The sequence below is a fragment of the Polyodon spathula genome, chromosome 19 (assembly GCF_017654505.1).
Source record: "Polyodon spathula isolate WHYD16114869_AA chromosome 19, ASM1765450v1, whole genome shotgun sequence".
NCBI lineage: Eukaryota > Metazoa > Chordata > Actinopteri > Acipenseriformes > Polyodontidae > Polyodon > Polyodon spathula.
The window spans coordinates 31146862-31218421 of record NC_054552.1 but is presented as its reverse complement, the minus strand read 5'-3'; the positions used below and the strand labels follow the sequence as shown (position 1 = coordinate 31218421).

At 43.6% G+C, this 71560-nt stretch overlaps 3 protein-coding genes across 6 annotated transcripts in view; 2 read left to right on the top strand and 1 right to left on the bottom strand.

The window, feature by feature from the left end:
- Positions 1-11982, top strand: part of LOC121294589 (lactadherin-like) — a 19576-nt gene extending 7594 nt beyond the window's left edge. Inside the window, exons 1-8 of one of the 3 annotated variants that reach the window (XM_041218436.1) lie at positions 807-895; positions 6545-6658; positions 6994-7175; positions 7474-7629; positions 7784-7928; positions 8917-9119; positions 9508-9660; positions 9871-11982. In XM_041218436.1, coding sequence (XP_041074370.1) covers positions 868-895; positions 6545-6658; positions 6994-7175; positions 7474-7629; positions 7784-7928; positions 8917-9119; positions 9508-9660; positions 9871-10014 — 1125 coding nt within the window. In that variant the 5' untranslated portion in view covers positions 807-867 and the 3' untranslated portion in view covers positions 10015-11982. Of the gene's footprint in view, positions 1-806; positions 896-6544; positions 6659-6993; positions 7176-7473; positions 7630-7783; positions 7929-8916; positions 9120-9507; positions 9661-9870 lie in introns of those variants that run through there. The other 2 variants (XM_041218434.1, XM_041218435.1) reach the window with 2 other exon arrangements.
- A 6156-nt stretch (positions 11983-18138) lies between these two features.
- Positions 18139-25586, top strand: LOC121294357 (hyaluronan and proteoglycan link protein 3-like). Its single transcript, XM_041217984.1, has 5 exons — positions 18139-18354; positions 21258-21383; positions 21787-22155; positions 22298-22600; positions 23858-25586. The coding sequence occupies exons 2-5, from the start codon at positions 21266-21268 to the stop codon at positions 24139-24141; spliced, it is 1074 nt and encodes a 357-aa protein (XP_041073918.1). The 5' UTR covers positions 18139-18354; positions 21258-21265; the 3' UTR covers positions 24142-25586.
- Positions 25587-29087: 3501 nt separating this feature from the next.
- Positions 29088-56180, bottom strand: LOC121294356 (aggrecan core protein-like). Of its 2 annotated transcripts, XM_041217982.1 has the most exons (19): positions 55883-56180; positions 44474-44550; positions 43631-44005; positions 43118-43292; positions 42518-42645; positions 41888-42181; positions 41238-41771; positions 40923-41097; positions 40566-40693; positions 39506-39799; positions 39049-39219; positions 36650-38836; positions 36054-36167; positions 33769-33882; positions 32150-32308; positions 31492-31574; positions 30912-31056; positions 29630-29812; positions 29088-29354 (listed from the first exon to the last, which is right to left on the bottom strand). In XM_041217982.1, exons 2-19 carry the CDS (start codon positions 44541-44543, stop codon positions 29269-29271), a joined length of 5415 nt encoding a protein of 1804 aa, XP_041073916.1. In that variant the 5' UTR covers positions 44544-44550; positions 55883-56180; the 3' UTR covers positions 29088-29268. The 2 variants fall into 2 exon arrangements, with proteins under 2 accessions (XP_041073916.1, XP_041073917.1); XM_041217983.1 differs by lacking the exon at positions 33769-33882 and having other exon boundaries at positions 55883-56179.
- Positions 56181-71560: the final 15380 nt, after the last annotated feature.

Here is a 71560-nt window from a genome sequence, read left to right as displayed (position 1 = left end):
TGTTATATAGAACACAATACAATTGACAGCCATGTGTGCTGTTTCATCAGATTTTGATACGATGTGTTGAAACCACAAACCTCCTGTCCGAGAGCACTGGCCTCTGCAGTGGACTGACCTGGCTTGAATAATGCCAGGGAACTATCCCATTCCAAATGGTCCTGAAATAAAACCAGAAATGTTCCAGTCCGAGCTGTAGTGCCTTCACTCCAGTAGCTTAATTTAACACATCCCACGAAACAGTGGGCAAGTGTAGCAACTTCTTTATCAGAATAATAGACAGAAGATTTGGTTTTTTTCATGTTGCATATTTGAGATGTTGCCTCCTGGTGGATTATCCTGTAGTGCAGGGCAATCCTTGAATACAGATCATTCTGGCTCAAGAGGGGCCAAATTTTGGGGAGGAGGTTTTCACCATTTCTGCGGTTGATGACTCAGAGTGGAGAGAGAGGTTCTGGGGTAGGTGACGCGCGAAGATCGGTAAAACTCGACCAGACAGCGTAATTTTCAAGAAAACTGATTGAGCTATTGAATCAAGTTGAGCTACTCGCTTGGTTCACTTGAGCTGGCAAACAGGCTTTATAGTCCGAACTAAATTAGACAACTGAACCCTTGCATTTATCCAGTGTACTAGACGAAAGCATTGAAGAAAAAAATACAACATGACCGTGAGAGGGCGAGCGAGCCGAGCACGCTGTGAGAGGGCGAGCGAGCCGAGCACGCTGTGAGAGGGCGAGCGAGCCGAGCACGCTGTTGGAGGGCGAGCGAGCCGAGCACGCTGTTGGAGGGCGAGCGAGCCGAGCACGCTGTGAGAGGGCGAGCGAGCCGAGCACGCTGTGAGAGGGCGAGCGAGCCGAGCATGCACAGATGAGCCTAAATGTTCAAACCGCAGCAGGTATTTCATATGGAAAGTATTCTGAATTTGATCAGATTTTCTGTTTTTGTTGTGGTAGTAGTATATTCTTTTTTTTCATAATTATTTTTATGAATTGGAGTTGGGGTTTAGTAGAGTTTAGGTCATGAAACCTCTTTGGAAAAGATTAGGACGCCAAGTTAAACTCTGTTTTGGAACTGGAGGTTTAGAGTGTGGGCTGTGCAGTAATAACAGAATGTCACGCACACATCCCAGGGAGTGCGGTGCAGGAGGCCCCTTCAGGGGTGCAGTACTCCTGACGCCCCCTCTCTCTCTAATGAGGACCAGGACAGCCTTGTTCTGATTCTCCCTCCGGCTGACTCCTCCCTGTGGAGCACGGCTGACTCACCACTGAGATTACCATATGCAGCGTGTCATTTTAAACAAAAGCAAAAAAAAATGGATCTATTTCAAGACAATGCTGTCCATTCAAAGACCATGTATAGACCTGGAGTGTTCATGCAGGTTGGAGATCTATTCATTTCATGTCTCTACCTCCTTTTGGAGTTCCTGTCTATGTGCTTTTACTTAACGGTTGGCGTTTCCAACAGGACTCGGGTTACCGATCGGAAAGCTGTTCTTTAGCCAAGATTATAGTAAGAATATAGCTAGAAGAGATGAACGTCATCGAGCAGGAACAATGCAGAATAGAAAGCATGTGTCTGTCGAATCGTCTCTCTTCTCCACCACCACAAAGGCTCTTGTTTGTCTGGTGGGGTGAAAGAGCTCCTTGCAGAAAGTGGTTTCTTTTTTGAACCCCCAGGCCAGGCTTGTCTCAGCAGTCAGGAGCAACTGAACTGGGTCAACAAGGCTGTATATATGCTGTAGCTCCCCCACCCCCCCCCCCCCACCCCTGCGATTACTGTAGATATGTCATAGGGTTCCCTTTATTAGTACCCCACTGAGGTATTTTACAAGGTGACATTACATTTTATTGGCAGATGACTGCTGCTGCTATTGTGAAGGCAAAACTTCACACAGAGCAGTCAAGAGACAATGGTGGGCAACACAATTCTGTGATGGAGGGGCCTGCCACTGCTTGTCACGGGCACCATTTGTCTAAAGAATGATGTTTATAGCACAGACAAACCACTCGCATGGCTAGGTGGAAAAGCTTTGATTAATTAGGAAGATTCACAAGAGCATTTCAAAAGAGCACCTCCCCCCAATACTGTACTGGGATGCTTCTCCTATATAGTAGATAAAGGGGCACCCGCTTTTTAGAGGTTTCCATGTACCCCATGATTGTTAGCCCATGCGTATCACAGTGGATTTCACTAGGAAATATGTTCTCTAGAAAAGGTTTTATGTAGTAATAAAATTAGCATCGATTGTGCACTTTCTTCAGATGTTGAAACCGCAAACTAATAAAGGAAGCTGGCAGTGTGCCTGGTAGACTTCCCTCAGACTGTACCTGTGGAGAGGCCCTGAAACAATTCCGCTGTCCTTGTTTTATTCCTAAGCCTTTTAAAGCTGATTAGGCTCTGTGCTGCTACCCTGGCCCTGACTGTGCCCCAGTATTGCTTCTGGGCTTCTGCCTCTTCCTGGACAACAGAAAATCATTTTGCAATTTTTAATTAACTTCATGCATGTTTTTATTGATTTGCCCAGCTCAATCAGTAATGACCCACTTATGTTTAAATGCTGCTGTTACCCTACCTCCCAGTTCCTCAGCTCTAACCACTAGGTCACGCTGCCTCCCAGTCCCTCAGCTCTAACCACTAAGCACACTGCCTCCCAGTCCCTCAGCTCTAACCACTAGGTAACGCTGCCTCCCAGTCCCCAGCCACCACTGGTTGTGATTCTAATACACTATTGTGTACAGCATTCATTTTAAATAGGAAAACCCGAATGTCAGTGTCTTCTTGTTTTCAAGACTCTTCAGTATCTGAGCACTATGTTACATCTCTGCAGCTTTGAGCCCAACCTCATTACCTGGGGGGCGTTGTTTGGTAGGAGTTTATTGTCCGATCCTCTGAATCGTGTCGCAGGTTAGTAAAAAAACAGCAGCAGCACCAAGTGTGGTCATGTCACTCGCTAGTTTGCACTGCATAAGGGTATAGCAATGGTTTATATTGTATTACTGTCCTGTGTGCTTTACATTGAAATACAGTTAAACTGGCACAGTCCAACAGTGATAATCATCTAGATTAATCTTCAAAATAGAGCCTGTGACCCTTGTATAATGTAATTGACATGCACATGACTAGTAAAGGCAGGGTAGGCTATTGCACACACTGTCTTGTGCATGAGTTTCTGTATTGTGTGGGTGTATGTAGCACAGGGAGTGTTTGATGGATAATAAGTCTCCTTTAAGGGCTTGTTTGAACTAGGTGCACTGACAGGCTTGTGCCAAGAAGAGGCAGCACAGTACTGCTTTATTTCCTGTTCTTGGTGAGCCAGAGGAACAGCCAGTCTCTCAGCGCTGCAGTCCTGCATTCAGTGAGGCCCAAGTTTGGGCAAAAATGAGTATCTAAATACAAACCTTTTATATAGGTTTTTGAAGTAAAAAAATATTCAAAACCGTGAAATTGCGTTTACCTAAGCATGCAGCAGAAATCGATCAATAAAACTCCAATTCTCAAGGGTTAAATGACGATCATAATAAAGTTGAAATGTACAATCTTAACGAATCCTTTCAACTAATAATCCCTATTTAAATAAGTGTAGCAGCCACATGATTCACATTTACTGCTTGTCCAGGGATGGGATCAGTTTAAGATCAAGAGGTCCATCCTTGGAAAGTAGCCCCTGCAGTGGCAGCCAGCGTCCCTCGTGTGTTTTACTGAGCAGTGCATCTTGAATGTTATCTGCTTCTCTCTGATGTCCCTGACTGAGCATTCACAGACACCTCACCCATCTCAGCCTGACTCCTGATTGCACCCACTGTCTCCCCTCGGGGCGTCCTGTCTGTACGTGCTGGCCAGCCTGTCCACCGCCAGCTAGTGCGAGAGTCGCTCAGATACAAACTTCAGACTTTATAATGAAAGATAAACAGACTGGGGGGAGATCCGAGACACTGGAATGTTGTGAGGAAGTGACAGAAGTACAAAAGACAAGGAGAAGAAACCTTTTATACAATGAAAAAGGGCAAATATATGAGGAACGATGATCGAAAACATTTTAAAAGTCAGATACAGGGGGGGCGCTTTTTCAAGAAATTCTAGTTTTAGGTACCTTTGATACCCTATGTTGACACATATTAAACGCCATGGAATGTGCAAGCATTCTTTTTTTTTTTTTTTTTTAACTTTGCTGGGATATTTACTTTGTTAGGAGCCACCTGGTGGCCAAAAATGGCAATTATGCTGTTGTTTTTAGCTCTTTCAACACAGCAGTTCCGTATGGTGGTCTGGGAAAAATGACCTAACACAACACTACCCCCTCTCACACACACACGCACGTAAACAAACACCACGCGCACCCAGGCTCGGATTCTAAGGGAAGGACGTTGCCTCTTGTTTTCCCAATCTTGCTCATCCTCTTAAGAGGATTACTTCCCGCCTTCCAGTTTTATCTGAGCTTTGAAATGAGGGTTGCGCTTGCCACCTGGACAGCATCCTGCTCTCGCAAGATTAGCATCTTAACAAGGGACCTCGTCAGAGAGTCAGATGTCGGTGGGGAGTCTGGCAACGTGTGGCTGAGGAGCCTTGTCACAGTTATCACTATCCCTGTCAAACCTGCTGCAGCTGTACAGGTACAGTGAGCACCTGAAGCTTACGTTAGTGCTTCAATAACTTCACTGAAGAAGACCAAGATCATGTGCAATTCCAAATGCAACAGTCTGAAAAACAGCTCTCAATGACCATTCTCAATGAATGTGTGTGAATTTGGAACTCTATGTTGCTGAGACAGGGCTCCCTGTTTATTATATACCAGTGCTGTATCACTTCAGATAAGATTCCAAACTTGGTATTAAAAGCAAAACCTAATTGAAGCAACTCAGTTATGTGAGATTAAGCAGTGGTGTTAGGGAATGTGCCCAGACTCGCCACTGTAACTCTTTTCACTAGTTGCCCTGTAGCTGGGCTGGAATCGCAAGCTTTGCCAATAAACCTCTCTTACTCAGAGCCACATGCCCACCCCCTCCCGAGACACAGGCTCCCCTCTGTGCCTCTGTGTTTTCTCAGCAGGCCCCTGTCAGCACCTGTGACACTCTGGAGTGCACCTGCCGGAGCTGGGGGAGGGTGCAGGGAGAGCCAGTACAGTTCAGCTATTGTGAATTGCTAGACTTCAATCCTTAGACTAATTGGCAATAGTGATTTGCCCAATTTGGTTTTGCCCGTAAGCGAATAAGAAATAAGTAAGAAGGTTTTGGTTTCACCCGTTAAAGAAAGTGCATTGAAGACATACTGCTCTGGCACATGAACAACCCCAAGCTGTATTTATGTCGTTTGATACTTTCTAAATCAATTTCTTCACAGAAAACAAAAAAATGTAAATCCTTGGTTTTGGTTACACACTGCTGCATCCTATTTTGAGGACGGTCAAGTTAGACGTGCCCATAATCGGAGCAGTGAAATTTCACACCAGCCGTGAAGCTCAACACATAGAAAATGGAGCTTTATCATCACTGTGGGGAGGAAAACACCAAGAAATAGATCATTTTTAGTCTTCAGTTTCTTATTTTCTTTTGAGGCATCCTAATGCTGCAGATATAGCCTTTACGGTGCTTTTAACTGTTCATTTAGACACAGGTTTCGTGGATTAACAACATGAGAGTGAGTTATCCTAGCAATATAGTTAAAGAGAATTCAAATAACAGGTAGATGCCAGTTCAAAATGCTCCATAAAGGGCAATGGCACTTAATGGGTTGTAGAGCAGGGTTAGTACGAGCACCGCTTGCTCTCATAATGGAGAGGTAAATGCTCTCCCTGAACAGTGTGTGCATCAGCCCTGTAGAAACTCAGGACAGTTATTGCAGCTTGGTGCCATACTGCTCTTTTTCCACTAGTTACATTGCTGACCCTAGACCACCCAACAGCACGGATTACCACAGCTATATTCTTTACTGGCTTATAAATCGTGCATAAACGACAGACCAGATTGTGCACCACAAGAGAGCAAGATAACATTTGCCATTGCGTGTTCTGCTAGTCGCACATCACTGTCGATGCAGCCACAGCGTGTCTGTGGTGTCTGCAGTAATCAGATTAGTTGCTGCAGTAATTAAACTATAGTGATCCACAATATTGGTGCTGTATTGGGTTTGTTTCTGTCAGAGGAGCTGGAGAGACAGCAATTTAGTAAAATACCCAGTCGCTCTGTTTTAATTGGGTCCCTCAGCTTTCAGAAATCTCCAGACTGTCTAAAGACATTTTTGTGACCTTGGAATCCAGTATCGTTGTGAGATAAATCAACCATTCTAAGAAACGTTAGCATTCTGTGCAGCTTTCTACAGCAAAACCCCTTCGCTTTTTCATTGGCACTGTCGGTGTTTAGTATTTAAAGGTGAGAGCCTGGTACCAGCTAATTTGATTAGCTTTACAAGCAAGCCAAATGTAGGTATCATTGTCCGGGAAAATAACCTACAGTCTATGGGAATGTACAGCTGCTAAACTCAATACGTCTGCTAAACACCATACCTTATGCATTAGAAACCTAATGTTTGTGTTATTGTTCTTTCCCAGATGTGAATGAGTGTGCCACACAGCCCTGTAAGAATGGGGGCACATGCCAGGACATGGACGGGGACTATACTTACAAGTGCCCCTCCCCCTTCTTGGGGGTGCACTGCCAAATGCGTGAGTGTTCACAGTGCTCCGTTTAAAACATGCTAGTCTAACATCTGGCTCGGCGCGATCCGGCAATGGTAACCGTAAGCAAAGCAAACTAACTGAATCTGAACGGGGTCTCAAATGGCAATGGCAGTTTATTTGAAATACTAATTCCACTGTCTATAGCCACATCAGATAAACAGTGGATATGTGAATTGGGAATATGGGTTAAAGAATCAGTGGCACAGATCTCCATTGCCCCAGTCAAATTTCAGCACAGTATTTTTAGCTGGATAATTTACTTGTGAGCCCTGGTCTGGATTCTCTGTGTTGGTTTTGCTCATGCACTCTCGCCTCTGCAGGCTGTATTTCCATGCTGGGCATGGAGGGTGGCGGGATAGCAGAGTCCCAGATCAAGGCCTCCTCTGTGCACTATGGCTTCCTGGGGTTACAGCGCTGGGGTCCCGAGCTGGCCCGGCTCAACAACAAAGGCATCGTCAACGCCTGGACCTCCGCCAGCCACGACAAGAGCCCCTGGATAGAGGTGAGGGCTGCAGATAGCCAATCTTAACCAGCTTCCCCAGCTGGAACATTTATACCAAGCTGTGCCACTCTGTGAAAGCACTGTAAAGGACAGAGAGGTATGGTAAAGCATATTAAACATGTCAAACCAGGGTAAACAATGGTACATGCACAGTATAGACATTGGGGGGGGGAGCTTTATTAAAACTGCAAAAATATTGTTGTAAAAAAGGGATGTCTTGAGAAAGACTTGTTCAAGACACACACACACACTGATGGCTCGCCCCTGTGTCCTGTTCTCCTGTAATCTCTTGTCCCAGGTGAACTTGAAGGAGAAGATGCGTGTCTCTGGGATCATCACGCAGGGCGCCAGCCGCATGGGCACTGCCGAGTTCGTCAAGTCCTTCAAGGTGGCATCGAGCTTCGACGGGAAGACTTTCACCATCTACCGGGCCGCGGGCCAGCGGAGAGACATGGTGAGGTCGTCTGCTTTCCATGCACTCGCGTCTGGGGAATGTGATGTTTGCCCCAGACGAGAGTAGCATGGCTTGGTTAGTGACAGTGGAAATGTTCTTTTCGTGCAGTGAGGCGGTCCCTGGAGACTAACCCCGGATCTTTTCCCTTTCCCAGGTGTTCATGGGGAACGTGGATAATGACGGCACGAAGACCAACCTGTTTGAGCCCCCCATCGTGGCTCAGTACATCCGCGTCATCCCAGTGGTGTGCCGCCAGGCCTGCACCCTCCGTTTCGAGCTCGTGGGCTGCGAGGTCAACGGTAAAAATACAAGCTCAAAGGACAGCGCAGGGCGGCTGCAGGGAGCCTGATGCAAAACAACCAGAGTTCAGGTCCTAGTGAATTCAGTCTTGTCACCTCTTGGAGAACCTGGGTTTAAATTCTGAACAGAGTTGTTAGTGTTCAGAAAGGGAACGGTGGGTTTCTGTAAGCCTGGATTTAGAGTTTGGGTTAGTTACATTATAACTTCAGTTTGAGAGAACTGTAATAATGTTCTAGCGCGCTACAGTTTGACTGCAGATGGAAACCCCAGAAACTGTATCTTGCCCCTAATTCATCACTAACCAATGATCCAATATCCATGTGTCTAACTCTTTGCTCTGTATAATCCACTCGTTCACTGTTGACTAATCGCACAACAAATCAAAATGATGGGGGGTTATGTTTAGTAATGGGCAGGTCCATATGTGCCCAGTCCACAAATATTACAATGGACAGGTCCAGACAATTCCATAATGAAAAAGCAGTATATATTTAACCACAGTAATGTGCTTCATTTGGAGGGCTGGCCCACATTTGATAATGGTCAGGACCATATTGGTCTAAATTTAATTAGTCTGTATTAATGGGCAAGCCCATATTAGCATATACAGTATTTCATAATTAGCAGTCTAATTTACAAGACTAAAATATAGGACCAGCCTGTGTTTAACCATACCAATGTGCCAGTCCATATATGTGGGCTTGCCCATATTGTATTATGTATTGGAGTACATGAGTTAGCCAGTCTACAGTATATGTAATAATATTTATTGTCAGGTCCATACTAGTTTATATAGTTAGTCCTTCTTGATTTCTCCACAGAGCACTGCAGCATGCTTCCCTGTACACGCTGCCTTGTTGCACGTTGCTCCACTCGCTGCTTCGGTCACCAAACTGCATGTGCACAGTGCTTGGCTAGTTGTTTTTTGCTTATCTGCTTCCGGTGCCCATGTGTGTCTGTCACTCTGTCTTCCTGTCTTGTTCACAGTGTATTTCAACACGGCAGGTTGCTCTGAGCCCTTGGGAATGAAATCCCGCATGATCGCCGACAGCCAGGTTTCCGCTTCCAGCGTCTTCCGCACCTGGAACATGGACGCCTTCACCTGGCACCCGCACTTCGCTCGGCTCGACAAGCAGGGCAAGACCAACGCCTGGACCGCGCTGCACAGCGACCGCTCCCAGTGGCTGCAGGTAGCACAGTATAGGCTTCCCACCACCAGGGGGGGCAACGCTACTTATTGAATATTCATACAGACTTGATATTCATACAGATGGGACTCTTCGGTGAGTTACAGGAAAACGCGTCCATCTCGGGTTTCTATGACAGTTTATAAATTACTCGACCTTCGGGTCTCGTTATTTATGACGTTGCAGAAACCCTGGGCTGTCGCTGCAGAGGATACCAATCCACAGCTGGAGCGCAGATGTAACTGCCCTGACCAGTGGTAGAAGTTAACAGTTATTACAACAGCTTGCTGGCTGCCAGAGTTCTATTATTATGTTCTATGTTATTATTGTTCTATTAGGGTAATGGGACAGCCAAGTCTCTGAGTGCTGTATTTCTTTCTCTCCCTCTCAGGTTGACCTTGAGACCCCTACACAAGTGACGGGTGTCCTCACTCAGGGAGCGAAGGACTTTGGGAATGTCCAGTACGTGTCGGAATTCAAAGTGGCCTACAGTGATGACGGGAAGTCCTGGACGGTGCTCAAGGACAAGAGCAAATCTGACAAGGTGAGTAAACCCAAAAGGGCTTGTGGGATACGCTTACTTTTTCTAATGGTCTTTTGTACCTTCAGTTTCTTCCGTAACTAGTAAATGGTAAGATACACGTATAAATAGTAAAACGTGTTCCTTTTTGCTGATGTTGAAAACCTGCTCAGGATCCATGGCTCCTCTGGTTGGCTTTTATCTCCTGACCTCTGTTTCCCTTTTTGATCCCAGGTGTTCCAAGGCAACGTCGACAACAACTCCCACAAGAAGAACATCTTCGAGCCGCCCTTCTTTGCCCGCTTTGTACGGATCATCCCCTGGACCTGGCATGAGCGTATCACCCTGCGGATGGAGCTCCTGGGCTGTGACGAGTAGAGCCCGTTCTCCTGCCCCGCCCAGCGCAAAGCTCCGCCCTGCCAGACCTGCCTGCTAGACTCTAATTCCACCCACAACCTACCTAACCTTTCCCTCGCTTAGTACCCACCATGTTAGGTTGGGTCTGAAAACCTAAATGCATGACCTTTTAACCCGTATCCTCTGTAGAAACTGCTGTAGCAAAAAGGGTTCCACCCCAGAGAGATGCTGTAAACCAATGCAACTCGTGTCCGGTTGTGTTTGTAAAAACAGATTGGATCTCTATTGTGAAGGGTGAGATTCCAAAAGGCAACTGTTCATATTGGAGCCAGATTTGTTTGCATTGTGTTGTGCATGAGCGCTACTCAGCAGGATCAGAGGGGGATAAGGGATAAAGGGTTAAAATGCACTGACGTGTTTATATATTAAAGAAAAAGACGAAAAAAACCCAGCGGTGCTTCACTGCAAACAGAATCTATGCAGGGAGAGCCCTGACTGAAATCAACAACAAAGCTTTTCCAATCCCAGGAGAAAAGCAAGCAAAACTTTGAATTTTATTGTAATATCTTGGTTAGTAATTCTCTGATAGCGGGAGAAGGTGAGGGCCAAATTGAGAGAAACCTGCAGATTACCTGCGTACCTATATTTTATATAAAAAAAGGATATATATATAGATTTTATGTGCTTTTGCAAATACTAAAATTGATGACAGAGAATGGTACTGTAGTGATTCTGTGATTTATTAATTTTTTAAAATATATATATTTTACACACAAGGAAAAAAAACAATTCCCCTGGGATTGGTTGTTGATTTGACAATGAAGTTTTGTTCTTGTGAAGCTGCATCGTGTATTTTAGTGTCTGAATGGAGGTCAGTCATGTAGAGATGCTGACGACGTGTGTTAGTAATTCTGGTCTAATTTAATTTTAACATTTACTGGGTTCATTAGAAATAATAGCTGACCCGCCTCCCTCTGCCCGCAGTCACTTGTGCCTCACTCGGTCCCACCCCAACTCCAGAATCAACATGAGACGCAAAGCCCCCTCTCCACTCGTTCAGAACAGGAGAGAAACTCCTCCCTAAATCCTGAGAGAGCCAGCATACCGAAGAGACCACTCGGTGGGGTGGTGTAGCTGTCCCTCCACCCTCGGGTATAGAGAGGTTGCAGTTTTATGTTGAACAATTGAATTGATGTGAATTAAAGAATTAAAAATCCTCAATCTGAACTCCTCAGATGATCTCTGCCGCTGTGCTGTGTCTATTTTAGAACGAGTAAATCAATGAAATCAACAGGTTTCTAAATCCGCAGAAATGTGCGAGGGAGCATGGTACATGGAGGTGTAGAAGTGTGCTTTAGGAAGGATGGCAGACTCTTTTAATGAGAAACAGGGGGGTACAGATTGGGGAAGGACCTGGGAGTCTCTTGCTGAATTATAACCAGATAATTGCTGAATTATACTGTAGAGGCATACAAATAGTGTTAGGTACAGTAGAGAGAGAGAGAGTTGGGGCTCTTAGTGAGGTATAGATAGGTAGAGAGAGTTGGGGGCTGTGTTACAGTATAGATAGTTGGGGTTTCTGTTACAGTGAGGTACAGTAGAGAGTTGGGCTCTGTTACAGTGAGGTACAGAATAGATAGGTAGAGAAAGTTGGGGCTCTGTTAGTGAGGTATACATTGGTAGAGAGTTGGGGTTTTTGTTACAGTGAGGTAGAGAGAGTTGGGGGCTCAATTTATAACCAGGTATAGAAGGAAATTGAAAGTACAACGTTTCTCAAGAACGGGGTTATAGTGGGATTGTAAAATGGCAGTATGTTGTACTTTAGAGATCTGAGAAGCGGTCTCAAGCTTTATATTAAACAACGATTTTAATATCCTAGTGTTCTGCGTTTAGTAAAAACTTGCTTCTGTTCCTCTGAGCATAGCCATTTCACAGCCAGTGTTCCCGCTTTGTTTCTATGTCAAATAAACACAGTTGTTGTTTTTTTTATTTCACTGAATTCCAAGAATATTAATTATCAGGTGCGTCTAGTTCATTTTGAATGTGTGTGTTTTTAATTAGTCATACATAATAGATTTTAATTATTGTCATTAAACTCCATTGAATTGTTGGCTAATTAATTATTTAGTTAACAGATGAGCTACCAAAACACTGGATCTGTTTTAGCACAAATGCTGTGAAATGTGTATCTCTATATAGTTCATGGAGCTGTGAGGCATTTGTATCAGTCTACAGGCTAGTGTTGCAATACCTCATGTCTAGAAGGTATCCATCAGGTGGTGTCTGTTCTGGTACAGAACTGCAGAACACAAGTGTATTCCTGTCCACTGCATCCTGGTGGTAATACTGTGCCCTAACTCTGCCTGTGATGAAGGGATGCTATCCATGCCTCTGATCTCAGGCTCCAACATGTCTAAATTATATAATAGGCTGTTGTCCACTCTGTCATTATGACTCTTGTGATGCTGTCCACTCTGATTTATATAACCTCTCTACCTTTAGAGCTTTCTGTTTTATGCATGCTACCCACCCCTCGATTCTCATTATAATGCATTGATCAGCCACAATCCACTCCTATTCTCTGACTTTCTGCACCATGCCCCTCTTATTTTTTTTTTTTACCGTTGACTGTCGCTTCAAAGCTCCACCGCTGTCACTGATGTAAGTCTGCTGTCCACTCCACCCTCCCTCGGTCTGCTCTCCCTAACCCTCTCCCTGTCTCTGACTGCACTTCCTGGACTCCCAGCTTCATGCAATCCTTTTCTAGTTTGTAAAACAAGATCCTGTGGTGAAATGGAAAAGAGGCTGATGTAACAGTGAGAAGGTTGCGGGGATTCTGTTTAACCCTGATACCTTGTTCCAGTGGTGATGCCGTGAGTCTGCATCATTTAAAGCAGCCTTATTTAAACAGCTGATCTTGATGGTGTGGGTGAGAACTCCAGGGGTGCAGCTGCGCCGAGCCTCTTCAAAGGCTGTTAAAGACAGGAATGCTGGGTTTACGGCTGCATCCCGCAGCGCACAGGAGATGCAGTTTCTTGTCTAAACTAGTGTCTCTGGGTTCGGACAGGGCTTTGTTCCACACCCTCGTCCTTCATCAAGTGCTGCAGGATTTCAGAGTGATGAAAATTTAGACTCTCAAATCTATTTATTACTTCTGATTCAAAGAATTTTGTTCTTTGTTTTTGCTTTTTATTTTCCAGGAGTTGTTGATCTTTCAGATGCGGCCCTGTAATTGCTTCCTGTGTCGTGGTCTGATTCACTGCAGTCAGATACTTGGACAATCTATGACTTTTATTAAAGGAAGTGATTAAGTACCAGGAAGCTACAGCAGCTTGTTTCTGATGTGCTATATACCTTCATTTAGTAAAAAAAAAACAAAAAAACATGCACAGTACAAATAGGGAAGAACACCGATAGAAAGCTTTTGATAGCAATGTTATAAAGGTAGACTGCTAGGTACTGTTAAGAAAAAAGTCTTCTAGCAGGACTGTACATAAAGGCTGGTTTATTCCACTTTCAGTAGACTTGAAAACCTATAGTTGAGTCTTTGAGTCTAGAAGCAGAAGCTGCTAAGAGTGGCCATCTAGGAAATGTCATCCTGGTTGATGAATGCCTAAAATGTAAATTACAGTGACTGTAAATGTCTTATTCTTCTATTAATTAGACAGCAAGGATCCAGTAAACTTGTGGTTCAGTTTTCAACTATATTACTGTCATCTGTTCTGGTCATTTATTTTCTTCATCTGTTTGTTCAGTCAGACTAGATTTACGATAGCACCATGTGCAATAAAAGTCAAGCATTAATCAATATTTAAAAAAAAAAAAAAACAACAACAAAAAAAACCTGAATATTTTTAAATGTAAAAGGCAAAATACAGACTGGGTCTAATTCCAGAATGTGTGATTTATAGCATGCCTTATTATTATAACTTAGTGGGAAAATGTGACTCTCATGATAACCGTATCAATCCATCTGTACTATAAAATGAAACAGTAACATTTTACGGTCATGGGAATATGCTAACTGTCTATGAGATGCTATGCTATCTGAAGAAACTTGAGTTGTGCAAGATCACCTGACCCTTCAGATCAAAGTTCCCTCCACACCTTGCTGGGGTTCCAGGAGATGAAACAGGTCCAGGTTACTCACGCACCTAAGTAAAGTCATTCAGGATGATAGCTCTATGAAGAGGCCAGCTTCAGTCTCGGGTCAGTGAACACCAGGCTTTCAGTCTGCACAGCGCAGTTCATCAAAGGACTGTCTGTCAGCAGGGCTCTGTGTAGGGGGAACTCAGCAGGAAAAACATCCTTTCCTGAAGAATAGCAAGATTCACAGTTTCCTTTTCATAATTGGCAAACTTTAACACCAACCCCCCCCAAATAAAACTAAAACTGCTGCATTCTACAGCTAGACTGGAATTAAACTATATGAAGATATAAGTAGCTGCAGTTGGCTAGCCCCCTCGCTGCACTGTAGCTGCAGTTGGCTGGTCCCCTCGCTGCACTGTAGCTGCAGTTGGTTGGCCCCCTCGCTGCACTGTTGCTACAGTTGGCTGGTTCCCTCGCTGCACTGTAGCTGCAGTTGGCTGGTTCCCTCGCTGCACTGTAGCTGCAGTTGGCTGGTTCCCTCGCTGCACTGTAGCTGCAGTTGGCTGGCCCCCTCGCTGCACTGTAGCTGCAGTTGGCTGGCCCCCTCGCTGCACTGTAGCTGCAGTTGGCTGGCCCCCTCGCTGCACTGTAGCTGCAGTTGGCTGGTTCCCTCGCTGTACTGTAGCTGCAGTTGGCTGGTTCCCCCGCTGCACTGTAGCTGCAGTTGGCTGGTTCCCCCGCTGCACTGTAGCTGCAGTTGGCTGGTTCCCTCGCTGCACTATAGCTGCAGTTGTTTTTCTCTCTGAGGCAGAGGATGCTTTGTTCTACTTGCTTTATATAAGACGTCAACAGCAATGAATATTTCGACAAATTTGACTTATAGTATGTATTTATTAAGCAGCAAGACAGTGTGCCCTTAAACATGTGCCCCTGAAACAGGTCAATCTAAAACTATAAACTTGTATAAAAGTAGAATGTTCTTTGAGACAACGAGAGACACAGAGGACTCAAACTAGTCTTCTGGGACAGCATTTCTCATGTCAGAAAGAACTGGAGTTCACAGAAACTTGGAGAGAATCAAAGGACATCCTGCTGCCAATGGCTCTCATTCTGGGCTGGTGTTTTCCTCGAATGGATTGTTGGTTCTCTTTCTTTGAAGTTGCAATGGCTATCTGAAAGTAGCCAGCAGCAAAGTGAGTGTGAGAGTGGATTGTGTGGGTAACTAGGAACAGCAACTTCAAATCTGCTGTTAACTCAATTCTATTATACTGTAAGGTTATTTATTAGTTATTCTGTTAATGATTGAACTAAATGTATGTAAAAGCCACCAGATAGTGTAGAAGGTGAGTGCACTGCATAACTTAATGGGTTAGGACATGTGTGCTCCCCAGTGAGTCCAGTACTCTGTGATGACATCAAAGGTATTCATCCACTAGCAGTCCAGTATTCTGTGATGATGTCAGAGGCATTCATCCACCAGCAGTCCAGTATTCTGTGATGATGTCAGAGGCATTCATCCACCAGCAGTCCAGTATTCTGTGATGATGTCAGAGGCATTGCTCCACCAGCAGTCCAGTATTCTGTGATGATGTCAGAGGCATTGCTCCACCAGCAGTCCAGTATTCTGTGATGATGTCAGAGGCATTCATCCACCAGCAGTCCAGTATTCTGTGATGATGTCAGAGGCATTGCTCCACCAGCAGTCCAGTATTCTGTGATGATGTCAGAGGCATTCATCCACCAGCAGTCCAGTATTCTGTAATGATGTCAGAGGCATTGCTCCACCAGCAGTCCAGTTGTCTCTGGATCTCTGTGGATTCTGATTTACTGTGAACTTTATGCTAATGTCTTGAGTGAAGGAAGAAAAATGTGCTAAAAAAAAGCATTCAGCCACTGTGTCTTAATGACCCACATAATAACTACCCTGTGCTGACACCCACCTATCTTTATTCAAATTCAGTAGGACCTCTTTGGGGTTTAGCACAGATTCCAGACAGCTTGTCATGTTCTGCACGTGCATTTTGCACTGGGGGCTCTCTTCTGTCACCCTTCTCAATAGATCAGTTTCAACCACTCAATACCGGCAGACCAGTCTCTAACCAACCAGTAAGGCTTGAGTGGATCCAGGACTGGAGACAGACTGGACCCCAGTGTCAATGTATTAGTTTGTTCATTTGATGTTCCAGGGTATTACCGTGCCTGATAGATGCCAAATAATTCTGCAGTTCATTGCTGCACTAGCCTATAGTCCTATAGTACATCTCCAGGTGACGTGAGCCGCAGATTATTTGTCCCACAACTCCAGCATCTGTAAATGGAGACAGGGTCTGATAAAGCCAGTGGATTATCTTCAATGGGATATCCACAGTCCTAATCTCTTAACAGGGTGCATGCAGCCCCATCCACATCTGTTGTTGTTAGAATAGGTCCAAGATGAGGTTTAGGAAAGTTTAGGATGAGGTCTCACTAACTAATGATGGAAGGCTAGTTCTGACAAGGTTAAACGCATTAGAACCGGCTCCTTTGTACAGCATTCTCACCCTAAACTTTCCAATGAGTGCTAATCCATTCTCAGCGCTGAAGCTTAAGCACTATCCTCAGTTTGCTCTCTGAATGTGTTCAGTATTAGACACTGGGATGTCTTAGTTTATTTTAAAAATGACACTCTTCTCCAGTCTCCTGCTATTCACACTGTTGTGGTATGTATAGCCCCAGGCAACTGCTTTCATCTTCGCTATCTGAATATACTGACAGCGAACTTCAAAAACATCTGTAATAGCTGTGTGCCCGTGTGTGCGTGTCTCTATGTGAGGCGCGGGAACAGCAGAGTGGTTATTATCAACCAGAAATAACATCAACAGCTGAGGATGTCCAAAGAACCCCCCCTCCCACTCTCTCCCACACACAAACAGACCCTGCCCTGAACCAGCAGCACCTCTCAGAGAGGTACAGATCACAGGAAATGTCCTGCTCCTCAAAAAGGCCACCCTTCAGCTTTTTCCTCAATCTTCAGTTGACAATGAACTCTTTTATCTTCTTTTTTTTTTTTTTTTTAGAAATGCAATTTAAAAAAAACATTCCTAGTGCAAAAATAATGCTTATATGGAGGATGTGTATCCTGTGCTCTGCAGTTCCTTTAATCCTGTTCGGTGTGTGCTGTGTGACCTGTATGAGATTGGGCTATAGGCTGTTGTCGCAGGATAATCTTGCAGGGCTCTGTGACTAATCCCTACTGGGATTCTGTTATTTGTTTTATTATTAATTGGAGAAAACGAAGTGCTTTGGGAACAATGGAATGTGCTATTTATGCATTATTGCTGATTACCAGGAAAACCCTTTGAGGTGTTTCCAAAGAGGCCACTGACAGGCAGACACAGCTGTACTGAATTCCCAGTGAAACTCAATGCAAGAGATGAAATGTTGCACAATGAAACACAGCAACATGCTGGTGCTCCCAATACAAGGACAAGATGTGCAAACAACAGAGGGGTGTATAGCTGACAGTGGATCATAATCAGAAATGAACTGGAATGTTGGCAGGATGCTAATGCTTTATGAATATAAGCTGTTTTTTGGTCTGTGTTAATCATAGTGCTCATTGATTTGAAAAGAGAAGACTGCTTATTACATGAACTGTCATATACAGCTGCTTCTTTGAAAGTCCACTTACATATGAACAAGAGACTTGTCTAATAAACAGAGGCAACTCTTTGAATGTAAGGGCGCTCCAGGTACCATTTCAGACTGAAGCATATCGATATATGATTTGACAATGGTTCATCAACATATTCATCACATGCCTATTTCATATATTCACGCAGATTCTCTTTCTCACTATAACTTGCAACATTTTAAACGCAAGTTTGTTATTATTATCATTATTATTGTTGTTGTTGTGGCGAAGCTTGATGGGAATTGGGGCAGGTTACACGATAGCATACACACATGTTAGTCTTATAAACAGTTATGAGGTTGCATCCTGTAGGGCGTGGTTTGCAAACCACTGTTGTTGCAGCTAAATATTCCAGCAGCGCGCAAGACCCAGTCCTGTCTCTTTAAACAGCGGGTGGGGACAGCCACTTTGTCTTGGGCGGTGACGTCACGGAGTTCCTTTTTTTTTTCTCCAGAAGATCAATTTAAACAAGGAGGAACATTTTCAGATTTACTACAAAACGACTTGCACGCTGACAGAGAAGGAGGGAGGGAAAGAGAACGGAATTGCCTGGAAGTTAAAATTAGACTAGAGCCGGGATAACATTTTTCCAGCTTGCTGTGAGTATTCGTAAAGGATTCAAGCTTATTTTTTTTTATCGTAACAAGATTTTTTTTTTTTTTTTTTTTTTGTTTTTTTTTAAAGCACGAAATGATATGAGCGTCTTTGTATTTGAGATGTTTACTTTTAATCTAAGAAAGACAGAAAAACGTTTGTAAAAAGAGAATATAGATGTGTTAAAGGTTATAGTTCTTATAAATGTCACTATATGATGCCCGCAGTATCCAATCCCACAGGGTTTTATCGATTTTAAGTGGAATTCTAAAAGTTTGATGTTATTGAAAGAACAGCACCTATATAACCATGTCTTGGTCCGTGTGCAAGGAGTCTGTGTTACCTGAAGCTGGCTACTTCAGACATAATGATCCGGTCGGGTGAGCAAAGAATGCCAGTTATTTATCACGTTTATTTTAGTCTGAGCCTGGCTAAGTGTGTCAAACTACAGTCCTGTGCTTTGTAGAGACCTGGGCCTCGAGAAACGTCAAAATGTCTCAGTCGCCTCAGTCTAGGGGTTGATGAATGCAGTCTGCTGGATATTGCATCTCAATACGGTGCGATAACTGTTATTAGAGATTAAGACAATCACAGAAGTGTCCTGTTACATAAGGAACATCGCAATCAGTTGTACCACAATACAGCTGAGCAGTGGTGTTTATTGCATTGGTTATTTTGACCAATGCACTGTTATTTAATTTTGTTACATACTGCAAAAACGTGGTGTGTGAAAATCGAGGTATTGTCACCTGAAAAGTAACCTTTCACAAAACAAAGAGAGCGCGTTATATTCCCTTAGTCCCGATTCACACGGCTGGTCTGTGTTGAGAGATGGACTAAACGTCGAAATGAAATCCAGCAATACTTTGCATTTTGCCAAGTTTTTCACGTGGAAGCAGAGCTTTGTTAAATTATTAATCCACATGATAAATCTGGAATGCGATATACTTTACTTGAAAGGAAATGTATTTTTGCTTGTAAGAGTCGTCTTATTACAATTAACTCCGTTTTATAGATACTTATCTATCTATACTTGTACATATATAAATGTATAGATATTTTACAGAAATCTACACGGAATTGTGTGTCACCGTTTTGCAGATCTGATGTAAGAATAATATATTCAATATATATTTGAAATATGATATCCAGTCACAGACATCTCCCGTTTACAATAGCGTTTAGTCACGTGTTTGCAAAAATTGAAGAAATTCTGCAGCAATCAAAGTAAAGCCAGAAGGTGGGGTGCCGGTTAAATTTGTGATGCATCGCAAAGAGCAGAGGAATATCAAAAACGGAGACACTTCCACAACAATGAATGAGACAAGATGTATTCATTGATTTGCGGAGGTATAACGCATTCAAATGAAATCAACGATCAATCTGTCGCCAGTTACCGTCACTGTTCAAACTTTATGAATTTACAATGCGAATTCAATCTACCGGGCCCGTTCCAAAGGTGATGTTGAGGCCGTCAATGTACCTGCTAATCGACCTTAGTGAACTTGAGTGGGTAGTCTGTGCTGTCAAGCAGCGCCACCTGCTGAAGAAGAAACCAAAGCACAGCCAATGCATGTTTGGAATTGCTCGGGGGTTTGAAATTGAGTGCTGTACAGTATCTCTTTCTTGGTAATTTTCATGTATTACCACAGCCCTATTGGCTCTGTCTCATCTTGCCTGTAGTCAGAGCTCTGTTCACAAGAGCATCATCTCTTATCATCCGAGGTCTGACCTATCAGTCACCCCAACTCAAAACCAGCACCAAACTGCTAGTGCTAACAGAAAATCATTAGCGCTAGAGTAGTGTTTACCTGAACACCACTTAACCATATTGACTGATTAACCAAACAGTCAAGTGTCTGTGACTACAGTAAATAAATAGCACAGTTTTAGCTCTATGTCATAATTTTATAATTTTAAAATAATTTTACCAGGATGTTTAGCTGCAAGGAATAAAGCCTCCTCACTGTGCCGAGGAGACTGCATGTTTTTATGCATCAGATACTTAATAGAAAGTCTCATAGGGGCGCTGAGCAAGGTCAGGGTCATGCATGGTATGCCGTTTGTCACGAGAGTGATGCCGAAGGTACACTTTTGTCACTGTCTTATGCACTCTGTGTGTATTTGTAATATTGTTAGAATATGCAATCAGTTTTCTGCTCTGCGGGTCTAGCTGAAGTGAAAAAAAAAACAAAAACGTTCCACTTCTTACATTTCTTGTGATTGTCTGCCACCTTGTGGATAAATACCTGTATTACAGCAAAGAGGCATTTGCTAATACGATGTTCAAACTTAAATGTTTTTAAAAAGATGAAAAATAAATTTGTGTAACAGTCGAGGAGGCAGTGCAAGGGAACTGGTAGCAGCCTTGCAGAGAATGAGAGGGCTGTCGAGGAGGCAGTGCAGGGGGACTGGTAGCAGCCTTGCAGAGAATGAGAGGGCTGTCGAGGAGGCAGTGCAGGGGGACTGGTAGCAGCCTTGCAGAGAATGAGAGGGCTGTCGAGGAGGCAGTGCAGGGGGACTGGTAGCAGCCTTGCAGAGAATGAGAGGGCTGTCGAGGAGGCAGTGCAGGGGGACTGGGGAGGAGGCAGGGAGTGTGGCAGCAGTCTGCTTGAGACTAGACCCTTTCCTGTTCCTAACATTGCTAATGTTCGCAGAGTAAGAAAGGGCTGGAATACATGGTTTGAGCTGATGTGTACAGCCATTATTCCATCTCAACTTAAATATTATTATTATTATTATTATTATTATTATTATTATTATTATTATTATTATTATTATTATACAGTACTATAAATACTTTGCAAACAGAAACTCATAAACTCTTACTGTGTATTAATCATTTGTTCGTGAAACAGTAGGTGCACAGGAGAATATTCTTCATACTGACTCATACTGTACACAACAGGTGGCAGAATGACGTGGCTCCCCCTGCTGGTTGTGCTCCTGCAGCTGCTCCGAGCGTGCCAGACTGCCCCCTACTCTAACGGCTTCTTCTACCATGACATGATGAACGGGAACGGCAACGGGGAGAGTAAGTACCTGTGGAACACCAGGATCAAACCATTCAGCCATTTAAACATTCATTTAAAGTCCTGCCTTGTCTTAGTGTTGTATGTTAACACGTGCTGTCAAAAGCCACGCTGGAACCTCACAGGAACAAAAATGTTCTCCTGTGTACTCAATAAAGGAGTTCCTTCTTCAGCTCGACAAAAATAATTCAGCACTGAAAGGCTTAAAAAGATGTATAATAGTATAAAAAAAAAACCACCCAAAAAGCACAGGAAATTGTGATACAAGAAAAGCACTGGATGGATTTAGCACAGCTTTATAAAAGTAGTTTACAATTAAAATGCATCTGATTAGCGTATTCTGCACCTAGTTGCACAGGGGCAGAGATGGTCCGTGATTTGCTTGACATACCCTCTCTTTCCCAGTTTACTTTAATGGAGTGCGACTGCACGTGAAGGCTCTGGAAGCGCCCATCTTTGCTGCGCGGGGCACCAACGTGACGCTGCCCTGCCACTATTACTACGAGCCGCGGCTGAGCGCTCCACGCCGCACCCGGGTCAAGTGGTCCCGTCTACCTGTGAACGGGGGAGAGGAGATGGATGTGCTGGTAGCTATCGGCCTGCGCCACCGCAGCTTCGGGGAGTACAAGGGACGAGTGCACCTGCAGCAGGACTCGGAGGGGGAGGTGTCTCTTGTCATCACGCAGCTGCGCCTCGCCGACACGGGCCGGTACCGCTGTGAGGTCATCGACGGGCTGGAAGACGAGAGCAGCACAGTGGAGCTGGAGCTGCGCGGTAACCACGCCTTCACCTTATCACGCCTATTCTTATTCTTATTGCTATCTTATTCCGTTTCCCAGTCTTACTTCCATCAAACTTACTTCCAACTTCCATCAAACGTCTGAACACTCCCTCTCTCCCTCTCTCTCTGTCCCAGGCGTGGTGTTCCCCTACCAGCCCAAAGGGAGGCGCTACCAGCTGAACTTCGAGGCGGCACAGCGGGTGTGCGAGGAGCAGGATGCCACCCTGGCCACCTTCGAGCAGCTGTACTCGGCCTGGGAGGAGGGGCTGGACTGGTGCAACGCGGGCTGGCTGGCCGACGGGACGGTGCAGTACCCCATCACCCAGACACGGGAGCCCTGCGGGGGGCTAGGCCTGGCCCCGGGGCTCCGCAGCTATGGCCCCCGGCACAGGCAGCTGCACCTCTACGATGCCTTCTGCTTCTCCTCCTCTCTGCGGGGTGAGTGTCTGACTGTACAACCTCCCTCCTCTCTCCCTCCCAGTCCTCCCTCCCTTGCTCTTCTGTCTACCCACCTCTCTTCTTCAAATCAACCCTTTACAGTAATTCATGTATACCCCACCCTTTATTATTAGAGTGAATATTCCTTATTCTAGCCCTCCTCTCCTAAAAGTGTACACTCCATTCTTTCCTGTCATAGTGCACTCCATTGCTTTAGTGTTGTAGAAGTCTGTATTTTCTGTTCACCCGCTCTCTGTCTCCCCCTAGGGAAGGTGTGTTTCCTGTATTCACCCGCTCTCTGTCTCCCCCTAGGGAAGGTGTGTTTCCTGTATTCACCCGCTCTCTGTCTCCCCCTAGGGAAGGTGTGTTTCCTGTATTCACCCGCTCTCTGTCTCCCCCTAGGGAAGGTGTGTTTCCTGTATTCACCCGCTCTCTGTCTCCCCCTAGGGAAGGTGTGTTTCCTGTATTCACCCGCTCTCTGTCTCCCCCTAGGGAAGGTGTGTTTCCTGTATTCACCCGCTCTCTGTCTCCCCCTAGGGAAGGTGTGTTTCCTGTATTCACCCGCTCTCTGTCTCCCCCTAGGGAAGGTGTGTTTCCTGTATTCACCCGCTCTCTGTCTCCCCCTAGGGAAGGTGTGTTTCCTGTATTCACCCGCTCTCTGTCTCCCCCTAGGGAAGGTGTGTTTCCTGTATTCACCCGCTCTCTGTCTCCCCCTAGGGAAGGTGTGTTTCCTGTATTCACCCGTTCTCTGTCTCCCCCTAGGGATGGTGTGTTTCCTGTATTCACCTGCTCTCTGTCTCCCCCTAGGGAAGGTGTATTTCCTGTATTCACCTGCTCTCTGTCTCCCCCTAGGGAAGGTGTATTTCCTGTATTCACCTGCTCTCTGTCTCCCCCTAGGGAAGGTGTATTTCCTGTATTCACCTGCTCTCTGTCTCCCCCTAGGGAAGGTGTATTTCCTGTATTCACCTACTCTCTGTCTCCCCCTAGGGAAGGTGTGTTTCCTGTATTCACTCGCTCTCTGTCTCCCCCTAGGGAAGGTGTATTTCCTGTATTCACCTGCTCTCTGTCTCCCCCTAAGGAAGGTGTGTTTCCTGTATTCACCTGCTCTCTGTCTCCCCCTAGGGAAGGTGTGTTTCCTGTATTCACCTGCTCTCTGTCTCCCCCTAAGGAAGGTGTGGTTCCTGTATTCACCTGCTCTCTGTCTCCCCCTAGGGAAGGTGTGTTTCCTGTATTCACCTGCTCTCTGTCTCCCCCTAGGGAAGGTGTATTTCCTGCAGCACCCTCACAAGCTGAACTTCACAGAGGCGGGGGCGGCTTGTGAGCAAGATGGAGCGAGCATCGCCCGGGTGGGTCAGCTGTACGCTGCCTGGAGATTCCTGGACCTGGACCGATGTGACGCGGGCTGGCTGGCTGACGGGAGCCTGCGCTACCCCATTGCCTTCCCCCGGGCCAACTGCGGCCCCCCGGAGCCCGGCGTCAGGACCTTCGGCTTCCCCAGCAGGCACCAGAAACACGGCGTCTACTGCTATGGGATGAGATAGAGCCGAACCGAGCAGAGCTCACCTCCCAGACTCACCCTGCTCACTTCACTGCTCCCTCTTCCAACTCTTCTCTTCTGCCTCCCTCTCTGTACTAGTAAAAGCATAGTGAAATGTAATAAAGCATAGAAAAAGTATGATAAGCTATGGGATAGCATGGTACATGTGTTGTATAAGCATGGGAGAATGATGGGAAATGGCTCAGTTATTGTACAGAATCCCCATGATAATCTGGTACATGGGTTTCCCCCCTTACTCCCTCTCTCTCGCTCTTCTTATGTTCTTCTCATCTTCATTTCTCTCCTACGTCTTCAGCTCCCTCCATCTCCATCACTGTCGTTTCTTCCCATCCCACTGCTTTTCAAGCTCTCCCTTCTTCCACACTCCTTCCATCCTGTCCCGGAGGCTTTCCCCCCTTTACCTCTTCCTCTGTATTCCTTCAGCTCTTTAGGAGGCCTGGGAGTTTAGATTTCATAAAGACGATGATGGTTAAGAGCTGCTGTAGCCTTAGCTGTGCTGAAAGGTAAAGCAGATTAATGACCATTGACTTTAGTGTATGTTTGTGTATTAGCCAATGAAGCATAAGGCAGAAGTAATACCTCCTGTCCAGGGCATTATCTGTTCTTGGTGTGGGGGGAAAACATGAGTATTATCATAAATAATATCATTAATAAGACTAGATTTTGTAATGTTTTACTTGTACCAAATTCCTTGCTGGACCTCTTACATCACATAGTGTCTCCTGAATAGGATTATGGGACACCATACCTTCAAACAGTCTTATTAAGTAGATGTGCTCTAAAAACACGCTTCAGTCAGTAAAATGAAGCAAAGTGTCTCCTGGACTAGCTTTGGAGATACACCCCCCACTTTCCCAATCTGAGCTGTGTTACAAAGCCAAGCACGTAGAATTGCATAATGTGGCTCATCAAGACCTTGATCATACTGTAGCATAAGATATGATATGAACCTTTTCAAACTTTCTCAAAATTCTTTGATTTTTACACACCATGGAGTTAAGGGATCCTATATTTAATGTGAGATATATTTTTTATATGTGTGTTTTTTTTATTATAAATTGTACTGTATAAAATGCATATTTAATGCCAAAGTCCCATGTGTGCCTTCAGACCAAAACTCATTCATGTTGCATTCGCAGTGTCTAACAGTCTGCTCAATGTGTTCTTTGGTATTTACTGTGTCTCTCCCAATAGTCTTGTGATGTACAGAGCTGGGCTTCAGTCCTGGGAACGTCTTCTCTGCTTGTGTAAATATGTACAAAATAAAGTGTGAGATACTGTACTTGTGAGGTATATGCACTCAGCACAGCTGTGATATTATTTCATTGGTCTCTGTATCTTTGCATTTTAATCTTAACAGAGTCTAACCTCTTTGACAATTTAACAGCCCAGGTCCTTACTTACAGTGAAATAAAAGTTTCAATTCTGTATGTGTGTGCATGTATAAAATCCATGTAGATGTGTATGTACATGGATACATTATTATGTTTTAATATGTATGTATGTGTGTATGTGTGTATGTATGTATGTGTGTGTGTATGTATGTATGTATGTATGTATGTATGTATGTATGTATGTATGTATGTATGTATGTATGTATGTATGTGTGTATGTATGTATTTATGTATGTATGTATTTATGTAAATGTAGCAACTCACAGGGCAGTTTAGGCAACATCTTCAGTTTAATGAAAATAGTTTTATAAAAGCAAAAGAGCATCATTCCTTTACAGAATAGAAACATTACCTTCTACAGTGCAAAACTACTGTAACTGTGCTACAAGAAAGCTACCAAATGCTGTCATCAAAACGAAAAATATAAATTAAAACCTATAAATACAGTGTATACAGTTACATATGTATATGTTCAAGTAATATAGCAATGGTGTTCTATAGTACAAGCAGAATCAATCAAAATTTCAGGTGGAATCCAAGTGTGTGTGTGTGTGTGTGTGTGTGTGTATATATATATATATATATATATATATATATATATATATATATATATATATATATATAATAACAAAATGCATCAATAACAATGTAAAAGATAATATACATTTTAACAGACAATAATATCCGTCTTCATGTAATATTACATCTACCCATAAACTCAAACTAGTAAAATATTGGATTTGTTTTAATGACAGGCGAGACAGGACAGAGAAACAAGATCAAAATAACCCAACACAGATTTCTAACCCCAAAATGCAAATAATTATTATTATTAATTTTACATACACATGTTGAAACGGTAAAACAAAGCAGCAAGTAAAATGTAATATTCTTTTTTTTTTTTTGTTAAAGCTAGATTATGCTGATAATTATTTTTTTTAATATTGCAAAAGAATAAAGCACATACAGTACTGCATTCAGTGCAAGCCATGTCCTTCCTGCGCTGATCAGTCCTGACCACAGTGGGGCGCTGTTTTAAAAAACTGATTTGATTGGTTCAAACACCTACTGGGTCTCTTGTTAAAAATGATGCCATCCTGCTATTTGCAATTATCCCTTTAAGTACTAGAGCTCGCCAGATTAATAAGTAAGACTTCCATGTAATGACCTCTGAATCCACTAGGGGACCCCTGTGTAAATGATACAGTATGAAGAGTGGGTGTGTGTTTGGTGTGAGGAGGATCTCTGGGTTAGAAAGGTGAATGGCAGAAAAATAAGGCAGGTTGTGTTTGAGAACAGCAACCCCTCTCATAAACACTCCATTGAGTCCAGGGATGGAGGCTGCTTCTCCCCAGTGCAGAACAAAGAAACGCCTGTCCTTTTACGATGATTATGCAAAACTCATCCTTATATTTACTCAAAACTACCTCACACCATTAAACCTCCACCCCCCTCCAAAAAATAAATAAAAAACCTGCTTGTTCTGACTGGTTTAAGCTGATTAGGTGCCAATAATTACTTTATGAACTGAAATGACAGCAAATAATACTGTTTGCTTGAAATATACGAAGGTAGCGAATGTTAAAATATGTTCCAATCCTGATTTATTTGAACACCTGTCTCTTTTACATGACACTACGCTGCTATCCACTCCACTCCCTTTAGATTCTGCTCCTGATAAAGATGGTTGGGCTAGCCATCTCCCTGGTTACATGTTCAAAGTTTAATTGTGTTTTAATTCTAACACATGAAACTGGAAGTCTTTGTGGTCTGTGAGTCCTAAAATAAAGCCATGTGCGTCTCTTTCGCACTTGCATGCAGACCCTTAAAGTGCATGTGTGCAAACGCATGCAGGCACACAACAGCTTGACACGAGCAGGGAGTTACACAAAGACACAGGCGCATGCACCACACACGCAGCCTGCATTGCAAACCCACGCGCACACACACAAACACACACACACACGCACAGAGCCCCAATCCCACTAATAATACAATATAGATTTTTATTTTGCATTCTCCATGATGTCTGAGCAAATACAAAGAATTCATAAATAAACATTTCTTGTTCTTTTTAAGTCTGGGATACATTTGCATGCTGCAGAGTGCTGTTGGATCTCATTGGCATTTAAAAAAAAACAACAACTACACAACTTTGTTCTTTAAAAGTAACCATGCCCAGTTTTTCTTTTTTCTCTTTGAATATAGAAAATTACACAAGGCTGACTGTCTAGTTTTAGCATTCTTGTTTATAGTTAATTCAGTTGAATAAAATACTGCATCTACCTACAGCACTGTAGACTTGTGAGGGCTGTGGAATTTCAGGCAGGGATGCTTTATGCGGTAGCAACCCCTTGTCAGGAATGTTAATACATGTAAATTGAAGCTGCTGTAGTCCGGACCATCTCTGGCTTGGTTTCCTTCTCGCGCTGCGCAATGCATGTTAAAAATGAGAAAAATGAGTTTTGAGCTCATTTATTGTATTTGTGCATTGTGTTCACTTGGGAGTGTTTTTAAAGTGATGAGGAGAGGTTTTTCTTTTTGTGCAAACCACAAAAGAAAAAAAAACAAACTTGGACAACAGTTGCTTAGGGCAGATTTTCACTACAGAAACTCCTCGGAGAGACGCCATGCACTGCACGGCCTCTGGGGAAGAACACACTAGAACTGGCAGGAGAAGAAGAGAGCAAAACATCTGATGTGTGGAGCTTGCCCCTGCCAGCCCCTCATCCATAGTGGAGTTTGCCAGGCTGACCAAACTGCAGGATGCTGCGCCAGTTTAGGACTGCAGCTACCGCATCAAGGATCAATAAATAAGTCTAGATTCACATTTGATAGACCTACCTGTCTAGAAATACCAAGAATAGTCAGTGGAATGTAAACCCATGTGTGCTCTATATTGAATGTACTGCTCTCTGATCCACAGTACTGAGTTCTCTCTTCTGTATTGAAGGTGCTGGCTCTCAGATCCCTACAGTACAGTGAGTTTGGTGTGCTGCATATGCTGGCTCTAAGATGCTCTTGTACTACAATTATTAGCAAGTTGCTGACTATGCTTACACTGTTCTGTCAGAGTTGAAAACTGAGAGTCTTGGGCTTTTGTGGGAGCTTTGGGATTTGTAAATCATACTAACCACTCTGGGTAAAATATTTCTTATCGTTCTTGAGTAAACTTGCTATAATTGCTTTGAAGCCTCTGGAAAGCAGAACTATTCTAACTACAGGTACTGATGTTTTCACCTGCACTGTCAAGGGCACATTCCAATATGGCTAAGGAGGGGGCCTCTGGGTTGCCCTTGCAGACTGCCTGAAAATACAGTCCATATCCCAGCTCACTGATTGGTTAAAGTCCTTACAAATACAAATGGTTGGTCTGATGTCTTTAAAATAATAAGAAATAATAATACAAATAATAATACAAATATTACAGTGTGTTTGGCACAACATAGAAAAAAAGAAACTAAAATCTTGTTATCTTACATCACCTAGCCCCCCCCCCCCCCCCCCCCCCCCCCCCTTCCTCTTATTGTAACCAGGGACTCTACAGATTCAAGGCTAGCTCGCTTTGGTGTTTGTATATACAAGATGGGTGGTTCTTATTTTATAATCTCTCTTTTTTTTCAGACAGAAAAATGACTCTTTTTTTATATAAATGTTCTTTAAAATAATTATCTTTTTAAAAATCTTTCTTCTTTAGCAATCTCCCCTTTCCCTTTTTATCTGAGTTTTCCCCAAGATCTGCTGGCTTGTCTCGTTTGACTCCTAGTTGATCTCTTGTGTAGTCTGCGGCTGTAGGCAGTGGCTGGAGAAAGAGGAAGACATGTTTATGAATATGATTATGCTGATGATTATGAGTATTCTACATTTGTTTTAAAGGACAGTTTTAGTATCATGTCCTTGTTTTTTTTTTTTTTTTTTTTTTTTGCACAGTTTATATTACAGTGACTTCCTACTAAAATGTTGTTGTAAACCAATCTTCTACAAAAAATAGGTCTGCAACAAATTCCTTGTGTAGAAAAATGCAGCCATGCCTCTGTCTGATTTGTGCTGTGCTGCTGTGTATTGTAAAACACTTACAATCTATACACTCCACTCGAGGCTGCTCCCACTGTCCATCTGCCTTGCAGCGGATCACAGGCAGGTGGCGCTGTGTAAACCCGTGGTTGCATTGGTACCGGATTATTGAGTTCACTTCGTAACGGTCTCTCCTCTTTCCAAACATTCTGGCATTTTCTACCAATGGAGGGGATCCACAAGACACTGGGGGAGGGAAAGACACACCCAGGATTTGTTAGTTTCTATGGGAAGTTTGTAGGCAGCCTTTCTCTGTACAGTAAGAGTAAGCCTAAATGAACAGGATCAATCAGCTTCCACAGCTTGCGTTAGGGCGAATGACCTATCAAGATAATAAAATGCATAGCAGATAGTGAAGATGACAGCATACAGTAATGATGACAGCATACAGTGAAGATGACAGCATACAGTAATGATGACAGCATACAGTGAAGATGACGGCATACAGTAATGATAACAGCACACAGTGAAGATGACGGCATACAGTAATGATAACAGCACACACTGAAGATGACGGCATACAGTAATGATAACAGCACACACTGAAGATGACGGCATACAGTAATGATAACAGCACACAGTGAAGATGACGGCATACAGTAATGATAACAGCACACAGTGAAGATGACGGCATACAGTAATGATAACAGCACACAGTGAAGATGACGGCATACAGTAATGATGACAGCATACAGTGAAGATGACAGCATACAGTAATGATAACAGCATACAGTGAAGATGACAGCATACAGTAATGATAACAGCATACAGTGAAGATGACGGCATAGAGTAATGATGACAGCATACAGTGAAGATGACAGCATACAGTAATGATAACAGCATACAGTGAAGATGACAGCACAGTGAAGTGGACAGCATACAGTAATCATGACAGCATACAGTAATGATGTCAGTATACAGTGAAGATGACAGCATACAGTGAAGATGACAGCACTACAATGGCAGCGTGATGACAGCACACATTGGAGTGTCATGTCAAAAATTGGAGGGTCGTGTGAACAAGTTGATTAGTGAAGATCCTCTATAGAAAATGACAATTGCCAACACTGCTTCACCATGCATAAATAGGATTCTGGGCAAATACAAATGCTTTAATCATGAAACATGTGTGCCTTTAGTGCAATTTAACCCAAGCCCTGTGCACAACATTGTAATACCCTACATTTAGTTGTATCTTAGTGGGCAGGAGGGGTGGGCTGATAGCATTGGGGTTACGTGATGGTTGTGCGCTAGGCGTTCTGCTGTACTTTGGTCTGGCACTTACTGGTGCCCTTCTTGCACGTGAAGGGAAGGTGGTAGTTGCAGGGCACATCATTCCACTGCCCGTTCTCATGCCAGATCATCACCACACAATCCTCTCCAGCACTGAAGTAGTTATCCGGTTGGTTAGGCCTCCAGTTCTCAAATTGCTGTTTTTATTAAAACAAAATCAGACAAAAAAGTGTTATATTTAAAAAAAATAAACTTCCTCTCTCTCTCTTTCAACTGCTTGCAGTCCTGGTCACTGCCTGAAGGTGGCAGTAGCGACGACAGTGGACATTTGTAGTGTGATTTAAGGAAGTTATCAAAGATTCTGAATAGCCCATCACACAAAAACCTTTAATTTAAAAAAGGCAAATGCATAACATCTCTGTGTCTCTGTCTTTTCTCTGTGGAAAGAAAGGCTGTGTGATTAAACTGTCTGGCTCATTACCTCACTCGCGGAGGCCTTGCCAGCACACCGAGCTCTCACACGGCTGGGAAAGGCGCTGTACTGTGTGAACTACCACCTGAGAAGTTCATTAATCATCTATTAATCACACAGCAGGGCTGGACGCAGCATTTACCGGCCAGCCAGAACTCACCAGGGGGTGTCCGTCGGACCAGCGAAAGTCGCGTTCCAGCGTCCTGTCATTCAGTCCGATCCACTGGTAGTCCTGCGCGTTGTCTGGAGGCGAGACAGTGATCGATATCAAACAGTCTGACTCTATAGAACAGCACTGCAGTCAACAGAAGCTCTCTGTGCCATTTCACATTGAGATTGCAGAGCCTGTGGTGTCCTCCAGTCAAAAATGCACAGCTTAGCAACTGGGTTTGCAATGCAGGCGAATATGAAGCACCGCTGGGGTTCTTTAGACACACAGCAAACACTGCATGTTAAGTGTTATCCATGGAATTATTGTGTAATATTTCATCTCTATGCTGAATTCATCGTTTTTAACATTACACTGTTCAGTAGCTAGTTTTGCATGCTATTTTGGATTCCTGAAGCCCTGTTTTCAAGGGGAATAAAACTACTGAAACAACTTCTTGTTAGTTTTATAACATTATACCCTTGCTTCAGAATTGGGCCAGTAGACTGCTTACCTAATAGAAATAGTATACATTTGCATTCACTTGATATACAAACAAGTCCATCTCCATTGACATTTGTATGCATAATTCAGCCTATTTCTGAAGAATATTTCTACAGTCTGCAATATATTTCTATAGTGCGTCCGCCTGGTAGAACTCGATACTCACTGTTCACATACTCCTGCTCCTCAGGGGTCATGATGCTCACTAGATGGGAGCTGATCTCTCTGCACCGGCGTTCTGCATCCACCCAGGTCTCCCGCTCAGAGAAGTGGCGGTAGCAGTTTCCCTGGAACTTCATCCAGCCTTCCTCACAGATCTCCAAGTCTGCAGGAACAGCAGGTGTGGGCAAAATCATACCACTGGAGTATTACACTACAGATACATAGAGAATCTGTACGGGGGCGGGCCAGGGGAGTGAGAAAAGGTGAGGAACCCGACTTTCCAGTGTGAAAAGATTTGGGAAAAAAAAATTTACACCACCTCCCATTGTGCATTCGAAAATGATTAAGAAGAATCTTACGGAGGACTCGCTTTGTAGATACAAGTGTATGAGTACAGTGATTGGTTGGATGGTTGACATTGACATTGCTTTGCAAGCATCCAATCGTAATGCTTTTGCAATGAAAACCATATCCTTATCTGTGTGTCTTAAGGAAATCTTGAGGCAAAGCGTCTCTTTCTAGCTGCACAAAACTAACCTTTACCATTTAGTATCCCACACTATTTGTGACTGTAGTCTGAGCTGACATGCTCTGACAACAGCACCCAGTGGCTTGGCAGTAAGAAGGGTTTTTATGAAGGAAACATACAGGTACAAAACCAGACCTGCGCTGTGAGGGCTATTCAAGAGGTTTCCAATACAGAGACAGGGTAATCCGATTCGGAGACTCACCTGAGGTGCCTGAAGGAACCAAACGCTTTCATTCAAAGCACCACTAACATGAAACGGTCACTACCAATGACGCATGCTAACAAAGTTACATTAGAAACTGGTTTATTATTTTGGCTCAGGACCATGGTTTGTTGTGACAGAACCCACTACGCCCATGTCGAACAACTACCTTGGATCATGTAAAGGCGTGCACAGGGCAGCGCTCTTTTTTTGTAAATTGAGAAAATAACAAAATCTGCAACGAAAAACACAGATCAAAGAAGAGAATACAATGAACTCACCAATGAGCAAATCACAATCAAAAGCATACAGTAAAATAAAACAAGAAGAAGTTACTCTAACTAAACCTGCCGTCAGAGAGCAGTTGAAATACACAGCACAGCTCCCTGTCTGCTAATGCAGCGGTGAGATAGGGTGCGATTCTGCAGTAGATAAGAGCACTTTATCTACACGCTGGTTAATAGCGGTTTGATCGTGTTATGCAGCAGTTCACGTTAGGTGCGTGATCTGAACGGTGTATAGCAGTTACTGAGAAATCAGTTTTCTCTAGAGAGAGCACTTAATCTACACAACACCAGAATCAACACAGAAACCTTCCATGTGCATGACAGACTCTGTAACGGCAGTGCATCACACAACACTGCCCGTTACATCAGGGATGGAGCAGGTTTGTGGGGAAGGGGGGTCATTTTGAACAGGAAAACCACGATAGCTCTTTGTTCAATACGAGTATCCACAAACATCAACAAAAACACAACTTGATGAATCACCACCACATGAGCTCACCAACCACCAATCACCACCACCGAACGAGCATTTGTAAGCACTGTTTTTTTTTTGTTTCCTGTTTTTGAGCGGCTGTTAGTAAAATTAGCTGAAGCCTTCATCGTACCCTTCTCACAGCGGTCCCCTCCGTAGCTGGGAAGGCATAAGCATTTGTAAGAGTCGATGCCATCAATGCAGGAAGCTCCATTCACGCAGGGGCCCGAGTGGCACTCATCAATGTCTGCAAGAAACGAAGGGTCTGCCGTTAGGATTCCTGGCTAGGAATGCGACCCAGAGGAGCAGAGCGAGATGGGGGGGTGCTTGTTCTGCAGGGGAGGAAGGGTGCAGATGAAGGGGGGGGGTCTATTTGAATCGTGTCGCTAGCGTTGCTGCTTCAGTTGTTATCCGTGTTTCAGAAGTTTCATGTTATACTCACAATGCTGAGTTAAGAATGAGGCATTGACAACTTCAGTCCATTTTCATCCAACTGTGTCTGTTTCTTTTATTTCATTTTTACAGTTTGGAAGATATAGTGTGGACAGATGGACTCACATGTTGGCTAAAAATAGTATTCCGCTTCTCTGCAATTGTCCAGGACGATGGACAGGCAGCTCAATAGTTTAGTCTGATTAATTTTCACAGTAGTGAAGTTGGTATAATCCTGTGTGCTGGGCTGAAAATGAACTAGGTACTGTAGATGCATCTTGGCATGCTATCACGTGGTTCATCAATCACTGAATTATTGTAATAATACTCAGAAATTACTTGAAATAGGCAGTATGTATTTGCTCTGAGTTTGGCACAGTAAATCTTCAATGGTGTTTAATATATAGCATTCAGCTGTTTTTTTTTTTTTCTCCCAGTTTTTCAAGCAGTAAATCACTTGCCTCTTGGATTGTGTTCCTTTGCAGAATTTGGTTCCTTTTACAATCCTAATTAAATGCCACATCAGAGCATAATCATGTTAAATGCAGTGTATACAGTACAGTTCAACATTCATTCTTTTTGTGTAATGGTTGGCCTCTTGAGAGCTACTCCTATTTAAAATAAATTAGATTTTATGAGTAAAAAAAGTGTTATAGTATCTTGCTAGGTTCTCAGAGTTCTTAATGATATTCTTAGAGTTTAGTGTTATTAAGGTATTTAATAATGTCTTGATCAACAACTTATAAGCAGCGACTTAGTGAACCGATTCAAAACAGAAGCAAAAAGAACAAGTTGGGGCTCAGCTTTTATTAACTGTAAAGGGCGCTGGAGAAATGAAAATGAGGCATGGAGTTAGGATGAAACAGGAAAGGAGTGCGGGCTTTCCCAGAGACAGGCAGACACAACTACAAAAACAACACAAACAACCAAGTCTCCTCTCACAAAGCACATTAGCTCTGTAGACAGACCACACAACACACCAACATTGAAGAACAAGGGCTGGTGAAATGCTGAACACCACAGCAGACAACACAAAACAAACAAGTAAACAAACAAACAAAGACAAGAGTAAACTACGAAGACACAAGTAGACCAAACACAAGGATAGAAAACAAAAGCTCTAACGCGGACTTTCCCAGTAACCTGAACAGGAGTATATTGTACACCAGGCTTTACAATTTGACACCCACCTGTGCCAAACAACCTTTCTGGAGATTTCCAGATATAGGATGAAGTGCAGAGTATTCAACTGCAAGCAAAAACAATTGGTTGCTCGTCATGGAGCCAAGTCAGATGCTGTTTTATTCACTATGACATGAACCATAATTGCAGTTTAGCATACTTTACAGAACACAAGATTTGCCACCCAAAAGTTATCTAAAATTGTTTTGTAAATTGTTCACACGCAGCTGCAAAGCCACAGCAAGAGATTCAGACAAACACATTGAGGGAACATCTAACCATCCCAAGAGAAAGCACAAAAAACAACAGTGTCACAATGTTTAATGGGTTCATGTTTACATGCTTTGTTGTCATCAACCTGTAATGAAATTTGAAAAGACAAAGATCCTTCTGGGCGAGATGGGAACAGAACCCAAACCTTTACTTCCTTTCCAAGCATGCAAAAGACCATGCAAAAAGAGCGAGTCAGGCTCATACATTGGACCATCACACCCATACTGTACACATATATGTTTTTAATAGTCAGAGATGATCCCAGTACCAATGAGTGATTTGACAATTGTTTGTGAAACCTGCTTCTGTGAAATAAAAGCACAGTGTCAGTCAAGCGGTTTTCTAAACATTTCAAATGTTTAAGAATAACACTATTTCTCTTCTTTACAACAATGGTCCACAGAATACAGTGTATCCTGCTTTTTATGTTGTAAGGAGTGTGCTTTTTGTCGGGTCTTGATTTGCGATGATGATAATCTATTTAAAATTAAATTTAAAATACAGAATAAACAGCCCAAAGCTCGAACTTACCCATCTGGCAGTCGTCTCCGGTCAGTCCTGGCGGGCATCGGCAGAATGCGATCCCATCTCGGGTCGCACATGTTCCTGTGCCACATGGATTTGGAACACAGGGGTCGGGAATATCTGAGAATCAAATACCAGGTTAGCCAGAACCCTTATCCATACGAACTGCCATTTATAGCCTTATGGAAGTTCCTGAAAAGCAATGCAACCTAGCACTCGGTACCAAGGTAATCCACTGCTCCCTGCTCTTTAGCCAAGTACTCTAACCACTGACCTGCTCAAGCCTGCTTCCTCCCACACTTTAGCCCAACTATAACCTCAGCCTAGCACTAAGCTACTCAAACTACAGCCCTCACTGCAGCCATATATTCTGCACAAGCTTCTCCAGCCACTCCCATTACTGAAATGAAGAACATTTCCGGGCGGTGACCTCTTAACTGATTGCAATCCATTATCACTGCCATCTTCTCACTATTTGTTGTTTGCAAAAAATCATCAGCCCTGTCTTGCTAATCTTTTGACCCCAAGCCAACATTTTTGAATGACACTCATTTTTCAATAACGTATGTAAATTGGGGCTAATGTGTAACGTGTTACAATACCTTCCAAGACTGTCTCCTCTAGAACTGACGGTGTCTCTATGGCAATCACTGCCGGGGCAGTGGTCAGTGCAATGGGCACAGGTGGAGTGATGAGTACTTCAGGAACGACCTGTCCTATTTCTGAGAGTGTCTCCTCTGGACCACCAGTACTGCTTGTAAGTTCCTGGTCTGGAGAGCGGGAGCTCAGAATTACTGCAGGTAAATCTCCGGAAGGTATTCCAGAAACTTCTCCACTAATGTCTGGGACTCCTGAGGGCTCCCCACTTGCTAGAGGTATTCCAGATGATTCTCCACTTGCTTCCAGGGGCCCCTGGCCCAGCTCCTGGGACACCGTTGGTTTGGTGGCCACTTCTATCACTTCCTCTGAGATAAGGAAGGTGATGTCTGTGAACCCTGATACATCTCCACTAGCAGAGATTCCTGAAACCTCCCCGGAAGGAAGGCCACTGATATCTGGGATTCCCGATGCTCCACTGATATCTGGGATTCCTGATGCTCCACTGATATCTGGGATTCCCGATGCTCCACTGATATCTGGGATTCCCGATGCTTCACTGATATCTGGGATTCCCGATGCTCCACTGATATCTGGGATTCCCGATGCTCCACTGATATCTGGGATTCCCGATGCTTCACTGATATCTGGGATTCCCGATGCTCCACTGATATCTGGGATTCCCGATGCTCCACTGATATCTGGGATTCCCGATGCTTCACTGATATCTGGGATTCCTGATGCTTCACTGATATCTGGAAGTCCAGAGGATCCGCTTGGCTCTCCGGATCCGAAATCCAGAAATCCAGAAGGACCCTCTCCCAGTTCTTGCTCAACGTCTGTTTTTTCTGTCACTTTGACAAGGCTGGAGTCTACAAGGGTCACATCTGGGAATCCAGATTCAAATCCGCTGATGTCTGGTATTCCGGAGGGGAATCCACTGGGTAAGCCGCTGAAGTCCAGATCCCCTGAATAAAGTCCACTCACCTTTCCAGATACATCCCCGCTTACACCAGAGGGTAATCCGGAAAAGTCTCCTGAAACATCCCCGGATGACAGACCACTGAATTCCAGAAGCACAGATGGCCCACCACCCAGCTCCTGCTCCAAGCTGGTAGTTGTGGGAACTAATTCCACCAATCCGGGATCTACCATAGTAATTTCAGGGAATCCAGAAGAAAGTCCACTAATATCTGTAATTGCGGAAGTGAAACCACTAAAATCCAGGATTCCAGATGAAAGTCCACTCATTTCTGGTATTCCTGAACCCTCACCACTTAAATCCAGGAAACCTGACATGTCTCCACTTGTGTCCAAGGGAAGTCCACTTATTCCAGAAATTCCACAAAAGTCTCCAGAAGGCAAACCGCTGGCCTCCACCTCTTGTCCTGCTTCAGCCTCGGTCTTTGGAATCTTGGTCTCCATCTCAATCCAATCTCCATCCAAAATGATGATCCCTGATGAATAACCACTGGTACCTGAAAAGCCAGAAGGAAGTCCACTGGTTCCAGAAATGTCCCCACTCATGTCTGGAAACCCAGAAGGGAACCCAGAATAGTCCGCACTGGCATCATGAATTCCAGAGGGCAGACCACTGTATTCTGCACTTGCATCACCGGATGAAATGCCCCTTTCTTCCAGGCTTCCCGCTCCTGCTTCTTCCTCGACCTGTGGCGTGGGTATCACCTGAATAAAGCCTCCTTCAATGAATGTCACTCCGGATCCAGAGCCGCTGATGTCTGGAATCCCTGATGAGAGTCCGCTGATGCCAGAAAAGTCTCCACTAGGGAACCCCGAAGTGAACCCGGAAGAGAACCCACTTAAGTCTCCTGATTCCTGCCCGCTGATATCTGGGAATCCAGACGTTTCTCCTGAAATCTCCCCTCCAGCTTCCTGGAAGACACCAGATCCCTGGCCAGATTGAAATTGTTCAGAGTAAATCAAGGTCACATCTATAGCTGACCCCTCGCTGCTGGTCCCAGAGGTCAATCCACTGGTGACTGCAAATCCAGAGGCCTCCCCACTCACATCTGGAATTCCACTGCTGCTGGCGTCTCCTGAGATGTCCCCAGACATGACTCCTGATTCATCTCCTGAAGAAATGTCGCTTTCTCCGGATGGCAGCCCACTGTACGCAGAGCCGCTGATGTCCTCGGGTGGGACAGTGATCAAGGGAACGGCCGTAACGTTCACTGTGGAGAGAGAGAGAGCGAGGGAGAAAAGAGAGGGGTTGAGACCAAGAGTGAAGTAACACTAGGTTATCCACTTTTTAGTTTATCCACTTTTATTATCTTAATTCGTGGTTGCTCAGCGGTAAGAGAGAGAGGACTCACTCTATGAGGTGAGAGATACAACATAACAAATATTGTGGAACTGTAAGAGGAAGACTGAACTGAACTGTTACCTGTCTGCAACATGTCCTCTGTGCCTGTGAATAGCTCGTCTTCGTAAGGGGGCGTGCCAGTGACAGGGTACTCCCAGAGCCCTGTGGGGGTGACTGGTGGCTCCACCTCAAGGATCAGTCTGGTCACCTTCTCCAACTCTGGCAATGCAGTTACAGCTTCCTCCTCAGCAGCTTGGTGAAAAAAAAAACAGGAATCATGATTTTTATTCTTTAATAGTTGTAATTTTACTCCAACAATACAATGATGATGGAAAATAATATGCTCTGTGAAGCAATGAAATGTGATAGGAAGTAACGGCAGAGCTTGGGGTTTAGGATGGTATTGCTGTAACCTTATATGGCATACTTTTGTAGTCTAAAGGAGCTCAATGTGACATCAAAAGCTTATCCAATAATGGCGCAACTGTACAGATTATTTTGTATGTAATACAGGAAACAAAGTCGAAAGGCTACTCACCTCGGAAGCAGTAGGCGTCATATTTGGAGTGTGACTCAGGGTGGCCTGTTTGGTTGGGGAACCGGTAGACGGTGATAACGCCGGTTTTCCCCCCACCACAGAAGGGCCTAGGGGTGGTGATGGGATACCGCACGCTGCCGTCAAGCAGCCAACCTGCGCGACACTTGTCTAGACCCTGCTTCCATGCGGCGTGCAACTCTCCACTGGTGGCGAGGGTCGCGTTCCGGTCAAGGCAATATGACAAGGCTTCTTCAAGCGTGAAGCGCTCGACTGAGCTTGCGTGGAAAACCTCACCTGGGGATGAGACAGAAAGAGAGTAAGTAGGTTGCAGCATCACTGTTCCATGGGCTGCACAAATGCACTGCAGGTCCTGGTACTTGCTTGAGATCCAGGCAAAAACATGAAAGCAAAACAGTCTATGTTAACCATCTGAGATTCAGTTTGTACCTTATTGTACAGGATTTGATGCAGTCGTTTCGTCTAGGCTTTCAAATGCATCACTGCTATAAATGATCAGAATGGTTATTGAGGTGTTTCTCAGCCCCTAACTGATTTTATTTTAATCTGGGTTTGTGATTTTATTTTAGTCTGGGTTTGTCAACAGGAGTGCACCCTCTTTATTGTAGTTGTTTAACAAAAGAAAAGTAGACATTTATTTTAGTATCCCCTAGTGGTAGCTTCCAGTATTGTACTATGATACATAATAATAATATAATATCTTTATATAGTGCCTATCATAGTGGATGACCATCATGAAGCACTTTACAGAGGTAGGCTGTGAACTGTGCATTACATGCAGAGTCACTTCCAATAGGACATTGATTTAACATCTCATCTGCCGGATGGAGCACAAGGAGGTTAAGTGACTTGCTCAGGGTCACACAGTGAGTCAGTCAGTGGCAGCAGTGGGATTTGAACAAGAGATCTTCTGGTTACAAGCCCTGGACTTTAACCACTGGACCACGCTGCCTCAGTTATCAATGATATCCTTAAACTGACAATACGTGACACATGCTACACATGATAGTCGCTTGCTCATTCTCATGTAACTGCCACCTACCCCTGAGCTTGTCGATGTAACAGTACACGTCGTATTGCTCGCTGGCCGGACGCACACCATAGTTCCTCACACCAGGGAACCCATCCATATTACCGTAGCAGTTGTCTCGTGGAGTGACGATTGGATACCTGGTAATACATAAAAAAAGTTCAAACACTTAAAATTGTTTAATTCCTAGAGAATGTTTGTTAGAATTTGATAATAAAATGATTGCAGATGTAGTTAACTAACTTATCTGATTGGGTTACATTAAGTACATTGAATATTATACATGGAATTAAACACCTCTGTATATATAAACAAAGAGCTGAACTGCAGTTATTTTCCCAGAGGGAGGGACGGCTGTGCCTGCCTTACCTGACAGACTGGTCGGAGAGCCAGCCTGCATCGCACTGGTTGAAGCCACTCTCGTAAGCGGCCTGGAGGTGCTCCGGACTGGCGATGACGGCACTGTTTTCCAGACATGCCTGCTGAGCCTGGGCAAAGGTGAGGGAGTAGCGGCTGGACGCTGCCCTGTAGTGGAACACCAAACCTGGCAAGGAAAATGTATACATAGATAGATAAAACAATCAAATATATTTAACACACAGAACGTATAAAAATTGCCTTTTATAAACATGCGATTTCAGGAGTCACTATACGCATATCTGGATTTCCCTGTGAAAGGCTCACCTGTAGGGGGGAGGGCAGTGGGTGGCAGCTCCGTGGTCAGGGTGCTGCCTTCCTCCTGCACGTCTGTGGCATTTTCAGCTCCTTCTGTTACCAAAGGAAAGCCGATTTCAGGGGCAGCAGTGACCACACTGATCAGCTCCTCCACCAGGAACCCTGGGGTGCCGGTGAGTTCTGCCGTAACCTCCTCCGGGGTCAGGACCTCTTCGGTGATGCCAGGGGGTGGAGACAAGGGAAGATCCGTGACGTTGTCTCCTGGAAACACGAAGTCCATGGTGACAGAGGGGGGGAATCCCTCGATGACCTCAGTTGCACTGAAGGGCTCCACCGCGGGAGTGCCAGTCAGGTCGACAGGCTCCAGTGTGACCACCTCTCCTTGGAGCTCCCCCGTCGAGGTCAGCTTGGTGACGAAGAGCTCCGGGCCCTCAGTGAAGGTCTCAACCGTCAGCAGACCACTGCCGATCTCTGTGGTCACTTCCTCTGCTTCCGTGGCCTGGTATCCGTCTGTCGCCGCGGTGACAGCTTCCACTGGCTCATCTGAAAAGCAGGAAGGCATAAGGCCAAAAATGTTTTTGCTGTGCTTACACAACAAAGCGTTCCAGCTTACCTCACATTGCTTAAATCAAAGGAAGAAGCTTAAACAGCCCACTCACCTCGGTAGCAGATGGCTTCATAGCGGGAGTCTGGGTAGGGATAGCCAGTCTGGTTCAGGTAGCGATAGACGGTTCGGACACCCACCAGGTTACCACCGCAGTTTGGCCTGGCTATAGAGATGGGGTAGCGGACACTTTGGTCAGCCAGCCAGCCCGCGCTGCACATGTCCATGCCCGTCTGCCAGGCCAGGTAGAGCTGCCCAGTGGTGGCTAGTTGGGCGCCCAGCTTAATGCACTGCTCCTCCGCTTCCGAAAATGAGAATTTAGCTGGGGAGGTGGAGTAAAAGACCTTGCCTGCAGTGCAAAAAATGAGAATGTCACTCATTAATTCTAGAAACACAGACAATGACAAAAGGGGTACATTTTAATGGTCTAAACAGTGTCATGTCTAAACGTCCTTCGAATCTAAATTAATTTGTAGGTTTACTATATGATACACGCAGCTGTGTGATAGCTGAAATAGATGCCTGTATTCACAGAAGAGCAAACAACAGCTGCAACTTCAAAGGCCTAGACAGCAGTCAGTAGTAGATGTCAGGACTTGTAGGACAGTATGTAGGTTTAGTTCAAGCTTTGCACTGTAACTTCACCTTGAATTCATAATTCCATAACTAGGGAAGGCATTGTTACCTGACATCTCCTCTGCGAAGCAGTACACATCATACGTCTCGTTAGTTTCCCGAATTCCATACGTTCGGACACCAGGGAACTCATCCTTGTCACCGTAGCAACCCTCTCGTGGACTATGAATTGGATACCTAGGAACCATACAATAATTCAACATGTGTGCTGCAAAGACTGCAGAGCACTGTTTACTAAATTACATCTACTCTATGTGTTAGGTAAATACACGGTCTGGTTAAGCCCTTTGTATCTTTATTCATCTTTAGACAAATGTTGTTTCAATAAAAGATAGGTGCTGATTTGTGTTGGTCTATCTGTCCACTGGGCGAAGTGGATTGAAACCATGACCTGGGACAGTGTGACTTCTGTATAAATCAGGGTGTCCAATCACGGTCCTGGAGGGCCATTCCACTCCAGGTTTAACAGGTACAATTAGATAACTACTTGAGGGTCTGGATGGAGGTTTAATTGGTTCAATTAAACTATTTTAAACAGGGTTGGAACAAAGACCAGGAGCAGAAGGGCCAACTTTGGACAACCCTGGTATAAATCCAGTCATTTGAGGAATTTCCCTTAAAAACGGAACACTAAATATTTGGGGCTCACCTGACTGTCTGATCTGAGAGCCAACCAGCATCACACTGATGAAACCCATCATCGTACGCTGCCTGCAGCTGCTCACGAGTGGCGATGGTGGCACTGTTCTGTATGCAGGCACTTTTGGCCTTCTCGAAGGTCAGGGTGTAGCGAGTTGAGATAGCTCTGTAGTGGAATACAATGCCTGCAAAAAGGGCATAACAGCACAGTTATACCCTAGAGGTAATAATACAACTTCAAATTCATAAGGATAAGCTGTATGTAGGAGCGCATATTGGCTGCCATTTATGAATGTTGACATGAATTTCCTTTCAAAGTGCCTATTATTATATAAATGCATCCTAGGCATGTGGAAGAGAGAATACCTGGGAGAAGCAATCCATGAAGCAGTTCTTCCAGGTTCAATGATCATCAAGACCCACCACTGCGCGTGCACCAGCTATACCAATTTGGGTTTCACGATGCTTCTTTATGATAAAATGTGAAACGCCTGTCAGTTTGTCTGCGTGTGGCAGTGTTTACCTTTGACCTGGATGTCGACGGTGTCCTCGCTGTCCTCTAGGCCATGCATCACCTCACAGCGGTAGATACCCGAGTCGCTGGTACGCAGCTCGCTGATCTCCAGAGTGGCGTCGGTGGGCACCAGGGGGTAGCTGACCATGGTCACCCTGTCCATGTACTCGGCAGTGACTCGAACCTTCCCCTCTGTGGCCACCAGGATGACAGACTCGCCTTCCTTGGAGATCCGGCTCCATTTGATCCGGGGGGTGAGGGGGGCAGCGGTGGGGTCATGGGGTGTGCTGTCCAGGAAGTAGCAGGGCACGACCAGCGAGCTGCCCAGCAGAGGGCGCAGTGGAGACTGCCCCGGGATGCTCACACTCAGTGCACTAGCTGGGTCTATGGGGAAAGGGAAGGAGGGGGCACAGTAAGAGGGACAGAAACAACTTTGATTAAAGTGCAGTTCGGCTGCAGTTTTAATTTTACTGATTCACTGTAGCTAGGCTAGGCTGTGCTCTTTCAAAACTGCACGCAGCTTTAAGAAAGATAACGCCACTCAAAACAACACACCAATAAACTAATCTAAAATATATGTATCTATGTCCATTTTTATCCTAGGGTGGTTTTTCTGTGAGGTTACTTAATGCTGAAAGAGTTTAAAATGCAGTAAGAACAGAAGCATCATAAGAAAGGAAACTCATAAGAAAGGCTATTCCATTTGGAATATTCCATTTTGATTAACATCTAAAAGCAATCCCAAGGTCCTGAGGGGTTGGATTGTATGGGATTGCTTAGAGATCCTGGCAGGTTTAATGTTAGCTTTGGAGAGTGGGGTTGGGCTATAGTAAGGAAGCTGGGATCACTCACCTGACAGCTCGATGGAGATTGTCGCTGCGATGACTCGCAAACAAGCGAACAGTAGGAGCAAAGTGGTCATAGTTCACCTGGAGAGACAGAGAGAGAGAGAGAGAGAGAGAGAGAGAGAGAGAGAGAGAGAGAGAGAGAGAGAGAGAGAGCATTGACACAGATTGAAAGGGCAGGGAGATCTGTCAAGGAATAACTGTCTGAAAATGTCTTGAAACAAATGTGACTACATTCTGAGGACTACATTCTGAGGACTACATTCTGAGGTGTCGCTGTAGTTTTTGTCAATATGAATTCAACCAAATCCTTTGACAGTGTCTGTATTACAAAACCTTACATTTCTTCTGATGCAATTTGGTAAACAGAATTAAAGGGAGGGTGTATTCGAAACAAGAGGCCATTCTTTCAGGTATATTTTTTATATGGTAAATTCAATATCCTTTACTGAACTTTTCCTAATATTATCCCAGCTGCTAAAAGGTGGAAATATTCCACTATGTCGCATTTCCAACCTTTTTAGAAACTGGCCCATTCTTTGCTGTGTTTTCCAAAGAGGTGTCATTGCCAGACCCCTACACATGTTAAATGAATTGGTATAATACCTGGCTTGACCATGTATAATACCTGGCTTGACCTTTATTACATTTTGCTGTTCTTTTACTATGGTAAACTTCCCATGCTGCACTATAATCCAGCATAATCAGGCACTGTAAGCTTTCCCTGTAGATGTGTGAAATCAATACATTTGTAGTATCTGGCAGCAGAAGAGAGGTGCTTTTGGCTGTGCATTGCCAGCGTACAAAGAGCTCTCTCATTATGGAAAATAACGTCCTTTCACAGTCACGAAGCAATTATAGATTGGGATCTGTAACACTTACTTTCCACAGACCTATTTAAAGCTGGGCTCAAGGTCAGAGGGACCCCTTTCTCCTTTCAATCAGGCATTTCGCACTTTGTATTTGAAAGCAATCGCACTTTAACTGCTGGGACAGATCTGCCTATTGAAGTAATCAGTGTAAGTACAAGTCAAGTGGCTTAGAAGGCAGACTAGAACCAGGGGGTTCAGGGTACAGTATGAAACCCCTCTGAGGACTATTCATGGCACACAGTCAGATGAAGAACCAGGGGTCTCCCGATACTCATATTCATACTCACAATTGCTTTTAATAAGTTTTTCAGCAGGTATTAATTGATTTCAACAGAAGACAAGCTGTCCATCCCTCAACTTAATAACTGATTATCAGTCAATGGCAATTCACTTGTTTTAAAAGCTGATTGGAAGCCCATTTCCCTCTCCTCTGGGGCACAGACATTTTGTCAGTTTATGGCATTGGGTATGAGTATCAGCACACCCCTACCAAGAACCCATCAACTGCTTTCACAAGCACAACTTTCAACTCAGAAATTTCAATCACAAACACATCTTTCAACTCAGAAATTTCAATCACAAACACAACTTTCAACTCAGAAATTTCAATCGCAAACACAACTTTCAACTCAGAAATTTCAATCACAAACACTTCTTTCAACTCAGAAATGTCAACTGTTTTTATTGTTTGATAAAAGTATGGATTTTCAAGTAATTGCACTGATGACTTCAACCCTACCTTCCCTCAGCAATTACCACCAGCTCACACATCTCCCAGTCCCTCAGCTCTAACTACACTGTCCAAGCCCACACATCTCCCAGTCCCTCAGCTCTAACTACACTGTCCAAGACCACACGGCCTCCCAGTCCATCAGCTCTAACTACACTGCCAAGACCACACTGCCTCCCAGTCCCTCAGCTCCAACTACACTGTCCAAGACCACACTGCCTCCCAGTCCCTCAGCTCTAAATACACTGTCCAAGACCACACATCTCCCAGTCCCTCAGCTCTAACTACACTGTCCAAGACCACATGGCCTCCCAGTTCCTCAGCTTTAACTACACTGTCCAAAACCACACATCTCCCAGTCTCTCAGCTCTAACTACACTGTCCAAGACCACACATCTCCCAGTCCCTCAGCTCTAACTACACTGTCCAAGACCACTCATCTCCCAGTCCCTCAGCTCTAACTACACTGTCCAAGACCACATGGCCTTCCAGTCCCTCAGCTCTAAATACACTGTCCAAGACCACACTGCCTCCCAGTCCCTCAGCTCTAAATACACTGTCCAAGATCACTCATCTCCCAGTCCCTCAGCTCTAACTACACTGTCCAAGACCACACATCTCCCAGTCCCTCAGCTCTAAATACACTGTCCAAGACCACACTGCCTCCCAGTCCCTCAGCTCTAAATACACTGTCCAAGACCACACATCTCCCAGTCCCTCAGCTCTAACTACACTGTCCAAGACCACACTGCCTCCCAGTCCCTCAGCTCTAACTACACTGCCAAGACCACACTGCCTCCCAGTCCCTCAGCTCTAACTACACTGTCCAAGACCACACATCTCCCAGTCCCTCAGCTCTAACTACACTGAACAAGACTGCCTCCCAGTCCCTCAGCTCTAACTACACTGTCCAAGACCACACATCTCCCAGTCCCTCAGCTCTAACTACACTGTCCAAGACCACACTGCCTCCCAGTCCCTCAGCTCTAACTACACTGTCCAAGACCACACATCTCCCAGTCCCTCAGCTCTAACTACACTGTCCAAGACCACATGGTCTCCCAGTCCCTCAGCTCTAACTACACTGTCCAAGACACACATCTCCCAATCCCTCAGCTCTAACTACACTGTCCAAGACCATACATCTCCCAGTCCCTCAGCTCTAACTACACTGTCCAAGACACACATCACCACACTGCCTCCCAGTCCCTCAGCTCTAACTACACTGTCCAAGACCACACGGTCTCCCAGTCCCTCAGCTCTAACTACACTGTCCAAGACCACACATCTCCCAGTCCCTCAGCTCTAACTACACTGTCCAAGACCACACATCTCCCAGTCCCTCAGCTCTAACTACACTGTCCAAGACCACACATCTCCCAGTCCCTCAGCTCTAACTACACTGTCCAAGACCACACTGTCTCCCAGTCCCTCAGCTCTAACCACAAGATCACCACTGCCTCCCAGTCCCTCAGCTCTAACTACACTGTCCAAGACCACACATCTCCCAGTCCCTCAGCTCTAACTACACTGTCCAAGACCACACTGCCTCCCAGTCCCTCAGCTCTAACTACACTGTCCAAGACCACACTGCCTCCCAGTCCCTCAGCTCTAACTACACTGTCCAAGACCACTCATCTCCCAGTCCCTCAGCTCTAACTACACTGCCAAGACCACACTGCCTCCCAGTCCCTCAGCTCTAACTACACTGTCCAAGACCACACCGCCTCCCAGTCCCTCAGCTCTAACTACACTGTCCAAGACCACACATCTCCCAGTCCCTCAGCTCTAACTACACTGTCCAAGACCACACTGCCTCCCAGTCCCTCAGCTCTAACTACACTGTCCAAGACCACACATCTCCCAGTCCCTCAGCTCTAACTACACTGTCCAAGACCACACTGCCTCCCAGTCCCTCAGCTCTAACTACACTGTCCAAGACCACACTGCCTCCCAGTCCCTCAGCTCTAACTACACCACACCACACTGCCTCCCAGTCCCTCAGCTCTAACTACACTGTCCAAGACCACACTGCCTCCCAGTCCCTCAGCTCTAACTACACTGTCCAAGACCACACTGCCTCCCAGTCCCTCAGCTCTAACTACACTGTCCAAGACCACACTGCCTCCCAGTCCCTCAGCTCTAACTGTTATGACAGTGTCAAGGGTACCACGGAATCTCACAGTAGGGAGCGAGATACACTGATGTGACAGATCGTTCTGGTGCTGTAACTACACTGGGAGTCGAGATTGATGTGACAGGGTTCTGGTGTGACGGGAGGGTAAGGGAGTCGAGATTGATGTGAGGCAGGTTCTGGTGGTGACGGGAGGGTCAGGGAGTCGAGATTGATGTGACAGGTTCTGGTCTACGGAGGGTCAGGGAGTCGAGATTTTGATGTGACGGTTCTGGTGTGTGTAGAGGGTACAGGGAGTAGAGATTTATGGGACAGTTCTGGCTGTGCCGGAGGTCAGGGAGTCCAGGTTGATGTACGACAGGTTCTGGTGTTGTGTAGACGGGTCAGGGGAGTCCGAGATTGATGGTTGACAGGTTCTGGGTGTGTAGGATCCCTCAGCTCTAACTACACTGTCCAAGACCACACTGCCTCCCAGTCCCTCAGCTCTAACTACACTGTCCAAGACCACACATCTCCCAGTCCCTCAGCTCTAACTACACTGTCCAAGACCACACTGCCTCCCAGTCCCTCAGCTCTAACTACACTGTCCAAGACCACTCATCTCCCAGTCCCTCAGCTCTAACTACACTGCCAAGACCACACTGCCTCCCAGTCCCTCAGCTCTAACTACACTGCCAAGACCACACTGCTTCCCAGTCCCTCAGCTCTAACTACACTGTCCAAGACCACACATCTCCCAGTCCCTCAGCTCTAACTACACTGTCCAAGACCACACTGCCTCCCAGTCCCTCAGCTGATACCACTAGGCTCAGTTTGTTAGATTTAACGACAAGATTAGACCATATTGCCAGTGTTTTAGCATACACCACTGGACCACTGTTTCCTGGTACCACAGCTATAAACACTATAAGTATTTACTTCATTGGACAAGGTTGAAGTGAATACAAAGAGACTTAGTGGGCATACATAAACTAGTGTGCACACCTACTGTACAACCACATTGACAATCACTTTGGCTTTCTACCGTTATCAGTGTTGTGAAGTGTGCAAACGGCTCTGGGGATGTGAAATAGCTGAAACATTAATCTACTGGACTATACCATCTTTACATGAGAACATCAAAAAAAGAAAAAGCCCCATTATCTTGAAATATCTGAAAATGTTGATTAATGTCCCTGAATTGATAAGTGGTAGGACCTCACTGCAGTGGACATGTGACGCTGCACTGCAAGCCCAGGCATTGCAGAACACTTATTGATGTACTGAACTTGTTTATTACAATCTGTTTCTACTGGATAAGCCAGTTGGAAACGTGCTCCATCTTCACTATTGGTGACCACAGAGTAGCAAACACTAAAAAAGCTACAAGGATTTATTCACCAAAAAATGTCCTTTTCTGTCCAGTATAAACTATTTTTAAAATCAACTGTGACTTAATGTAAAATGATTTCCCTCCATATTAAGCAGTGTTTATTTCATTCCCTATTCCACTCCCTTTTAGGGGCTCAAAATAGTTATTAGTCATTTCTCATTCATGGAAATAACTATAGTATAACATGAACAAGAAATGCCATTGACTCTGACCTTGGGCTAGCCTTTAATACAGAGCAACAGTATTGCATATGGAACTACTGCCCTGACTCTCATTTGGAAAGTGCAAGTGTTGGTTAATAATGGTAATGAACCCCAGCGGCCTCATGTAAACTTGGCATTCAAGTGTGGTGTGGTGATAAACTTCTCAATCTCTAACAAACCAGGCATAGAAAGCCTTACTAATGCACGAGAAACACAACTAACCCCATTCAAAAACACAAAGAGTGAAAATAATCAGCAGCTCCATTTACAGACTAAAACCAGCGGCAGCGAGGTTATAAAAACAGTGATCACAGCCTTATTCATAGCCTTAATGGAAATACTCACGTCATGCACTCAGATGAGAACATTCTCAAAGAACACCACTGCCTGCTCACCAGTGCAAACTGAATATTTAACGAAAGTCACAACAACAACAACAAAGAATGAAATGAACTGCTAAGATGTGCAGGGGAAGCCAGTATGATTCATCAAGGCGTTTGATGACTATCAAACACAGCAAGTTCACATTGGATAAGCCCGACTGAGACAAAGCACATTCTGTGCAATGCACTGTAGATATCTGAGTGTTGAGAGCCTGCCAATTCCATACAGTGAGCTCAGTACTGGGGTGAGCTGAGACTCATAGAGAATTGAGACCTGGGTTTTGGTAGCCGACAAATTCAATTCAAGAACTCAGTGCTGGTCATTTAAAGCCTAGTAAGAGAAGCTGACTGCTTTGCCTGCTTAATGCATTAATTCATTGCCTTAACAGAAAAGTTACTTTAGGTGAACAGTACTGCTGTCTTCAGCTCTCAAAGACAGAGCGGTTACAGGAGAGAGAGATGAACACACAGGCCCCACGCTCTCTCACACACAAACTGCCTGTTCTGTTTCAATTACAAGGAACTACTGGAAAGTTTTTTTTTTTTTTTTAAGTAAACTTTAAGGTTTCCGTTGTTGCCTTGGACTTTGGTTTGGCTAGTTTTGAGCAACAGTCCTCTCTTTTAAAGAATTTTCCTGGCTTCTCCTGGGACCGTGTGTAAGACTGCTGGCACTGTGTGTAGCCACTGCAGCTCTGAAGACTCCTTTTGTTGAGAAACTAAAGCCACACAGAAAACGATTTGTTCAGTGAAGGAACAGGGGAGCCTGCGCCATCTTGTGGCACTTAGTAGACAAACAAGGAAGAGATAATAAAAGTCGTTTTAAGTGATTTTTTTTTTGTTGCAATTATAGACCTTCTTGCTCTGTATGCATTGTGCAGGTGGCAGCAAAACTGCAGCTCATATTAAATATGGCCTTGTATTGCCTAAAGCTGGCTGACTGTGGACCTGATATATAATTCAAACCATATACAGCATTTAACAAGCAGAAATTCTCCTAAACAACGTTAAATGTATGTATGGTACGTCATTTGTTTTTGGACTCCATGAATCTATAAAATCAATAGCCATTGATTTAAGCGAACAAATAAAGGTCACCTGATGGTGTTGTGTCAAATATGAAATAGTGTGTCACTTTAACAAATTACAATTGAGTTGCATCAGCTCATCAGCTCGTTACTTAAGCAGATGCATTACGTGCCAGTCAAGTGATACGAGGCAATGATTATACAGTCGAATTTCAAGGGACCACAAAAAAAATTGCTTTATCAGTGATTCGTATTATCAGGAGTCTAAGCCAAATGCATCCTGACAGTTCTTATTGATGTTATAGTAACACTGAAATACATTTTCAATTACAGAACAATGAAAAGTATTAGATATTTAAAAGCATTGTGCATTTTTATTGAAAATACAATTGGAAGTGAACTTTTAAAAAGTGTGCATTGTAAATGAACTACACCTGCAATCTGCAAGTCCCATTCTGATCAAGGGCATTTTTAAAACACTAAAGGTGTTTTAAAGCAAACCGGAAATGCTGATGACGTGTATCCACAGTGTGTTGTTCATAGGCTTGTTCATTGTAGTGCTGATAGCAACATGGCGAAGTACCAGCTCCTGCTAAATATGTTATAAACTGATCAGTGTTATCCAACCAAAAATGAGTCTCCCCTGATAATGCTGGTCTTGACCGGGCTACCTGGATGAACCAAGGGAACCACGGAGTGAAAATGGTTTGGCTTAACCTGCTCTCAGCAGATTGAGAATGGGCCACTCATTGCTGGCCCTTGGTGACTGCTGTCAAAAGCTTGGTGCAAGCAGACTGGTCCAGCCCTGTGTATACATACATTCACAGACACACAAACAGGAGCAGTACACTAAGAATTCCTGTGCTGTCAGATTTCGGCCCCAGCTCTCTCTCACACACAGAGCCCTCGCATCACGCACTTCTAATATTTGCACATCTGTCCTGGCCCAGACTTTAAACTTAACTTAAATGTGGGTTGAAGAGCAAACAACACCCCATCCCTGGCCTCCTCGAGTCATACCTGGCACCATCCCGCCAGATCCCCGGGGTCGGGAGAGAGGCACTGCCTCCGACAGAGGATCCCTTACCAAGTGATCTTCAGTGGCACTGTGATGGCAATGCAAAGGTCCTATACTAAGGATAGTAGGATAGTTTCATATGTATGAATCTCTACCCATTAATAATTCATTGTATCAGGGCCACATTGCATTTGTATTAAATTGCATTTGTAATCAAGTTAAATGGTCTATCTGCAACTGTTGCATGGCTTGAATATGGTGTTACAATATAGTTATTTCCCAGTTACAATCACTCCTGTGCTGCTAATTGGCTGCCAATTCTTTGGTTTCCCCATTCCAGAAATACAATGCTCGATACTGGAGAGTCAACCCCCAACCCCCCCCCCCCCCCCCCCCCCCCCCCAAAAAAAAAATAAAAATAAAACGACATTACTCCAGTGTCTAACTGCAAAAATACCAGGATTGATTAGGTACCTGGAATCTATCTACCAGTTTTACTGCTGTATTATGCTTGTAAAATAGTTAACACATACCAAATCAGATAATAATTCTAGGTCCACTTGAACGGAACACTCTATATTCCATTGAGGGTCATGTCAATAGTACATTCTATTACCCTTGAGAGCGAGGCCAATAAAAAAAGGCTGTTGCCATTGAGGTCCATGCTAATAGAAGACTATAATTGCATTAGGCCACACTGTTCTGTTTGACAAGCATGCCAACAGAACACTATCCACATTCAGGTCGAGGGCCAACAGAAAAGACTGTACTGTACACATCTGGATTCATGCAAAGGTATAGCATTATGTTCTCACTGATGTCCATACCAGTAGAACACCCTATTCCTCCAATGAAGTTCATTTCGAACACTCTATTCTGCTATTGAGGTCCACACCACATTTATAGAACCATAATGCCTCTAGAATTAGAACTTGTTCAGTGGTTTTAGAATGTATATAATTCAAATTCCAAAGTGACTTAATAGGGTAATTCACCAGCTCCTCTTACCTAATACACAAAGGCCTCTCTCAGGTGCTAAGTGAAATGAATTAGGTGGCAAACATGAAAATACCACACAATTTTACACAAATAACAGAATCTACTTGAGAGATGTCCAGGATTAAAAGGCAAGGGGGCATTGCTCCTTCAATTTCATGGGCATTACATTTACAATCTTTCATTAAAAAATTTAATAAAAGCAAACCTATTCCTAGAATTAGAATTTGTTTGTATCATTTTACAGAATGACTGCACACTAAATAGATTAGCTGCACTAGAGTTGATTCACTAGTACCATATTTTGGGGAACTGATTCTAATCAAATGTTTCTATGCAGTAGCTCAGTACAGGTCTTGTTTCTACAGCTTTCCAGTTGAAAATGATAATCGTACGATGGTGTTTTTGTAGCGAGGCGTAGGTGCCAAAGAAAAGCCCTGAGCTTGGTCAACGTTTGGCAGGGCTCTTAAGAATCAATAAGCAGCAATGTCAGCACCCCGCAACAGCCAGGAATTTCAATAGCCAAAAAACAATAGCACCATTTACAGCCCCGAGCCCACATAAACACACGCAAGCACTCAAAGAGCACATACTGGACTGTAATACCTGGAACCGGCAAAACACACACGAGTCACGTCTGAACTCAATGCACATGCATACTTCAGCATATCAATATTAATACAGCATATTAATACAGTCATGGATAGGAGAGGACAGGATAAACACACAGGTGTAGGTCTAGACTATCTTGTGCAAGGGGTTTGTAAAGGCAATGTCTATAACTGACAATTCTAACAACAACGAAAGAAGAAGAAATACCTAGACTGTTCTCATCTGTTAAACCTTTACCAGTGGAAGAGAAAATGACACTGTAGTATCCTCTATAGAAGTTTATCATGGTAAATTCGCACAGTAATTCTGCAGTATACCTCGAAATTGCCTTTGCTTATACTAAGCATTTACTGGGATTTACGTGGTTTGAATAATGCTTAACATGCTTAGATGCTTTCACTGTGCTTAAATTGTGCTTCACTGCACCTTCTTGTGCTTTTTCCATATTATATAATATTTAGCCTTTATAAGGGAGCCTAATAACTAAAGCACTCTTTATGAATACATTATCCTTATTTATCTAGTAGGTTTGCTGTGGAAACCACAGTTACATACTTGATACTCTAAAGCAGCTCCCTTCAAACAAATATGTTCACATTGCTGTGCGTGTCTTTCTGTGCTTCCACCATGCCAAGGAATGCATGGAGGCGCACACTACTGATACTCTTTCCACAAGGCTTCCTAAAAACTCCACACACTCTGGTACTTTAAGTATAATTCATGTAGCATTACTTCTGAAATCATATCCTAACACAACGGCACCTTTTTATCAAGTTTTGTTTTTTTTTTTATTATTTTTGACTTCGCTTGGAGCATCTTGAACCTACAGTGCATTTGCAATATATATATATATTTTTTTTTACCTACAAGTTTTCCCAGTATTCTACTAGGTTGCTAGGGAACCCTGAAATGAATTAGCAGGGTTTGGTATATACAAACACTACTGCAATAAGGGTTTGAAATGGGCTAATGATATACACCACAGCAGTTTTATACAAAGGGACAGTTAAACTGAACCAGGGCGTCATTAGAATCAGTTTTCTTCATGTATTTAAACCTGCCTTAGAGCTTGCTGTTATCCAAGCATTTGATAGTCAATAGTTACAATACCCTTTAAGATGAATCACTTAAATTTGATATTGTAAATTTGGTATTATATAACTTATTTTTATATAATAATTATAAATAGAAACCAAAATGAAAGGCTTGAAACAGCACAGTAACACAATTTCTTCTTGTACAGTTAGTTCACGTAATGTATTGTGAAGTAGCAGAAGATATCTCTACCTCCCCCACTGACTTCCATCTAACTATCAGAAAACGCAACATCTAGAATAACTCCAAAGAGATCTAGTTCCCATCCTTGTAGTTTAGCTATGTCAAACTAGCTTAGGCAAAAGTCCAATGCGTGCTGCTTGTTCTTGTAATTAGAATGATTCTAGGCAACCAATGTGTGAGGAACTCTTCTGCTGCCCAAACCTTATTGCAACCAATTTTCACCTGCCAGTATCTCATTCCAATGAACGTGTGGTGCATTAAGAGGTGTATTCAATTGATATAAAGACTGATCAGCATACTACCAGAACTGAAATCTATCACACCAGTCACGAGAGACTCCTTACTCTCTTCTGTGAAGTTAATGTACAGTGAAGCTACCCTGTTATTCAATCAATCAATTGATCAAGCAATCCAAACTGATGCACAAATACACAAATAAATAAACAAATATGTGCAAATGCAGAAACCTCTATATATATTTACAGAAAGGAACTGCAATAAGTCAGTAGTCTCAAATATTCTCAATATTATTGGGATATTCTCTGATCAGTCTGTCTCAGGTCTATTAAAGCCCACCCTCTGCTTATGATAACCATTCACATCATAGCTCTTAAACTGGACTCACTTTCTTAATAAGTAAATACATGTTTTTACATTCTTACCACTAAACTGGACAGCTCCATTCAAGTTAATTTCCCAGAATAGAATTTTTAAGCTGCAGTTCTATACAACTTCCAATTAACTACATGACTGTCTGACTCTCTACTTGCCATGGCAGAATGGTGTCAGTTACCTGAAACAACGTAGTGCAGAGTCCCAGTAATACACTTTGCTGAGGAAATTCTTCTTTGGGTTATGTTCTTCTTCTTTTTCCCCTTCTTAATTTTTGTAATTAAATTTTGTAATGTCTTTTATTTTGTTCCCCCAGGTCAGAAGATCCTTACTTGCCCTGACACCTCAAGGACCCCGTATTCAGCAGCCAGGACACGGACAGGAGTTGCGCCGCGTATGTGTGTTGGAGCAGAAAGAGTCCTTTTTCACACCGGGGACAACTTTAGCTGTCAAAGGTTGGAGAAAGAGGAGGGAAAGAGAGGGGGGGGGGGGGTAAGTGCTAGAGAGAGAGAGAGAGAGAGAGAGAGAGAGAGAGAGTTTTAGTCAAGACGACTCCTCCTGCTAGTGGATTGAAGAAAAAAAAAAGAAAACAACTTTGGCTTAGTCTTCCTGATTTTAAGAACTCGCCTGGACTTCTCTCGTTTACTGCGCTCGAGTGCGAGTTAGCCAGGTTTGGACCGAGGAATTACCAAAAGGACCACTGTATTTAAAGAGGCGGACTTTAGGACACGGGATGGAGTGCGTACAGTACCTGCTTCGAACTTGGCGGTGCCGAACAGGAGGAGACTGTGCGCAATTAAAAAGTGCGGTTAGGCAAAGACGTCAGCGTATTTACAGTAGTGCCTTTAATATGTAGATTGAAATGATCGGTTTTTTTTTGGAGTCGGCTGTGGTAAAAAAAAAAAAAAAAAAAAAAAAAAAAATTACATCGTTTATTAGATACAAATGCTTTTAATAATCTAATCTAGGTGCTAGCTTTCTGTCCCTGAAGCCCAGTCTGCAGTGTTGAGCACGAGTTTAAGTGCATGTCATTACGTGTGCAGAACGTTAAGACGCTAACCAAACACTGAGCTGATGATATGCATTATAATTAGTTCAATACATTTTCTGGGTTATCAGAGGACCTTGAGATTTTGCAGAGCTTCTGCTTCAGCCCTGCAGCAGAATTCTTGTTTTTGGTCGTATGCATAAGTAAAGGGGTTGTGGCTGCACACGTACTCACTTTCCCGTGAACCCTTATAGTAGTTTACTGCAGTATAACATGGTAAAAGCACAGCATACGTTTAGTTAAGCACATTCAATCATGGTATTGGCAAGGCACATGCAAGCAAGGTGCATCACAGACATGCATGAGCAATTTGATAAATCATGGGCCCTGTGCACTGTATTTTAAAAATGATTGGGATTTACTAATACTTTAAAATGTCATCAACATGTTAATATACTCCCATCCACCTGAGAGCACACACTTCACAGTTAACTTCAGTCACATGACATGCGACTGCCCGCTTCTGAGGTGACCGTCACTTTACTACTTGACTCGCTGACTGGTCGATTGTTCTGTGCGACCCCAGCAGTGTAGTAGCAATTAGTTTCAGTGCTTGTGGCAGTTTAACCTTGCGTCAGACTCACCTCTGTCAGTTTTAATTATATATAATATATATATATTATATATATATATATATATATATATATATATATATATATATATGGCACAATAAGAAAACACCCCTTTTAAAATCAACATGGACACCTTTGTGTGGAATCTCATAAAGAGAATGGCTTGGAGACTAAGTTGTGCTCACATGCCCTAAGAGAAAGAACGCTTCCTTCAGGGCAAACTGGAGTCATGCTTACAGGAGAACTCGCATTGCCACTGCCAGTGCTATTGCCTCTGTGTGGGCTGCAGAGCTGCCAATCCAAGAAAGAACAGTGTCATTTAAAAAGCAGTCACCCATTGATTTGCGTGGGATGGGAGCTGGCGAAGAGCTGCACCACAGCCAGCGTGGGAAGCGACAGCTTCTGGAATGACTGGATAGGAGCTAATCCCAGGGGAAACAGTGCCAGCCAAGCAGCAAGTTTGTAGTTGAAAGTTTTGTTGTGTCAAAATCAATTAGCCTGCTAATTTGAGTGCAGTGCCACACATTTGTTACCATGCTAATTAGTTTCATACTGGCAGTACCCAGTCTGCCAGGGGATTACCAGTTTGGAGAAAATACACACTCAACCCACTCTTTATTATTATTATTATTATTATTATTATTATTATTATTATTATTATTATTATTATTATTATTCATGAATTATGTATTATCCTTAAGAAACCGTGCAGATATTACCAGCAGGGGTAGCACAATGAGTTACTGTTAAATATATGTGAGTACACAATTGCTGTGTTACTGTACACATTGTAATTATGTGTAAGTACACATGTATTCACAAAGTAACTACTATGTAAATACACAGTAATGCGAGACGCTTAGTGTAAAGTGTTACCCCCGTTTAAAAGGGGAAAGGTAGTAACGTGCTTGGTAAAATGTTCCTCCTGCTGTCTGTGCCCGGGTACCAGGGAAGACAGGTAGAAAGGTTCCAGAATTCAATGCAGTGTTCCACGTCCACCTTCCACAGAGCAGACACTGAGCTGCAGAAAGAACAGCAGGATCATGTAAATAACATAGAAAGTATGTTGGCTGAAAACCGTGAACACACCCTGGTTATGCACAGTAAGGACAAAACACCAATGTACTAACACTGGCTAAATACACTCCACACTTGTTCTTTTATCACAGCAGTAGTGTCATTATGTGCAGGTGTTTGTTTATATACTGAAGTTTGTTCACTGGAAAATCTTTCCAGCTTCATAACATGTTTGTAATGGTTTCCCAGGGGAAGCAGGCAGATCAGATTAGTCATCCAAGCAAGCATCATTAAACACACACACACACACACACACACACACACACACACACACACACACACACACACACACAATGGTATAATCAACCCTTAAATGAGAGGAGCAAGTTCTCCTCGACGAAGACTTAGGAAGGAGCTGACTGTGTATGTCCGACTGCCTGTCCATCAAACACCTGATCTACTGAACCTGTGACACAGAATTCAGTCCTGGGAGAATTACAAGTGACTTGTTAATGTACGCAATGACCTAATGGGCAGTTCATACACTACTGAAGTTAATTTAAGGGACTGAAAATGCATTCTAATCATGGTACTTCATCATAGTCATGATCAGCCAGTGCAAGACCAGTGTGGAACAGTGCTGTGGATTTCAAGCTCTATTCTACTCAGAAATGCTTGTTGCTGTACAAAGTTGCTTACTGTACGCTGTAACAAAACAACAGCATAGTTTCGTTGGTGGGAATGTTAAACCTGTTTAAAATGTACTGGTCTTTGTTGAAAAATAAATAAAAACGATAGTAATACACTAATTGTACAATGTGGAATATTTCTTCCATAACTTAATGCAAATTTGAAATGATTTATTACACAGGGACTCTAGTTTATCAAATAAACTAATTTCAGTTATAGAAACGATAAGAGGATTGAAGTATATACTGCCACAAGTGTGTTTTCTCATTCAGAACAAATTACATTTTATCCCAGCCTGATGTTATTTCCATTCTTTGGAGTTGATTTTAAGTGTTTATCTTGCAGTTGTACTGCTAACCTGCAGAGCTAATGGCTCTATATCTAACAGTATTGTGAATAAACTAACAGTTCAGTTCTATTTTAATCTGCAGGGCTTACCAGAATTCACTAGAGTGTGGTTCGGTGTGGGTAGGTGTCATTGCTGTGTTTTTCTCCCAGAATTCTCTCCCATTTTCTGCGCTCATAAACAGTTTAGTGTTGACCTTGGATGGAAAAGTCTCCCCCACCACCTGCCTGACAAAGCAGACCTGCATTAACCTGTGATTTATGGCAGAACGAGGCTATTAACTGCAGATAAAGAGCCGTTGTTTTATAATAAGGTGATGAATATAGTGCCTGTGAGAGGTGGGGTGCTGAATCAAGACCTCTACCTACCCACAAGGGCACTTCAACAGGGCCAGCAAGCACAGGATGAATTCAGTGCCTGTGGAAGGAAAGGTAAGAGTGTGACCACAGTTCAATTGATTGAGTGTTCTCCACATTCCCACGGGCTAGTGGTGCTCTAAAACCATCCGGCACATTGTGAGTGTATTGAAATGGGGAAGGACTAGGAGCTCGGTTTAGCACAGGCAAGGATGAGTCTGGTGCCTGTGCAAGGGAAGGGACTGGCAGCATCACTGACTGAAGCCCTCTGTCTGCCCATCTGTCTGTCTGTCCATCCACACTGCATGAAAGGGGAGTGGTGGAAGTGTGGCGCTGTAGGCTGGAGCCCCCTGACTCTTTCTGTGCTTATCTCTTTCAGGGACAAGGACTGTATGTCCATATGTCTGGCTGTCATTCCAAGGCAGGTACAACAGGACAGTAAGGGAGTCTGTTGGCAGTGCTGGAGATTTAGATACAAGTTTGAAGTAATTGTAGCTAACAACATAGTTTCAGAAATTCCTCTGTTCATTTTATAAGCCTTCTATTTGCAAATTTTTTTAAAGAAATATCTCACGCAGAAAACCTGTTTTTCTCCATTTCAAAACATGATATTTGTTACTAGAGTGAAGCGTGAAATTGCCCCCACCCCTTCACTGGCTTCTTTCCTGTCAATAACAAATCAGCCGCTTCCTCTATTGAATGACATGCTTTGCCCCAGAAGACACTGCTGAGGTGAAATGTCCAAGATAGTGCCGATAACACAAGAACAAGACATAGAAACTGAGAGCTTCCATACCCTACAGTAACACCAGACATCATGTTTATAAATGAAAATACATGTCAGCTATAGCATGTGTTTATTTTAAAACTGCACATTTCACACATATGTAGCTAATGGAATTGCAAAATGGCTAAGATTTGTGGAATTATTTTGTTCACTACAACTTTTGGGATTATAATTATTGCACAGAAGATCCCTTCACATACCAAAACTTTGCCAACAATGGCAATACAATGGATTCAGAAGAAATATTGCACAGTGGTCCTGATACTGTGGCACACCTGCACTGATACTGTGACATCATGCTGGAAAATGTTTACCTTGTGGCTCTTCATAGCACTGCCACAGCAGTACCCATTGCATTGCCATTGAGGGTCATTGTGAAAGGGGTTGGTTTTAATAGGGTTTAAACTGTTGCTGCATTGTGAAATTACTGTTTCTCCTTTTTTTTTTAGTTTCTTGTTTCACAGGTTGGCTGAATCACTCAAGTACGAGAATTCAGGGCCTCACTGTTGCCATCCATCTCTCTAATTGGTGCGGGAAGGAAAATACAAACAGAGCAGCGCGGGTTGAGACAGAGGGCTCCTTTCAGTGCCCTCGACAGGCGCTGCTCCTGGGCTTGGCCTGTAATGTTTTCCAAACGGTGTGTGGAGCTGGCCAGCATGAGAGTGAGACCTGTGTCAGCACAGGAAAGGGTAAGACATGGACTATAACTGCCTTCTTGCAAGAAAGAAACAGCACCACATTTAAATCAGATTGAAAAAAGACACACCATTTGAATTTAGCATGCCGGGTAACCGCTCTTCAGTGGCATTCGTTACAGATCCTCGGGCCAAATGCTACAAAGTAACAGCTTTTTGCTAGAATTAAATAAGTCATTTCCTGTCCAGGGCACTGCTGTTAATGTTACTTCAATAGAAGTTAATGCATATCTGCATATCCTTAAACTGGCTATGCTGGCTCTTAAAGTAGACATTCATATTTACCAAGACTGACTCAATTTCTTTGACATTCAGAGCAACAGAATAGTATTGTCTTTCAATATGTTAACTTGAGCTATCCAATTCAGACCCACTGTACCGTGCCAAAGCAATCCAGCACCTGATATAACTGTCCTTTGAGAGGACTGAGACCCACATGTACATGTTTCCATTTAACTCATTTTAGTGCATATTCTGAGTGAGTTTTAGAATGTGGCTTACAAAGTGCATTTAAATGGAAAACTTGCATTTTTAATGTTTCTGTTGAGCACAGCTACAGCAGCTCTGTGAAATATCCCAAATGTATTCTGCTTTGATTCCAGATTCTATACCGTGTAATATGCAATAAATGGCACCTCTTAAAGGCACATTCTAAAACTAAACACTTAAAGAATACATCTCAATGTCTGGAAGCACTCCCTTTACAACTGAGAGTCTAACACACAGCTTTTAGAAAATCAGTACAATCATCTCAGTGTACTGGAACTGACGAAAAACCCACTGCAGCGGACCCTACCGGCCAGGCACGCAGTGGGCTCGGGCGGACGCCTGCAGGCCTGGTCTTTGTCCTCCAGAGGTCGCTAGCGCCCTGACATCTGCTCTTGAGTTCCTGGGTGTAGAAGAGGAAGCTGACTCGGTCATGTGACCGGAGGACGCCCAATGAACCTTCAGTTCCCCTGAGTTGTGTGAGAAATTGCAGCCGTGACGGGAAAATAATAAATTATTGGACTTTCTAAACTGGGGAGAAAGTGAGGGATAAAATAATTGAGCAAGAAGATCCTGAAACAGGTTATGTGTTTTCATTCTTTTCGCTCAAATGACACACACGCTCAGTTATACCACAGCATAATTCTTATGATTTCTAACGCCAAAGCATCAAATCACCCCACAGGGTAAAAGCAGAGGGAGGGAAACAAAATATTTTTAACAATCTATCGTTAATCTATGTATACTTAGATTTACATCATCCATATTGTACAGACATTACCTAATGTTGTCCCATAGACAAAAAGTGCCCCAACTGTTAAACCCACAGGACACACTTAGGGAACACAAAGGTGACTGTACCCTTCACAAGCCTCACTGCGTCTGAGTACATCACAATTAATCAACTGAATTTCTGTGGAACAGCAGGGGTGGGTTGAGCACTGCAGTAAAAACATATTTAAGACCCTCATTTTTTCCAGCTATTCTTAGAAACTGGAATAGAACGTTCCATCAGCGAGCCTCGTCTGATCCTGCCTAGCGCCTGCGGAAAAATATAACGGCTTCTTTCCAATTTCATTATTAAGGTAGAAATGCTTATTCTTTTTGTTTTGGGAAGCTATTCCTCTCAAGTAACTGGTCAGCCATGGCTGGAGGACAAGGAGGCCGTTGTCCTGGAGGCTGGCCAGGCTTTTTCCACTGCGCATTCCTGTCGACACTCTGAATGCAAAGCAATGCACTGGTGCCTTTGGGAACATGGTAAATTTGGTACAAGAAGAAATCTACATTCACTAACCAAAAAAATTGTGTTTTTCAGTAGTGAACAGACTATCAGACTATCAGACCCTCGCCCTAGTCATTGTACTGTAGTAAATGCCACATTTACCCATATACTGTCCCAAGATTGAAATTTGTACCACCCAAATAAAAAAGCTTTCCTGGCACAGTTCTGTTGCATCTGCACTTGGACATGAATGTTGACGTTTCAGGTTTGTAGTCTCTCATCACCTTTCTGAAATGTTTTCTCATGTCTGTCTGCAGCCCAGCAGTGTTGTGCTCTATACGCTGTTCCCCAGTGAAACTGCATCAACAGCCAACTCCATTCATGGCTTCTTTCTGCACGACCCCCACAGAACCAGGACTTTATCAGGGGAAACTTCCTTGTTAGATAATCCCACCAGCTGGGCTAATCTAGGGGTGGTGGGGTTATTTCCTACACATGGAAAACTTGAAATTCCAACAAGTGATAACGCTGTGTGCTCTGCAAAAAAAGAAAGAAATGAAAAAGGCAATTTATTTTAAATTGGGGTGACTCAAACTGTCTGAGAGCATTCGATGCTACCTGGAGCCCTCTTTGAAGATGACATCATGTTGTCCATCCGTCAGTTTCTCCAGAAGCAGTAGTGCTATGCCCGTTTCAGGAAACATTGCAGTGTACCATCACATGACAGAGAACTGGATAGCACTGCTTCTACCTGGAGAAACACGCGGGCATGAAGCACAGGCCGTCAGCACTATGCAAAAATGGAAGGGAAGAAATGGAATCGTCCTCAAAGGTCACGTGGCATTCAAAACCTTTGTCAAGCAACCTGTTTTAAAAAAAAAAATCATATTTAGATATGGAAATTATATGTTATTACATTCATTAGCGATGTAATAATGGCGCCACATTGAGAATGCAGTGGTCCTGTATATAATAACACAAATAAGGGGGAGTACTACAATATGGTAAAAGGGTACAGCACAGTATCCCAGTACTATGTCAGTACCTATATGCTGCCTTATCAGGACTTGTGTGTGATATTTTTAAATAGCTCCCAGGTGTTGTGCATCATTTAGTTCTCATATCCCTTTCTGTCACTGTGTGTATGATTTTACCACGTTAAGTTTCCTATCTGTATCTCTTTTATAAGGCATATATAATTTTTTTTCAAAGTTTTGGCAGGGCTCCGTAAAGTTCCGAGAAACTGTTTTAAAATTTCTAAATAAAAAAATCGAGACTGAAGGGGATGCGGGGAGGCCTTCATCTGGGTCTTAGCCCAAGGAAGGAAGGAAGGGAAAGAGAAAATGTTTCAAACTCAGCAGTGAGATGGAAAGTGTCCGTTGTTAGAGCTGTGGAGAGATGGCTGTTTGCTTGTAAAATCTGTTTTTTGTTGTTTTTCTTCTTCTCTAAAGCTATATATAGCTATTTTAAAAAAAAAAAAAAACTACCAAAAATAATTCTACACAAAGCTGGTGATGTGAGGAATGAGGGGGGCCTTTTAGAACCCTTAGAAACTGCAGGAACATGACTGAGCAATAGAAATCAAAACACAAACATTTACCACTTTCTTACCAAAAGATTATTAAAATGGTTACGGAACACTGCAGATGTCAACATTTCTTTTTTTTTTTTTAAATCAGTTCTGACCAGCTTATTACATCATGGAAAACACAAGTAAAGAAGGATAACAACGTAGCTCTTAGAATCACTATTTATATACCTGACTCTACCTAATTGGGTTTCTGAAAAAAAACGTTGTGTTTTGAAATTGAGTCATTATCAGAGTGTTAATCTTTCCACCAAGACACTCAGCAGCCCGCGCATCTCCATGGCAACTGTCTGGATTTCATACGGCTCCATGACAAGGCCCGTTTTCAAGCCTGGATACAACAAGTGACTTAAACTGGGGTCTACCACTTTGCAAACAAGTGTGTCAAAGTTATATTGTGTATTGTATCTATATTGTATCAATATTTTCACTCTTCCACATCCCCTATTTTGTTTATTTTCCCGTGGGTGTGTCAAATTCAGGTGGGGAAAAAGGGTGGACATGCAAACTTGCTGTGCTCTACCCTGTAGTTGTGCAGTGTGGCATTGACAGAGCTCTGTCAGCCGGACAATACTGCATTCACTGAGCCTGGCCATTACAATCCCTGCAGCTCAAATAAAAGCCCAGGAGAAACAGAGGACGTGGCTGAAACAGCTCAACAAATCATAATAATATTAATAACAATAAAGATTTGAGTTAGCACTGCCTCCTGCAGCCGACCACAAGTCTTTTATTATTAAATAGCGCCCTTGTCTATCGTTCGTCCAGCAGTAAGAATTGTAAATTAAGATAGAAAGGAAAAGCCAGAGAATAAACTGGCCCTTTGTCCGACTACCTGGGCAGTGTTTCAAATCAAACTGCAATAAAAATATCTTTTTCCTTTTTTTTTGTGTTTGCCTCCCCACCCCCCCCCCCCCCCATATAAACATGTAGTCACTATAGCTTTAAAATGAAAAATATTCTGACTCAGTTCCTGGATAATTCATGTAGACCCACAGGGGCTGTATCATAGTGAAACTAGTTATTAAAAACGTTGGTAATCTTCAGAGAAGCTAGTCCAGTTCACCAAAATTTAAAAAAAGAGTGAACTTAATAGGATGATCCATTTTGACCACTAGAATTAGGTGTGGATGTTCTATGCACAGGATGACCTCTGTACACAGGATAAGATGTACTGGAATGTTGGCAAATACTTCACTGTGATTGGATGAATTCTGATATGTGGGTTATAATGGGTCCAACAACAGAGATTCCCATGCATCTGAACTGCATGACAATGCAAAACCAATTCAATTACATTAGTATATTAGTACGTTATCTCCCAAAGTTGTGTCACAGTGAGAGTAGCTCTTGTGTTGTTACTGTACAGATACATGCATATGCCTCTGCTTAAAAAAAACATCACTGGCGGCTCGTCTAATATAAGGAGGTAAAAGAGCGTTCCCGTGTTTCTGTGAGCAGACAGCGAGCTCCCCCTGACGGCTGTGCTGTGACTGTCAGATCCTTTCCCCCCCGCAAGCCCGCTGCTTCACACGGAACTGTTTGCTTTAGCGTCTGGGAAGGAAGAGCTGGGAAACTGGCTGCCCTGTAAAGCTCCACTTTGGAAAGTATGTAGCGGAAGCCTGGCGAAGGAAGTTCACATTCGTATACTACTACTGCTACACTGTCAGCTGCTTTATTTTCTTTTTACACAACCAGAGAGACCGAGCAGTCAGGACTGGAGACTGAAGGTACCACAGGAAGAACAGCCCTGCAATGCCAATGTGCCTCAATAACCCCTGGGGTGAGAGGGGAGTTCAGGCTCCATTCATTCCCATCCCATTACTCTGGAAGACTGCCTGCAAAGGTGCCAGAGCATACACATGGAGTAACACCTCCAGAACTCCTGATTCATTATGGACTCACAGAATCTGTGCCAGAAGCAAAACAGTACTGCACCCCCTGCTACATAGAACATTTAAAAACAGGCTCTTTTCTGGGCTAACCTTTAACGAATGGAAATGAACAACAGGTCGGCAGAATCGCTTCAATGTCCTAACTCCTCAGCCAGTGAGAAACAAGTGTGAGTGACCCAGCTTATTATTACTGTTAAGGAATCTTATTGGAATGATCTCCATAATGTACGATGGAGTATATATAAAATATCGGACTTGTGATTTTGATGAATGCAGGTATAGCAGTGCCACACGTACCAGTGGAGGAACAGGCCCGTCTTATGTGTGATTCTTCGGACGGAGTCGTGCTGGAGGGCAGGTTTGGAGGTGTGGAAGGGGTAGGGGGGGTTCTGATTTGGATCCAAGACAAACAGCAGCATCTCAGAATGCCTGGATTCATAAGCCAGCAGCCTGCCTGTGTGCAGCGTTCAGTGTGCAGTGGGTGTCAGAGCTGTGTGCCGTGCAGCAGTGTTGGAGATGAGAATAACCCCTTCACTACTGCTGCCTAAGCACATGAATCAGGTCAATACCTGTGCCCCGACTCTACCTGATTCAGAGTGTCTCCATACAAAAAAGGGTTGAGCGCAAACCTGAACCTGTTGCTGACAGAATGAATGAGCGGAGAGTAAATCATATTGAACCGTGGCAGAAGCATTGCTGTGGGATGAGATGACTTCATTATTATGAGCTCCTTATCCTTTCTTATTCTAATTAGTCTTGCACCCTGATTTCAACATAATACCTGCACTTCTAACAGATAACTTAGAGAAACTGATGACTAGGAGCGCAGCGTGAGCAAGTTAATTACCTGCTGGAGCTGCGATTAATCCAACTGCCTGCTGCAGAAAGCATGCCAAGACTCCTCGAATTATAACTGCGTACCTGCAAAGAAGAAGCAAGCTGTGTTTCTTTATGCGAGTGTCTTTGTTTCATCATTGATACTCATGCAGTGTTACTGTAGCAAACATGACTGCACTTGCTCTATAACAGCTGTGACTTTGCTAAACATTAGCAAATAGATATGCAAATTAATACAAGCAATAATAATAATAATAAACATGTATGCGATTGCGCACATATGTGTGTGTGTGTGTGTAATTTAGGGCTGAGGGGGAAGATTTTTTATTTTAGTGTAGTGCATTCATATTAAAATTATCTATTCAAATGCACATCATAGGATGAAAAATAACTGCACAGTTTGTGCACGATATACAGAAGACAGACTCCAGCTGCAGAATTCAACAAAAATAATGAATCTTTGAGAATGCATCCTCTTTAATCTTGGGGTATTTGCATGGAATGAGCACATCTGAACTGTTCTATGGGTGCTGCTGATTACGCAGAAACTACGACTGCGTTCACACACACCTTCCTGACACCACTTATTCTAAGAGGACATTTTTCACATTTCTGAGGACTGTCAAAAACTTAAAACATTTAAAAAATGTTGCTCTATGGAATTTTCCAGTCATGCTCAGACATCCAAATTGGGAAAGTCATGATGAGGGACACTGGGTTCTGTGTGCAGGCCAGCCCCCCTCCCAACTCCCCCCCAGTATTAACGGATAGCCAGACACATTTGCAATCAGAGAAATGCAAATGAGCACACAGCAAGTGTGACTTTGAATAGGTGGGCTGATCGTATACAAAATGCTGAGTTAAATATATACGCTGGAAACTGGCAGAGGTAAAGCAAGGCCACTGAAGTAAAAAAAAAAAAAACATGGATTTTGCTTCCCTGTTTGCTTCACAAATCACACACATTACTGCCAAGATACACTAGGGGGCACTGTTCCTAATTAGTATAACAGTACAACGGTTAAGCATCCTGACAGCTTCAGTAACTGCTGTGCGCGTCTAACACTTCCATTGCTTATCTGCTGTCAGAGCCCGGATTCTGATCTAGGGTACAGCCACCAATCAGCAGCAGTGCTTTACAGGTGATCAGCAATACTGAATGGGATTTGAAAGCCAATCTATGGCACCAGAGTAACAGGGAGGAGGCTGGGTGCGAACTGACGACCACAGCAAATGAGCATCTTAACCACAATGCAAACGAGCATCTTAACCACAATGCAAACAAGCATCTTAACCACAATGCAAACGAGCATCTTAACCGCAATGCAAACGAGAATCTTAACCACAATGCAAGCGAGCATCTTAACCGCAATGCAAACAAGCATCTTAACCGCAATGCAAACTATTATCTTAACCACAATGCAAACGAGCATCTTAACCACAATGCAAATGAGCATCTTAACCACAATGCAAACGAGCATCTTAACCACAATGCAAATGAGCCGAGCTGAAGCCCCCTTTAGCGCAACGCTCCAGGCAGTGCAAGAGTCCTCCAAAGTGATTGTACATCATCACCAGCTCAGGCAGGCTGATTCCAGCTGTGTGGAGGGCTGCTGGCTTGCCTATGAGAGGCCCATTGACTGTGTGCTCTCTCACCACAGCACACTGGCGTATTCATACCGCCCCTCAGTTTGTCAGGGCGCCTGCTTACTCTAAGGGGAAAAGAGACTTGTAGTATTTCAATGAATAGGTGTATTATAGACACAAGGTTGCAAGCCATACATTAACAAGCTCTAACTGCGTGCTTGAAAGAAGCTTAAATATTGACTGAAAAAAATAATATGTTATTAATATTCCTGGCATCTCATTTTTGGCAGCAGCCTATATCATAAGTGTTAAATGGCAGAACTGTGATCACCTCCAAGCCCCCTGACCTGGGTTCACCTGCGCAGAGAGAATACAAGCATTTCCAATGCATTTCCAGTAAATGTAGTAATGTTGGTCCACTCTAACCCAATGCTGCATGGCCTAAGTGCAGAACAGTGACAATGGTCAAAGGTGTCATCATCGTTAATAAACCAGTCCTAAACTCAACCAGTGAGGGCCAACATTTTCATTGACTGAACAACAAGCATAACTAATAATGTTTAAGCAGCAGCCAATTTTAAGCTCCAGCATAGTAAATATAAAGCAGCATGTAATCAAGTAAACTATGGTAAATGCATAGTATAGCCATGGGAAAACTGCACAGTTACTGTGCAAATTGGCTTTTATAAGGGATGGCATTATCCCTCCTGATCTTTTGTAAATGTCTGGATACAAGTTACCTTCAGTCTTTAAAACTTATCTTCTGATCAATAAAAAAAACTATTTTGGAAAGGGTACATTTAAATATATATGCTAGAGCAATGTATCATTAATAGCTCAATCATAATATTCTGAGGTACACTTTTTAAGAAATGTCAAGGATAATCCTTAATTATTTTTTTTTAGGGCACTGATGGCTTTGAGCTGTGCTTTAAAGAAAAGCTCTATTGTAAAAAGATGTCAACCTGGATTTTGTTTTGTGCACAGTGCATTGCAGCAGCAGCATTAGAGGAGCGCTGTGCTGGACTGCAGAGTGGAGTGGAGGCAGCCAGTCTCTCCTCAATAGGATCCATTTAGTAGTGTTGGGTTAGCGGAGCCTAACTCAGTTAAATACCTGGGGCTATGCAGTACACTATATACCTGTTTCTATCCTACCCTGTCCTCATGCTCTCTCTCCCCCTCTCTCCCTCTCGACTATCCAAAGGTCTATCCTGAGAACCCAGTGCTGTCAGCTCAACTGCCACCAGCCTAATTCTCATTCACACAGCGCCCGCCCGAGCACACTCAGCCATGCCAACTAAACCACTTGGCTGAGGTCACCGTTCAGACATGCCAAGTGTGAGACCTTTAATGGCTACCCCTATAAAAGCACTGCACACTTTAAACTGCATCTTACCACATTATCGCTGCTCTCAATATCACAGTAGTTCGGTTTCAGTTTATCTATCTATCTATCTATCTATCTATCTATCTATCTATCTATCTATCTATCTATCTATCTATCTATTTAAATCAGGTCTAAACCCAGAACTAAGCTGATATGGTAGCACACTGTGTCAGAGGCCCCTCAGAGTTGCAGTAAAGAATACTGCTCAATAAAGAATCTTTCCTCACTATGAATCTTGGAATTAAAGACTCTTTTTAAAAAAAATAAATGAAATCCAAGGAGATGGGTTTTAGAAAGAGCCAGCTTTCCAGTAAAGCAGTGCTCTGAGAAAGTGCTGGAGTTTTTGTATATTAATGTGGGTTGTATTTTTATCTTAGTTAAAGAACATACACACAGAATGCACACATAAACCCGCATGTCGGGCACATGAAAGCTAGACTGGAACATATGAATAAAGGGGAACGGCAGCAGAAGGGAAGCTTGCCCATTGATAGGCAAGTACCTCAATTGTAGCGTTTTCATGTTTAGACATATCCACATTTCATGTGTTTCTTCATAAAGAGAGTGTATGTCTTTTTAATAAGAGTTTGGGCTTTATTCCTCAGGCCCCCAACTAGGAGTTATTACTTCCCCTCACTGCCCCCTCCTCACCTAAAACCCTGCCCTCGAACAAAGACCTCATTTTTCAGGAGTTTGGAGCAGGAGAAGATGGCCCCCAGAGCAGCTGAACCACTGGCTCCAAGTCACCGCAGTTCCCTCTGCTCTTAAAAGAGAGAGGAAAGAAAGGGAGCTTGAGGAGTTTTGGGATCTAACTGCTGCCTGGTTCAGCTTGGAGACATGACATAATCAGGCCCTGTGCTGTGAGGTGCTGGGAGGTGGGGGGGGGGGGGGGGGGGGGGGGGGGGGGGGGGGGGGTGTGTCCACAGGAACACTATTTCCTTATGCCAGGCACAAACCAGCCTCTCTTCTCTCAGCACAGAGCTGGAACAGGGGGCTGCAGTCTCACTACACTGGTCCAATTGAGAATGTGTTCCACGAAGCACACGGCCTGGCTCTCACAGGTTTTTTTGTGTTGTGTGTCATTTACCGGCTGGATGACGCATGCCTATGAGTGTGTGTGTGTGTGTTGCTGTGTGCGGGTATGTGTGCTTTTTCTTGGAGGTATAGGGTGTAGGTGTTAGCTTAATTTGTCCCTAGAAGTCCATGCATACAAAAAGCTTAAAGCCAGCTTGTTTTGTTTAGGTGTTCATTTAGAAGTGCTGAACGAAATAACCAGCACCATAGCCCTGAACACAGAAGCCTCTACCTGTTTCTAATTTGTGTGTGTGTGTGTGTGTGTGTGTGTG

Bases quoted from the DNA above. Each gene is read 5' to 3' on its own strand.
- LOC121294357 (XM_041217984.1), top strand. From the start codon at position 21,266: ATGACGTGGCTCCCCCTGCTGGTTGTGCTCCTGCAGCTGCTCCGAGCG. The intron at 21,384-21,786 runs GTAAGTACCTGT...TCTCTTTCCCAG, and splicing joins CGGGAACGGCAACGGGGAGA to TTTACTTTAATGGAGTGCGA. The intron at 22,156-22,297 runs GTAACCACGCCT...TCTCTGTCCCAG, and splicing joins AGTGGAGCTGGAGCTGCGCG to GCGTGGTGTTCCCCTACCAG.
- LOC121294356 (XM_041217982.1), bottom strand. From the start codon at position 44,543: ATGACCACTTTGCTCCTACTGTTCGCTTGTTTGCGAGTCATCGCAGCG. The intron at 38,837-39,048 runs GTAACAGTTCAG...CTCTCTCCACAG, and splicing joins AGAGGACATGTTGCAGACAG to TGAACGTTACGGCCGTTCCC. The intron at 33,883-36,053 runs GTAAGTTCGAGC...CGTTTCTTGCAG, and splicing joins CGGAGACGACTGCCAGATGG to ACATTGATGAGTGCCACTCG.